This window comes from Delphinus delphis, chromosome 6, assembly GCF_949987515.2.
Source record: "Delphinus delphis chromosome 6, mDelDel1.2, whole genome shotgun sequence".
Lineage (NCBI taxonomy): Eukaryota > Metazoa > Chordata > Mammalia > Artiodactyla > Delphinidae > Delphinus > Delphinus delphis.
Window position 1 is genome coordinate 113779421 of NC_082688.1, and position 72089 is coordinate 113851509.

A 72089-nucleotide genomic window follows, 5' to 3' on the forward strand; every position below is an offset into this window, starting at 1 on the left:
AGATACGTGCAAATCCAATCTCATACACTTTTGTCAATAGGTTTTTCTTGAATAACTATTGATAATCATTATTCTTGGAATAATTTTAAAGAGAGAAAAGAAAATATGATTCTATAGTTTTGTAATAATGCTACTAACAATGCATATTAATCACAGAATCTGTATTTTGACATGTCTCTGAAGATGAGTGCATCCTCCAAATCCTTCTTTTTATTTAGTAATCGTCAGCATCACCGGCACAGATGGCAAGCAGAGCCTTCTCGTAATGCCCTGAAGCGAAATGCTGAAAGGAAGAAAATGTAATGTATTTGAAATACAATGTCATAGTATTTCTAAAAAGAAGCATAATTCCTCTGAACTATAGAATGAAAGACCATGGGCCGTTAGCATCACAAGAATTATTTATTTTTTTCATCTAAGTATTTAATATGCCCTGAGAACTATTCCCTGGAAGTTACTGAAAAGTAATACCATGGTTATAGTCAATAGAAAGAAGTTTATATAAAGTTGATGGAACCCTAATGTGTTTTTATAAGAAGAATAACTTCCAGTAGAATCAAATCTTCTCCTCAACTTGAAAGAGGTGTCCTCATTTATTGTTGTAAATCAGTGTGGAGTCTGGAAGGCAGATTGGGCAGTATGCCTCAGAGGGCTTAAAAATGTTTATACTCATTAATGCAGAAATTCTACTTCAAGAAATCTGTCCTAAGGAAATAATGATCAATTATTGATGAGCCCAAGATTTATGCTCCAAAATATACACCATAATATTATGTATAATAGTGAAAAAGTAAAAAGCAATAAATAATAATGTGGGGCAGTTTATGTACTTTAGAACTTTTACAGTGGGATCCATGATTTAATAAAAATATTACTTTAAGTAGTAAAACAGTTTTTAAAAGAAAACATGTACAAAAAATTTTGTTATTGGTTATCTGTGGTGGAGAATTAGGGCCATTTTAATCCTTTTATCATGCTTCCGTAGTTTCTAAGTTTTCAAAAAAAAGATAGTAGTAAATAAAAGGAATTATAAAACTTATCTTTTTAAAAGTCAACTCTCACATCCATGTTCTCTTACACAAAGTTGTGTAATTATAATTCACTGCCTTAAATGCACATAGTAAAGTTGCATTAATCATATGTGAATATTAGTAGATTTTGAGGTGGCTGTCGTTAATTGCTGTATAGGTATTAGAACTAGTTTATTCATTTAGAAAATGAGTTATGACACGCATTTCTCAATGAGAAATGTTTAGCACCACTAAAAGTTTAAGGTTTTGAAGGTGGCTGTAAGGAGAGTTTTATCAAAGACGAAGGAGGAAGATGTCTCTTAAATGCTCCCTTAACCCTTCCTCTTGGAAACCACTTCAGCTCCCTGAGGGCCTACAAGGTCTTCTGGGTTGTGTGATCTCTTCCTCCTTGGGTTGTCAAGTTTCTTCCGTATCTTTCAATAAACTAAAAAGCTATTTTATGCAATTGAAAATTTCAATGGAAACAACGTGGACAAGGTAACAGGACTTAGCTATGTGCAAAATATACATTAAGATACATTCTAGGGCCCTGTGCTTGGGTTAATGCTCTGAGGGTGCCGTCTTGAAGTTCTTTATACTTTTTTGAACGAGGGGTCAAACGTTTTCATTTTCCTTAGGGTGCCCCAAGTTACGTAGATGGTCCTACGTACTCTGATAATTCTTTGCTAGGTTTGATCAAAATCCAGGCTCAAGCTTAGGTGTATCAGAATGAAGAAACCACCAGCCTGTTGACTTCTGAGTCATCGCTTCTAGGCATGAGCTTCAAGGGCTCATGGGATGGCAGTGTGCAGAATTTTGCACCCGTGTGATGGGATCTGACTGGCTGCCCCCTCCTATGACAACACAGGAGAGCTGATCTCAGAAAGCTCTTCACCATTAATGGGCTCTTCTGGCGAAATGCTTTCTTGCTGGCGCTAATCATGCTTGGCCAGTTAGCTTGTAGAGCCTCATCACATGATCGTGGGATGATCATCGTGGGTTGCATGACCAACCAATGACTTTTGCTTAAAACACATCAAAGAGGAATAAGTTTTGTCACCGAGGTGAAGGGATTTTTCTCACCTGTTGGTGCACTAAGGCTGCCTGACCTACTCATGTAGATGATCCCAGCCAGAATAGTTAACTTTTTAGATTCCACCGTGAGGTTACTTAAATTACAGCCCTTGTTTCAGTTTCGAAAAGGATCAAATATGGCTGCAAATAAGTCACGAGGAGGAGACTTACTTTGATGTCATGGAAGAGGGACTTCCCGTATCTCTCTTTGTATCGTTTCCTTATGGTCATCAGGTCTATTTCACTTCTGGCAATGAGAATCCTGATCACGGTTTTATTATGGAAACCAAAGTCCTAAAAGACACAGCCAAGGGGAGAAAAACAATAAGGAAACAGCACCTTAAAGTCAGTCTCTCTAAAATCGATTCATCCTCTTTTCTGTGGCCGCAGGCTCCTGGTCCTGTATCCCTCAAGCCCTGGCATCCCCACCCATGGGCATCGACTCAGACTCCGCCTCCCCTCTGTGACCCGCCCCCCCCAGCCCCCCACACTGTACACACACAGTCAAGTGGTCCATCTACTCTGCTTCTTAAATGCCCTCTAATCTCTATTTCCAGGGTCACAGCCTTGATACTGGCCCTCATCACTTCACCTGATTCTGCAATAATCCTCCCTTTTATTTAAAAAAACGTTTTTTATTGGAGTGTATTTGATTTACAATGTTGTGTTAGCTTCTGCTGTACAGCGAAGTGATTCAGTTATACATGTACATATATATATATTATATCTCCGCTCTTTTTTAGATTCTTTTCCCATATAGCCCATTACAGAGCGTTGAGTAGAGTCCCCTGAGCTATATAGTAGGGCCTTATTAGTTATCCATTTTATACATAGTAGTGTGTATATGTCAGTCCCAATCTCCTAATTTATCCCTCTCCCCTTTCCCCCTGGCGACCATAAGTTTGTTTTCTACATCTGAGACTCTATAATTCTCCCTTTTAAACCTGGTCAGCCTCCCCTCTGTCGCCTGAACACTGCATCTTAAGATGCAAATCTGATCATGTGATCCTTCTAGGTAAAAATTCTTCCTGGGTTGGAAGGTGGGTCCCAACTCTGTTAGATGAACGTCAGCGTTTCTAAGACGGCAATTATATTTTTATTTTATCGTCTGCTTATTGTGGAAAACTGTAAAAGTAAGAATTCCAGGTACTCAAAATATTTGCTGATTTAACCTCCAATACTGAACAATACACAGCCATCCCTTTCTGTGTACTAGGTCCGGAACGAATACCGCTTCACAAAGCAATTTCAACTTGTCTGTTCAAATGGAGTACTGGTGACATCCAGTGGCCAGGAAGCAGCAGCTAATTTTTGATGTCTGAATGTTTGGGGTATAGACCTACTAACAAACTTTTCCATAATTTGAAGTGATAAAAATGAATGATCCAACCAACTTCCCATAATTAAGTTGTGTATCATTCGCTTAGAATACACAGGAGAAAAACAGATTTTCTTTGGTGAGAGCTGGTGAAAACAGCTTTTGAACAATACTTGACATTGGCAGGAGACCCTTGTATATGAGCACTCTGATTACTGGAATATACACTCCTCTGCTGTACCTGCAAACTGTTCGGGAGTACACATACCTTCCTTTTTGCATTGACACACACAGCAAGGGTAGAGTTTTTATTTATTATTAGGATAATTGGCCCTCACTTTGGGCATAATTGGAATCGGAGTAATGTGATTATTTTCCCAAGGTCATTCACAAGTGAAGCTTTACTCTTTTTGTTGGAGAAGGAGATGGTTGATGTCATCCAACATCCTTGCCCAATACAGTTTTAAATACATAGTTAATCAAATCCACCTTTATTCTTGGAAATAGAATCAAAAAGAAGCAGAGGACTGTGAGCTCTGATCTTGATCCTGTGTTCTGAGGACACATGGGTTCTTGTACCTAATAAAAAATACTTGCACATCAATAAAAATAAATAAATAAAATATTCTTGATGATTCACATATTATCCAAGCTTGCTGGCTACCTCTAAGAAGCTGGTGTATGACAATTACTTTGAGGATAAAACACTCCCGTGAAATTATTGTACCACTGAATTGTTTTTAATGATTTTCTTTGAGTTTTCAGGGCTATGACATGTATAGTGATTTGTATGAGACCTTTTCATTTTCTCAATATTTTCGTGCACATTGTGGATGAAATATGCATTGTCTCATGCACATAAGTGTTTGTTTCTTTGAAAATGAATGCACCAAAGATGTGCAGTTGACTATCACCCGAAACTAAAAAACATTCTCACTTAATTACAAAAATAGCTTTAGAGTTTATTGTTGTCTAGATGTCTCATTTTAAGTGTTTTTTAAAATAATACTTTATGTTTAAAAATAACCACTCACCTTTTGTGTTTTTAACGCTCAGGAATGCAGCCATGTCTTTCTGAGCGTTTGTAATGCTTTGACATTTTCTGATTGATGCCGTATGTTGTGTAATTGCCTGAGTATGAGGGGGTGGTCTTCATATGCGGTAAAAGTATTTGGACCTACCAGTTTCTCCAGATGCTAAGAAACGCGAAAGCACATCTCCCTGGGGGGAGAGGCCCCAAGGAATACTTCTTAGGTACCTCTGTTTGATACAGAAAGCAGAGCATTCTCTTTATTTGATGGGTCTCATTTTGGTGTATAATATGTTTCTTCACTGGAGCATATTTTCTCTGAAATTAATATATTTGCATACAAATTCAAATATGGGAATCAATATTTAAATAATTGAAGTAAAACTAGTCCTTTGAGAAAGTAGACATGATTTCTGGAGAAATTTTAAAAATTCGTGGCTCATACTTACATGGATTGCACTGTATAATCTGTAAGGAAAATAGCCGGGTTTGTCTCGAACACAGAGAACTAGGAAAAATCAGAGAGAAAAGAAGAAAGTTTGGGAGTGACAGTACATGTTTTCTTCACAATTTGGGAAACAATGAGAATGCTTTTTTTTTTTTCCAGTTACAGTCCTGGAAGACTGATACTTTGTGAGTTCTCTGTGGGATCCCTCATTGTACATGGTATTAAAATGTCAACATTTAGAATAGCGGTAAAACCATAACCTTCTTTACAAGGGAAAGGAAGTTAGTATGTACAAGATGAATTTAAAGGTGTGAGATCCCCATTACCTGAGAATTCAAGGTTTCCTAGTGTGAAAGTTGCCAGCTGTTAGGAAGGGTACGGGTTCATGAAAGTTACTAACTTGCCAGTTTAGTGCATTGTATCAGTAGCCGATGCATGTTTCCTCTACAGAGTTAACATTCTGTCTAAATAATTAAATTCAGGGGAAAGTGACTCAATCAAGAGCTTGCTCATGCATCTTTAATTCAGTCAGAGCTAATCAGCCTTCATTGTGCCAAACACATTATTACTCACCAATTGCAACTAGCAGCTCTTGAAAGGATCCATCGTAACATTCATTAATGGCATCTACTATGTCTTGCCCAGAAATAGTTTGAAATTCCTGGAAAACTTCAACAAATCGATATAATTCAAAGGAGATTTTATGAATATTATAAATTAAAAATGCAAACGTGGATTTGATTGCTTATACACAGTGCAGGTAAATAAAGTATGGGGTGGGTGTTGGGTTGCAGTAGGCCATCTTTTAAAATTTTTTAATCGACTTTTGTGTGTTATATATAGTAGAAAAAAAACAAAAAAGTATTTTAAAAAATAAGGGAGACAGGAAGGTACAGCAGTTTGGGGAAAGTTGAACAAAGTAGGACCAGTAAGGCAGCTTCACATAAATCACGACTTCAGTAATAATGGCCTTGGTTCATTACGGACTGTGTTCACCATATTCTTTTTTTTTTTTTTTGCAGTATGCGGGCCTCTCACTGCTCTGGCCTCTCCCGTTGTGGAGCACAGGCTCCGGACGCGCAGGCTCAGCGGCCATGGCTCACGGGCCCAGCCGCTCCGTGGCATGTGGGATCTTCCCGGACCGGGGCATGAACCCGTGTCCCCTGCATCGGCAGGCGGACTCTCAACCACTGCGCCACCAGGGAAGCCCTCACCATATTCTTTTTAAGACAACATATGATGCACCTAACAGGAGATAGGTAATATAGGTAAGTTCTCCATCAGAAATAGAGGTGATTTTAAAAAGTTTAGTATTGAAAGGTTATGTGATTCAATTATTGGCAAAATAAAATTCTAGGGGAACTTCATCCTTAGCAATGTTATTAGATGAGGCACGTCTGTATAAACATAACCTGAAAGAGGTACCTTTGAGATAACTGGCTTTCCTCTCTTTATATGTAACACCCCCCTTTCCCAATTACCTACTTGCTTTTTATTCTCTAATCAGGGGATAGCTGTAAAGAACAGAGGGCAGTTACCCAGCCATAGCTGCTGGTAGCTCTTGTTACACAGGATCATTTGCAAAAGCGTTTTGTGCTCCCCTGTCCTCTTCTGGCAGCTCTCCCACAGCACCTGAAACATCACAGGCCGCCAGGTAGCACCGCGGCCCCAGGCTGGTGTGCCCAAGGTCCCGCGGTTGCCCCAGGGCTGGCCCGTTACCATGGCGTCCTGGGCAGCCGTGGCAGGGTCCGTGTACCCTTCTTCCCTGGTTCCCTGTGAAGTAAGCACAGGTTTCCCTCTGTAAGTGCTCTGAATTGACAACTTAGTAGGGTTACCGGGACGCAAATCTTTGAGCCACCAAATACACTGGAGACTCCTAAGAAAGTTCTATCATTAGTCGGAGTTAGTCTACATTTCTTGGGTACTTTATGCAATGCAGGTCTTTTTAAAAATGTGGGCACTTTTCATTTTTTCTTTGTAGCCGAGGTAATCTTTCAAAGGAGTTGACAAGTTTTTCGCTTTTCCAATTCCCTGAGCGGTATCTCTGCCGCCCACCCCTTCAAACAGCACCCACCGCCTGGCCGGCTGGTAGAGACAGGATTTTAACATCGTCAGAAGGAAAAGGCAGAGAGAAAGCGTGAGTTAATGCTCGGTCTCTGACTTGTAACATCTCATATTGGCAACAGTAAAATAACCATGAAATCCAGAATGTGTGCAGTGAGAGTATTTTGTAAATTTGTTTCACTCCAGCCTCTTTATCATATGAAGAAAGCACAGACACGGCCAAGCTGCCCTAAGAGAAGTCCTTTCAAACAGGAGGGAAGGAGAGCTCACTAATGCAGGACCCTCTGGTCCCTGAGGGTTATGAGGACCAGAGGGCAGAAAGAGGTAGAGACGTGTGATGAGACAGTTTATTTAACCTTTCCTTTCCTTTGGGTCCAGATCTGGAGGAAATGCTTTTTTTTTCTTTTTTGACTTTGCTGGAAGAACACAGAGGTCACTGTCTTCTGCTCCTGTTGTCTTTTCGGACTCTGGAAATGAACTCGGTGACAGAGCAAGATAGGGCAGCCGAGGCCCTGAGGACACCTTCCTGAATTCATCTCAGTCCCGAAGCAGCACGAATGGGCCCCAAATCTCTCAGCTGCTCCTGATGGAGGAGTTTGGCAGCGGAGCCTGACAGGTGGAGTGGTTTATGGCCGCAGCAGGGCAGACCCTTCCAGCAGGCCAGGGCTGTGAGACAGACCGCGCTGGCTGGAGCCCTGTGGGGAACACACCCGGGCACTAGTGGGAGTCTTAGGCTCCAGAGGGAGCAAGGGTGAGGCCAAACCATCATGAAGGTTACTTGGTTCTGATCAAACTGAGACAGAAAAAGCGATATAAGTTAACCAGCTTAACTGGTCAAGTCTCGTCTTCTCAGTGGGATTTGCCCTGACCAAGCTGTGCAACATCATAACCTACCCGCCATCCCCTCCCCTGCCCTGCTGTATCCTTCATCGCCTAACATGCTGTGAAAGGCACCAATTTATTAGATTTCTCCTTAGCTGTCTGCATCCCCCGACTAGAATGCAAGCTTCTTAAGACTGGGGTCTTTGTCTCTTTGGATAATTCCCAATTGTCCTTGGCACGTTGTAGGCTTTTGAGAAATATTCACTGAGTCAATACTAAACGAAGGAAGGGAAGTTAAAGAAATACCTTTTAGATGGCAGAATTTAAACACCAGTTAGTAGAAACGGGAAGATTTTCTGGATCATTGAAGTGTTTTTTGTGATTGCCAATCAAACGATGTAGCTAACTAAACACCTACGCATGCAAAGTTTGTGAGAAATATTTAAGAAATTTCTGCAGTTCTGAAATTTTTGTGAGATTTGATTTTTGGACATTTAACTTGAAATGGTGCCCATCTGTCTACTTCTTTGTGCAGTTAATTGCCAAAAGCACTTTAAGCAGACTGGTAGATTAAAAAAATGTGTATCAGTTTAATGTGTGATTTAGCTTTTCCCAGCAAGCGGATTTTGTCATATTAAAAAGCCTAAGACAGTAGACTGGCAGGTGATGTAAATGCCAGAGAAATGGCCTACATGAGAATTGGGGTTAAGGGCAAAATAAAAATGTGAAAGGAAGCAATGAAAGGAATTGAAATCTGGCTGGAAGTATTTGGAGCAAAGTGGCTACAGATGGTCCCCAGAGGCCTCAGGGCATGAGTCTGAGGAAGCATCGCCGGAGACTCCTGGCAGCCAAGATGAGGACAGTTTCCATTCTTTCTGTCTGTGGAAACATTTATCATCTGCAGGGCGATTTGCACATATGGATTAATTGATCTCTAAGTGACTAACTTTTCATTATTTGACAGATAATTAGATCTCCTGTAAATCTGGTTTAATAAAAGCACAGGAAGTGCTGTGAGTCAGTTCAGCGATTGGCATTAGTTTTCAAGAAGAACGTGTTCTGGTTGAGTGGTTTTCTTATTAGAAATAGCCCTGTTGGAAAATTCTTTATAGATTAAAAGCTCTTTTTTTCCCCCAGAAAATATGACAGTAATTTACACACTTCACGTTTCATGAATACCTTAAAGCTTCCAATTCCCTCAATCTCTATTAATTCACAAAAAAGAGGTGTATCTGAATGTTCATGATGTCAAAAAGATGAAAGCCATGGGCGGTGTTTCCCCTGATTCTGGAAGTGAAGCTGCAGAGGGAGGGAGGAGGAAGTGATTTTAATTGCTGAAGAATTTTAGAATATGGGTACTGGGAGGGAATGAAGCAGAATGGGTTCACTTCCTTTAATTTACAGGGTAAATATCTGGAATCTCAAGAAAGCAAAATGATAAACCCAAGGACACACAGCTGACTTAGAGCCAAGAGCAAAAGATACATAGATATATACCTGGTTGTTTTACACAGAGTATCTATCTATCTGTCTGTTATCTATCCGTCATCGATCTACCTGTCTACCTATCTGTCTATCTATCTATGTATCTATCATCTCTCTATGTATATACGTATGTATGTATCTATCATCTACCACCTATCAAACATCTATCTAGAGAGAGAGATAGGGGCAGAGAGAATAAGGATCCCAACTAGAGGGTAGAAGGAACTTGGTCATGTGACAGTGCCAGTTATTTGGCTGGAACTCATCACCTCTTTTTGTAAGATGTCTAGACAGAGTCTCTGAAATGGTGTACACCACAGACAGTGGTCAGAAGTGATGGACTTCTTCAATTCTCTAGTTAACGTTACATCATTTTCAGTCTTGGAAGTTTACTGATCCAAAGCCTAAACCAGGAGGTCCAAAATGAAGAGCCATTAATGTAGAAGTCAGACTTCAAAATATTTAAACATCTATGAGAAATTATACATTTTACTAAGCATTACATGGCACTCCTGATCTTGAAATATAAGTTTTTCACTTCCATTTTCAATTTTGAGTTGAGTGCTTTCTTTGAAATATGTATTATCTTATACTCGTAAATTGTGTTTTACATTTTAAGGGGAATATACTATGAAACCTTACAAATACATAATATTTAAGTAAACCTCATTCATTCCCCTTGGCTTCTTATAAAATCTAGGTCTTGCTTCACCATCAATTTTTATATTCTATGTTGAAAGGACGATTTTACTGCTCTGAAGAGCTATTTCAAGGTTAAACACACACACACACTTAAGTTCCAACTCTAGAAATTGAACTTAAGAAGTAATACTTTATCCTGTAAAGTCATAATCCAAATTAGGTGAAACCCAGTGATAAAATAAATTGTGTATTATTTTAAAATATGTGTGTCTATACAAATAATATTATATATACAAATACACATCGTCACATTTATACTGTATCAAAAATAAAGCATTATTGTTTAATTTCAGGAAAAAGGACCTGCAATTGTGCATAAGATAGATAGCTCTATTACATCAAGGGAAAATATCGTTCGCTGATTTTTTTCCCCTTGTGATTTATTTTCTCTCAAGTTTAGTTTTCAGAACTGTGTGTTTTTCCCTGAAATATAAGAGCTTTGCTTTATAAAAACACACTGCGATCCTGATTCTTGGCTGTCAGTTACTTTTAGGGGGTTTGTAGCATAACCTTTGACGAGGTGCAGAGATTCTGAGAGGTTATTTGAATACCTGATCATTGGAATTTTACCAGATGGAAATAGAACTGGAGTACAAATAGATGGGGTTGGAGGTGGGAGCATCACATTTAACAGTGGAGGTGGAGGTATGGTGTCTTGGGGCTGTTTTCATGTTAGTCTCTCACTCAGCAGACGTGAAACGTCAGGCCAGCCACGGAGCCCATCTGAGTTCCCAGGGACGGGGTGCAGCCATTCGGCTCCCCTGGGGAGCTGACTCTGAGATGGAGACCAGCAGGTACCTTGTTATATTTTTTTGCCTTTTTTAAAAAACAATTATTGAAGTATAGTTGATTTACAATGTTGGGTTAGTTTCAGGTGTATAGCAAAGTGATTCAGTCATACACGTACACATATTGAAAAGATACCTGCACCCCTATGTTCATAGCAGCACTGTTTACAATAGCCAGGACATGGAAGCAACCTAAATGTCCATCAGCAGATGAATGGATAAAGATGTGGTCCATATATACAATGGAATACTCCTCAGCCATAAAAAAGAATGAAATAATGCCATTTGCAGCAACATGGATGGACCTAGAGGTGATCCTACTGAGTGAAGGAAGTCAGACAGAGAAAGACAAATACCATATAGCGCTTATATATAGAATCTAAAACATGATACAAATGATCTTATTTACAAAACAGATTCTTGTTATTATGGGATGTGCTGGGGATCAACCATGGATGGGAGAGAAAAGAAGCCAAATTTGGAAGGAGAGGCTGGACTGTGATATAGGCCTAGTGGAATGCGACATAGTCCTAATGAAATATATTTTTTGTCTTCCTAGAAAGCTTATATATTTCTTTAATAAATTGACATAAATTTCTTTTCAGATACTAAGAAAATAAAAACGTGTTTGCTATTAAGATGCAACTCATGGATTTATAATAGGGCTTTTGGTTTTATTAGGGGCAGTCCTAATGCCAACACGAATTTCTGACTGGAAACTGTTGTTTTAATTTACATTACGGAGCATCAGTCCTAGAAAACCAAAAGATGAAGACCCTTCTAAATTGAGAGAATGTTTTAATTAATCTTACAACGTTGAAAAGTTAGAAAATATTCAACTGACGTTGCCAAGTGAGATTATTTTTAATATTAATAATGATTATTAAAACCTTTTTTCCTATAATGACTCAACTTCTGTCACAAATTTAAATAAGCTTATTTCTACAACACCTTACACAGAAGTCTCAAGTTGGACGATATCTATTCTCTATTGATGTTCTCATCCCAGAGATTAGGATCTTCAGAATAGGACTTGAGGAATTGATACAGGCAACTTTATGAACTATGCGGCCATGCCATGCACATGCAAATTAAACCACAGCAAACCAAATTAAACAAGAAAGCAAATTCTTGATTTTGTTTTTACAAATAGAATTTTTACTTTAGTTGAAAGGTCAATAGATTTGCTCAGTACTATGCCATTTTTTTCGGTTGAACAATTTTGAAGAAATCCAACCAGCCCTAGTCACCAATCTCTCCTCCGTCTGGGGCAGCTAATACTTGCTTCCTCTGGAATCTTTCCTTTTGGATTTCTTTATTCCTAATTCAGAACTGACAATAACTTGGGCTCAAAAAAAGAGTAAAAAAAATTTTAAATCCTTGTTGCCTGGCAATGAATGGAATTGTTAGTTTGTGTTCTAATCTGGCTGATATATTTATTCATTCTTAAATTATAGAGACTGTTGTGAAGTACAGTATAAAGTTTTTAATCACAATAAACACACATTAAAGAAACCACACCTCCTGTGTTTTATTGGATGTGTTAATCCACCCCGAAGGAGGAAGATAGCAAAATTGCCCAATCAGAAAAGAAGGAAAATGAAGTAGTCACTTAAATTTGCACACTGCCATTGATATTTTAAAGGAAAAAAATCATTATCAATAGTTATTTTCTCATTTTAACTATTTTCTGTATATAGAGTAGTTCTAGACAGGGTAGAAAGAATTCTTAATTTTTATCTTTCTTGTGTAAAGTAATACAATACTTTAACTTGAGAAATAAAGTTGTTCATTTTTGTAATAAAAACTTTGTAGAATTAAAAAAAAGAACTCTCTCTAGGTAAAAGTTGGAACCTGCAATTTCAGAAAGAAAAATTAGCATATGGCTGTGGGTCTGTTTTCTGGAGTGGTTGGGAGATTTTCTGTATTTTTTTCCTGAACTGATGTTCCCTTGTTTTCTTTCATTCTATAAGTTCTATAACCTGCCCTGGAACATGGAGTTCCATCCACTGCTCTCCCTGCTAGAAGATGGCTAGTCAACAATCTGAGTGATAACACAGAGGAACCGAAATAGCTTGTCTTGCCTAAATCCAAGCCCCTGTTTCCTGCTGAATCCTCTCCCGTTTCCTGCATCACTTCATCGGGTACTGAGGGTGTGTCTGATTGATTTGGTCAACACAAGCTGAAGGAGAAGACGGAATTACAGAAATAAAGAGATGGTAAGAAGGGAAAACTAGTTTTTATTTTCAGTAATCCAGATTCTCCTCATTTAAAGTCATGCGTGAGGCTCCTGGATCCCTATGTGTATTGTACTCTCATCTGGTGATTCTAACTGTTCACCTGTTGGTGCGGTCCTGGGTCCCTGGGGCCTTAGGCGATGTTCTCATTCTAATTGTAACCGTAGTATTTTAAATCTGTTAACATCCTTGTAATATATAATTATTTATGCATTTATTGATAATTATAATCATTTTACTTATAGCAGATTGTTTTGAGAACAGAGATGGTGTCTTATTCATATTTGTTTGTTTCTATATCCAACCCAAGTTTCTATCATAGTGCCTTCAATTTAGCTGGCATTCAGTACTTGTTATTGTACAGAATTCACTGTTAAACTGGGGTAAACTGGAGTTTTCTGTCCTATTTTTTGAAAACGAAACATACCTATTTTTTTAATCGTGCAAAATGGTGTGAATTTTGGAGTTTCATACCTGGACCAAGTTCACCAGCGTATCTCTGAAGTGTCCCGAGGTCTCTGAGTAAATGTCCTCCTGCAGGTCCCGGTTGTATTCTGGGTACGAGAACGCCCATGTTGGAGGGTTGGTTTATGATAGAACCACGTATCGCTGTGCTTGCCTAGGTCAGCGCTACTTCCCCCGTATGAGTGGAAAGTGAGGAGACATCTAATCTGCTGACATTTCTTTGTCTTTTACCACATTCTACTCACATGAAGCCAATAAACAGTCCACCCAAGTAATTTGACAGCAATGGTAACATAGGCCCAGGTCGGTTTTCTTAAAAAAAAAAAAGTACTATGTCTATTCCAAAACTGAGAAACAACATTGAGAATCATTTTACATTCTGCAATCTTTTTTTTTTTGCGGTACGCGGGCCTCTCATTGCCTGGGCCCCTCCCGTTGCGGAGCACAGGCTCCGGACGCGCAGGCTCAGCGGCCATGGCTCACGGGCCCAGCCGCTCCGTGGCATGTGGGATCTTCCCGGACCGGGGCACGGACCCGTGTCCCCTGCATCGGCAGGCGGACTCTCAACCACTGAGCCACCAGGGAAGCCCGCATTCTACAATCTTTAAAATTCAGAATCCTGCCTTCTCTTTCCTTAGCGCACTGCCCAGCCCAGCTCTCCCCAAGTCTTTGTCCTGTCTTAATATTTTCAGTGAAGGGTTTTACTTCACTCCCCTTGGGAAAGTCTTGTTTTTGTTTGAATGCAATAGAGCTGATTGTCTGTAACATTTTCTTGACAGTTCAATGTCACATAATACACGATGCAATGGAACTTACGGCATTAAGCCTTTTTAAAAATGAAAAGAGTTAACCTTTCTACTTTTAAAATGTGTAAAAACCTGATTCTGAGGTGGATCGCAGTGGTTATGAGGTTTATGTAAATTGAAGTAGTTGCCCATATTTGTAGAATTTGCTGAGCGATCATCGCGCTTTGCTTTGTTCTGTCTTTATACCTGGTCCCTCCTAGGTAAGAGATACGATGCTCCCTGAGCCACTGTGCCAAGTACTTGCTGTCCTAATGTAAACACCCACCTCATAGAAACTAGTAATTATTTTCCTGGAAAGTCCGCTCAACTTGATTGTCTAGGGAATTGTTTCATTTTTAGTACCCTAATCATCGATTCTACCTAGTGAATTAATTAGTCTTGAGTGAGTGGTATTTCACACATGAGTGTCTTAGAAAATTCTTTAAAATACATAAACTGGAATATTTTACATGTTATTTGAAAAATATAAAGTTTATATGAGTGTAAAACATATGTACAAATGTGTATTTCCTTACGCAAATAGTAGGCTTCTCGCATCTGGAAAATTTCTCCGTTTGTTCTTGAAGCTAATATATCAATGAGGCAATTCTCATCAGTGCCTGCTCCCTAGAAGGACAGAGTGAGAGAAATATAAAGGCATCTGTGCTGGAAATAACAGTGCACTCTGTGCAGTAAAGGGATACAGCCTCCCTGGTGTTCTGAGAGGTGGCAGAGGGCAAGGAAATATGTTTGGGTTAAAGACAGGCCCAGTTCAGTCTGCCTCTGCTACTTACTAGCTCTTTGGTCCCAAGAAGATAATATTATCTGAAACTCTGTTTCTTCATAGAGTAAAACAGCATGGGCATTTCTAAATAATGTGGGAAAAGATGTTTAAACAATGCTCATGACACTGATTTTTTTCCTGCTAGAATATCAATTCTTGGGCAAGCTCGAATTTGATCCTGGGTCTCTAATTTTGCACAGATGTTTTAGAGACGTCTCCCTGCCTCTCCCAGGATGTGGACTTCTGCACCGTTTGCCTAAACATTTGGACTGGCTACTTTCTGTAGTCTCTTTCAGCCATAGGCATAAACTCTTCTCTGATGGTGATTTTAAAGACAACACATCTTTTTCAGAAAGCTTCAGAAATCCTTTCCATCCTATGAGACATCGATACAATGTAACAGTGTCATCTAAACAGTAACATAGGACTTACTTCACATCATTTTGCAAGAGGTAGGGATTGACATTATGCAACACTCAATACTCTGTAATAGGCTATATGGGAAACGAATCTAAAAAAACAAATAAAAGTGGAGTGGATGTATGCACACGTATAACTGAGTCACTTTGCTGTACACCTGAAACTAACACAACAGTTTAAATCAACTATACTCCAATAAAATTTTTTTTAAATAGTAAAACCAAAAATCAATACTTTTGAGATTCATATCTACTCACTGAATTTTAATTGAGTAAATTCCACATATGGAATTGTAAAAAAGAATTAGTTGAAATTCATATTTTACATAAGGCTTATTCTGATCTACAAATATGATGGCCAAGATCCAGATTCCTTAATATTTTTTCCGTTTCCCTTTTCCAGTCACACATTGTTCCCAGACCAGGGTAATCAGGTCATTGGCAGGCATTGTATGGGAATGATTGCAGCAGCTCTGCAGGTGTTTCATATCAGCATTTGGAAAGATGTGAAAAGCCGTTTGGCCTCCATCCCTAGCCAACAAACCTCTAACAAATCTGTAGTTAATTTCTTTCCTGTAAGAAAGAATTGCTCTAATCCTTCAGAAGTAACATTTTGCTACATTTGAGCAATAGTTTTTGTAAAGGATTATTTTAGGGTCGCAAAAATAAAGATGTCATCTATAGTTTGTCTCTGACTCAGCATTACTGCTGACTCATTACTTTATGAGCCCAATTTATACCACAGTGTAAAGAGATTCACATGAATTATCATATTTCCTCTTAATGTATGAAGATAACTTGGGAGAGACAGATCCAAACAGCCCCGGAAGCTTTCCTTTTGGCAGATTGCACAGAGCGGGGTTGGTGGGTCTGAGTTTGCACAACAGGAGAATCCACTGATCCCGCCGCTGGGCTCTGGAGGTCCCCCCTTTCCTGACACCCCCCCCCCCAGCATTTCTTTTGTTTCTTCTTTGTGCAGAAGTTCCCTCCCCTCCCTGATCACACATAGCAGCATCATAGGGCAGGGCCCGCACTATGGAAATATTTTCTCATCCGACCTCTACCTTCATGGCGTGCCAGAGCTCGTGGGCATCGTAGGAGGGCGGTGGGTACATGAGGCCCACCATGACTTCCTTGAAGTGATTGGAAAGCTTCTCCTTCAGGTCACTAACCAGGTCCTGTGGAGGGAAAAACAAATACCTTCATTATATCGCTTACCAATTTTATGAGAGAAATGGGATAATTGCAGAAAGTCTTCTAGCACGATTTCCTTTTCCACGTCACTTCACATAATAACTAGTCTGGTTTTAGTTCACACGTGTGTACGTGGATTACACGAGATCGTGGACTTGAGGGTTTGAAAATGACTGATGTGATGACATCTCTGCATGAAACATCATCTGTATGGATATTCTAGTCACGTAAACACAGAGGGATACTCCTTCCCTAATCCCAACCCGACCCCTCTTCTCATCTCATTATGAAAATAAATAAAATTTGAAACCTGAAAGCATGTTACTTGGGAGTGCTTAGTTTTCTTGTGTGGAATTAATGAAAGAAAGTCCTTAAAGAATATATGCATTTTATTTTATCATTATAGCAATGTCTTTTAGCAAAGAGTTTCTGGTTATACTATTGCCAAAAAGCTTGTATAAATGAATTAAGTAGTCTTAGAACTTTCTTCAAATAGTCACATGAATATACTTACTGAAAATATTGAAAATTAAATGCTTAAAAGGAAAAATAAGTGTGCTGGATTTTTGGCCTTGAAATACAGGTACAAGAGCATGAAACTGATCGTTTTAATGTGACTTTCCTTTTACTCATGTAGAATGGATTGTTTAAAAACATATATGTTCAATTTATTTTTTGTAGGGTTACAAAGATATCTGAAAGATACTTAAAATTTACCATTTCTTGCTAAAATGTATAGTGTGTATTCAGTTTTATGTTGAAATACACAATATTTTAGTTCTGACTTGGTTCAATAATATAATTCAATAAGGCATAATAAATAAGCTTTGTTACAATAAAAACGAAATAGTCATAATTTTCATTTTATTTAGTATAATCTGGAAGCACGTTTCCTATACTGTGGGTTTTCTTTTTTAACAAATAAAAGCATCATCCACAAGGTGGTAATTGGTAACAGAGAGAATCTATTGAATTTGCGCCCAGGTCAGTGCAATTTGTTTAATGAGCAGTTAATAGGTGTCTGGAGTTGTGGCAGGTGCTTGGAGTAGATAGATATAAGGCTTATAAGATCACTTCCTCATGGAGCTGGTAGTCTAGTTAATTCCCTCATTCACCATCGACTGTTTCTAATCCCTTTACCAAATAGTCCTGACGGTGCTATTAGGAGACAGGTGATAGCAATGGATAAAGCTGACGTGAACATCTGAGCTCGTGAAGGCTTTGTTCTCATGCTTCCATGAGCTCAATACATCTTTTTTGAAGGAAAGATGGCAGTGTATTCAATGAGTGTTTATTTCTCTTTCCCAGACATGGTGGTAGGAGCTGGAGAAAAATAACACAGGGTCTCTGTTTTCAAGAGGACCAACATCCCATAAACCCAGACGTAGCGTAAGTAAAAATGTGAGCTAATGTTTTCGAAGGCTCTGATCTTCATTTTTCACTTTATAAAATCCTAAAGCAGTAGTTCAAGAGAGATCTAAGAATTCAGATAAGATATCAGAATGGCCTTACAGGATCAGAGGACACAAGACACAGTTACACAAGGAAGGACAAGTAGCATGGAGATAGGAGTTCAGGTGCCATTTGTGATGGTTGATTTTATGTCAGCTTGGATGGGCCATGGCACCCGGATATTTGGTCAAACGTTCTTCTAGATGTTTCTGTGAAGGTATTTAAAAAAATTTTTTTTTAAATTGAAGTATAGCTGATTTACAATGTTGTGTTTGTTACTGCGGTACAGCAAAGTGACTCAGTTATACATGTATATGCATTCTTTTTTCCTATTTTTTTCCATTATGGTTTATCCCAGGATATTGAATATAGTTCCCTGTGCTCTACAGTAGGACCTTGTTGTTTATCCATCATATTTATAATAGTTTGCATCTGCTAACCCCAAACTGCCAGCCCATGCCTCCCCCACCCCCCTCCCACTTGGCAACCACAAGTCTGTTCTCTATGTCTGTGAGTCTGTTTCTGTTTAATAGATAATGTCATTTGTGTTGTATTTTAGATTCCACATATAAATGATATCATATGGTGTCTTTCTCTTTCTGACTTACTTCACTTAGTATGACAATCTCTATCATATCATGTTGCTGCAAATGGCATGATTTCATTCTTTTTTTATGGCTGAGCAGTATTCCATTGTATATATGGACCACATCCTGTGAAGGTATTTTTTAGATGATTAACATTTACATCAGTGGACTTTGAGTAAAGCAGATTACTCTCCACCATGTGGGTGGGTCTCATTCAGTCAGCTGAAGACTTTATAAGAAAAGATTGATTTTCCTTCAAGAATTCTACCAGCAGACGGCCTTTGGAACTGAGCGGCTACCCTCTCTGAGGCTCTAGCCTACCGCAGTCTCTGCTGGCCTGCTGTGTGTATTGGGGCTTGCAGGCCTCTGTAATCACGTGAGCTAATTCCTCAAAATTTCTCTCTCTCTACACATCTATTGACATCGTTCCCAACAGTGAGGACCTTGCATAGTTGGAACAGCATGTGGTTGAGATGTTTCCTTCAATATGGCTCATAATGTGCCTCTCACAGGTGTTTATTCTCCCACTACAACAAAATTAACTTCAAACTAACAATAAAAATATAGCTGGAGAATCCCAAATGTTTGGAAATTTCAAAATGCACTTTTGTATGATCCAAATCTCAAAGAATATATCACAAGGGAGTTAGAAAATACTTTTAATTTAATGAAGGTGAAAATGCAACATGTCAAAATTTGTGAGATGTGGTGAAGATAGTAATTGAAGATACACTTTTAGCTTTAAATATTTATGTTAGAAGAGAAATATACAGTCAATTACCTAATCTTCCACCTCAAAAAATCTAGAAAAAGGAAGAGTAAATTAAGTCCAGGATAAGAAGGAAGGAAATAAGAATAAGATCAGAAATCAATGAAACTGAAAATTAATAAATACTAGAAAATGTGAATGAAATCAAAATGTAATTTTCTGAAAAGATGAGTAATGTTAATAAAATTCGAATTAGACTGACAAGAAAAAAAATACAAAAATATTGGCAAAGTAAGAGTGACATATACAAATACTACAGACATTAAAGGAAAAAAGAATATTATGAACATATTTATAACACTATATATGTAAGTGAAATATAGCTGATTTACAATGTTGTGTTAGTTTCAAGTGTAGAGCAAAGTGATTCAGTTATACATATATATATATTTTATTTTTTTCCAAATTCTTTTCCCTTATAGGTTATTACAAAATATTGAGTAGCGTTCCCTCTGCTATACAGTAGGTCCTTGTTGTTTATCTATTCTATATATAGTAGTGTGTGTCTGTTAATCCCATACTACTAATTTATCCCTCCCTCTCCAACCTTGGCAATCACAAGTCTATTCTCTGGGCTGTCAGTCTGTTTCTGTTTTGTAAATACGTTCATTTGTGTCATATTTTAGATTCCACATATAAGTGATATCATATGATATTTGTCTTTCTGTTTTACTTCACTTAGTGTAATTATTTCTAGGTCCATCCATGTCGCTGGAAATGGCATTATTTCATTCGTTTTCATGGCTGAGTAATATTCCATTGTATATATGTAGCACATCTTTATCCATTCATCTGTCGATGGACATTTAGGTTACTTCCATGTTTTGGCTATTGTTAATAGTGCTGCAGTGAACATTGGGGTGCATGTATCCTTTTGAATTATGCCATCATCAAAAAGTCTACAAATAACTGCTGGAGAGGCTGCTCACCACCTATAGGTTATGTTTATTGCCTTGCTGGTGCATCCCTAGAAGCTGCCTGTGGCTGCATCACAGAAACAGCCAAGCAGAAGCTAAGGCTTGACTTGCTGGAGAGGGTGTGGAGGAAAGGGAACCCTCCTGCACTGTCGGTGGGAATGTAAACTGGTGCAGCCACTATGGAGAACAGTATGGAGGTTCCTTAAAAAACAAAAATAGAGTTACCGTATGACCCAGCAAACCAATTCCTCAGCATAGATCTGCAGAAAACCATAATTCAAAGATACACCACTGTATTTTAAAATTTAGTTGAAATGGTTCGATTCCTTGACAGACACAAATTACCAGAATAAACTCAAGGAGAGTTTGAAACTCAGTCGAAATTTCCTTATATTTATTTTGAAAAACTGGATTCACAATTAACCCACACGCTTAATCTCTAGACCCGGGTGAAATCACTTGATACAATCTATGAAACATTTAAGGTGGAAGTAAAATCCACTCTACACAAAATCTTGTAGAAAGCAGCAGATGAAAGAATACTTCTCAATTTACTTTATGTGACTAGTGCTGTCCTAATACCAAAAAAAAAAAAAAAACCCAAAACAAACCAAAAAACCAACAAAAAATTAAATCCAGCGCAGTGCCTTAAAGGTTTAAATGCAAACAGACCAATGGAATAGACTTTTATGTAGAGAGTAAAGGGTCCTGGAAGCTGATGGAAAGATAGAAATGTTAGAATTATCATTACTTTTGCGAGACTTCCTCTGACCCTCGGGGAAGCTGATCATTTCTTTGCCACCGCTGCTCCACCCTCGCACTTACTACACCAGATTTAATGACCATATTATATGCATTTATGTCCCCCCAACGTCTATCAGACACGGACTTTCTCACAAATGTCCCCAAATCCATCATCTCGCTCTGGCACAGTGCTGAGTACTCAGATGTGCAGAGTACGTGGTATATAATGTATAAATGAACATGTGAACAAGTGCGAGAATAAAGGAATAAATGTGGGAGGAGAAAGCCCTGAATTTACTGATTAAATGTAAAAGACAAAGGCAATGGCCTGGGCACTGCAAAATCTTCCATTTGATCTTCAGTCACTTTTTGGGTCCGTATCCCTCCCAAACATTCATAACAGCATCTTCCCTTATTTCACCTGTGATCGCCTTGGGCGCTGACCCTGAACACCCGTGCGGTTTCCACTGCTGATAGGGATCAGCGCGGCCGCTAGATGGCGCGGGGGAGCTTTGCTTTGGAGCGCAAGTGTGCGTGCGTGCGTCTGTGCGTGCGCGTATGCGTGTGCGTGCGCGTATGCGTGTGCGTGCGTGCGTGTGTACATGGCTCTAGCAAACTGATTTCATAAGGTAGCTCGAGGAAGTCAGAGAATTTGAGTGGAACAGGTAGTGCCAGGCGTCTTCCCAACCCGTCGCGCCCAGGCCTGGGGGTGGCGTGTGGTTCCGGTCCTGGCCGAGCATCAGCTGTGAGGTGACAGGTAGGTGCCCTTACTTCTGTGTCTGCTTCCCGTCTGTACAGTGAGAATTCTAACAGCACCCACCTCATAGCATTGGCCTTAACAGAATATATTTAACTCAGGTGGAATTCTTAAAATATTTTCTGGGAGGTATGAGGCACTCAAAATATCTACCCCCCCCCAAATATTAGGTAATTTGCTGCAGATTAAAAATGGCTGATACTAGCTGCTTCCTCTCTCCCCTCTTTCTGTCTCTCTGCACCCCAGAAGTTTGCGTGTTACACTGCATTTCTCACACGTTACCAATATCCATTGTCAGTAAATTCTATGGTCTCTAACTTACATCCAGAAACTGACGATTTTGTCCCACTTTTACCGCCATGACCCTGGCTTCGGCACCGTCGTGGCTCCTTACGACAATGCAGCAGCCTCCGAGTGAGTCCCCTTCTGCCCTTACACCTGTCCTCCCCACACACACCTGACAGGTGCTCCTGGAAGAATGCCGATCAGCTAGTCACTCCTCTGCAGAAACACCCTTTGCCACTCCCAACTCCAGGATGAGTTACAGCTACTTCGGTGCAGCTGAGCTCGGGATAAGCAAACATGCAGGTGTTTTATGCGATGGTCACCAAGGCGCACGATGTCCCCTTGGCCAATCTGTGCCCTCACCTCCTGCCCCTCCTCTCCCTGCTCCCGACCCGCCTCCACCCCCTGGGCTTCCGGTGGCTCCTGGCACAGCAGACCTGCCCCCTCAGGGCCATTGCTTTCTCCTCCCTGTAGCTTGAATGTTCCTTCTCTAGCCCAGCACGTGGCTCGCCCCTTGGACTTCTTCACAGAGCCTGCCATCGTCAGGCTATTTACAGTTACCGTAAGTCCTCTACATACGAACGTTCACGGTGTGAACTTTCAGAGATGCGAATGTGCCCAGAGAAAGAAGAGAGAGAGAGAAGAAGTAACTGAAGAACCGAAGAGGTTCACGACGCAGGAAACGGCAAGGGGATTTTCTCTATCTGAGGAGGCACTGTTAGTTTCTGAGGCACAGAACCCGAACGTAGAACGGTACACGAAGGTTGCAGCAGCCGTTCAGAATGCAATCCAGTGCTACCGTGTCATCTATGACGAGAAAAAAAGAGCTACTACCCAGACATCACTGGATCGTTCTTTCAAGAGAGTAGATAGAAGTGAATCCAGCAAGGAACCAGAGCTTGTGCCATCAGCGTCAGGCGTGAGTGAAATTGCAGCTCGCCCCCCGTCCCCAATTGCTGACGATCCTTCAGCTCTGCCATCTCCCACCGCCTCTCCCCGCTCCAGTCAGTAACTCTTCTTGCCTGTTCCCTCGATACCAGCCCCTGGATGCCAGCTGTTGTACTGGACTACTGTACTTTACAAGGGACTGTACTGTAAGATTAAAAAGCTTTTCTCTATTTTTTGTGTTTCTTTGTTTTTTATGTATTCTTTGTGTGAAGAGTATTATAAACCTATGACAGTACATACTATACAGCCGACTGTGTCAGTGGGGTTCCTAGGCTAACTTTGCTGGACTTACGAACAAATCGGACTTGCGAACGCGCTCTGGGAACGGAACTCGTTCGCACGTGGGGGACTTACTGGCCACTTGGTCCGCCAGCACTCCCTGTCCTTCTCACCAGGCTTCATCTTTTCTCCAGAGCACTAGTCCCTTCTAACAGGACACGTTTCACTTCTGTCTCACCAGGTAAAGACCCTGGCAGGACTTTTGGTCTGTTTTATTCATGGCAGTTTCTCCAGCCGTAGCACGGTGCCAGCTACACAGCATTGGTATAAAATAATGAACGAATGGGTCCACTTGTATTTCCTCAGTTGTTTGTTTGGAGGCATTGGCTGCTCAAGGAAAAACAAGCAACGTTCCCCATCTGCACGCACTTTGATTTCATGGAGGGGCTGGAACTCAGGAATTACAGTGCCCTTGCACTGCAAATGGGCAAAGAGTGCTACAGTGGTTTTTCAGGGCATCACAAGAACATATCACTTTCATTTGCGAAGATACATGTTGAATAATATGTTTAAGTAGCTAAACTTTGCAAGTTCAAAGAGGAGCCTTCAAACACATTCTCTAGTTAGAGTCTTAAATTCTCTCTGGGAGGGATAGAAATAGCTTTGCCAATGCAACCTTTGGAGTGTGCCTTTCCCCAGGCCGACTGCCTCTGCTTTCTTGTTTGCCCTACAGGGACGCTATGGACCTCACAGCTTGGCCCTGCATTAGGCTAATGAGTACATGCTGTTCAAGCTGGGCTGCTCTGAGCTCCTGGGGGCTGCAGGTGGGCCACCCACAGCAATTCCGACAGCTCCATTTAAACAAAGTAACATGGCGGTTCCTTTTCCTTTCTTCTTTTTACCTTTATCGAATTGTGTGCACTCAGGGGCAAGACATAGAAGGATGACTAGCACTCTGTCTGATATGCTCAGGGGAGTAGTTTTATATGCTTTTAACTTGTATGCCTTTTCTGTTATCATAAAAAAAATACTTGCTGTTGAAACACTCTGTGATGTAGGCCTGTACAAAGTGTAACTTAGAAGTTGTCTTCATTCTACCCCCACTGGTATTCATTGTGTAAATACTTGGGCAATTTTATATTATAAAAACACTTGTGCAAGCTGCTTTGTCACTGTGCAGTGATAAGTAAATTTTTTAAAAATGTATTTATTTATATTGAAGTAAGTTGATTTATTATATTGTGTTAGTTTCAAGTATACAGCAAAGTGATTCAGTTATAGGTTACTACAGGATGTTGAATATAGTTCCCTGTGTTATACAGTAAACCCTTGTTGTTTATTTTATATATTCAGCGTGTATCTGTTAATCCCAAACTCCTAATTTATCCCTTTCCTCCACTCCCTTTCCCCTTTGGTAACCATAAGTTTGTTTTCTATTCTGTGAGTCTGTTTCTGTTTTTTATATAGATTCATTTGTACTATTTTTTAGATTCCACATGTAAGTGATATCATATGACATTTGTCTTTCTCTGTCTGACTTAACTTCACTTAGTATGGTCACCTCTAGGTCCATCCATGTTGCTGCAAATGACATTATTTCATTCTTTTTTATGGCTGAGTAATATTCCATTGTATATATGTACCACATCTTCTTTATCCATTCCCCTGTTATTGGAAATTTAGGTTATTTCCATGTCCTGGCTATTGTAAACAGTGCTGCAGTGAACATTGGGGTGCATGTATCTTTTCAAATTAAAGTTTTCATGTTTTCCAGATATATGCCCAGGAATGGGATTGCAGGATTATATGGTAACTCTATTTTTAGTTTTTTGAGGAACCTCCATACTGTTTTCCATAGTGGCTGCAACAATTTACATTCCCTTTTCTCCACACTCTCTCCAGCATTTGTTATTTGTAAATTTTTATTGGTGGCTATTCTGACTGGTGTGTGGTGATACCTCATTGTGGTTTTTATTTGCATTTCTCTAATAATTAGTGATGTTGAACATCTTTTCATATACATATCGGCCATTTGTATGTCTTCTTTTGAGAAATGTTTATTTAGGTATTCTGCCTATTTTTTGATTGGGTTGGTTTTTTGTTTGTTTGTTTTGATATTGAGCTCTATGAGCCGTTTGTATATTTTGGAAATTAAACCCTTGTCTGTTGCATCCTTTGCAAATATTTTCTCCCAGTCCATAGGTTGTCTTTTTGTTTTGTTTGTGATTTCCTTTGCTGCACAAAAGCTTTTAAGGTTGATTAGGTCCCATTTGTTTATTTTTGCTTTTATTTCTTTGCCTTGGGAGATTGATCTAAGAAAATATTGCTAGGATTTATGTCAGAGAATATTTTGCCTATGTTCTCTTCTAGGAGTGTTATGGTACCATGTCTTATATATAAGCTTTACGCCATTTGGAGTTTATTTTTATGTATGGTGTGAGGGAGTGTTCTAACTTCATTGATTTACGTGTGGCTGTCCAGCTTTCCCAACACCACTTGTTAAAGAGACTGTCTTTTCTCCACTGTGTATTCTTGCCTCCTTTGTTGAAGATTAATTGACTGTATGTGTGTGGATTTATTTTTGGGCTCTCTCTTCTGTTCTGTTGATTCATATATCTGTTTATGTGCCAATATCACACTGTCTTGATTACTGTAGCTTTGTAGTATTGTCCAAAGTCTGGGAGGCTTATGCCTCCAGTTTTTTTCTTTTTTCTCAGGATTGCTTTGGCAATTCTGGGTCTTCCGTGGTTCCATATAAATTTTAAGATTATTTGTTCTAATTCTGTGAAAAGTGTCATGGGTAATTTGATAGGGATCACATTAAATGATAGGGGAGTATGGCCATTTTTTTTTTTTTTTTTTTGCAGTAGTCGGGCCTCTCACTGCTGCAGCCTCTCCCATTGCGGAGCACAGGCTCCGGACGCGCAGGCTCAGCGGCCATGGCTCACAGGCCCAGCCGCTCCGCGGCATGTGGGATCTTCCCAGACCGGGGCACGAACCCATGTCCCCTGCGTCGGCAGGCGGACTCTCAACAACTGCGCCACCAGGGAAGCCCTCTCCTCTTTCATTTCTTATTTTGTTTATTTGGGTTCTCTCTCGTTTCTTCTTGGTGAGCCTGACTACAGGTTTGTTGATTTTTTGTTTATCCTTTGAAAAAACCAGTTCTTGGTTTTACTGATTTTTTTTCTATTGATTATCTCTATTTATTTCCTCTCTGATCTTTAATATTTCATTCCTTTTGCTAACTTTGGGTTTTGTTTTTTCTTCTTTTTCTAGTTCTTTTAGGTGGTAGGTTAAGTTGTTAATTTAAGATTTTTCTTGTTTCTTGAGGAAGGCCTGTATCACTGTGAACTTCTCTCTTGTAACTGCCTTTGCTGCATCCCATAGGTTTTGTAAGGCTGTGTTTTCTTTGCCATTTGTCTCGAGGTATTTTCTGATTTCCTCTTTGATTTCATCATTGACCCATTTGTTTTTCAGTAGCATGTTGTTTAGTCTGCATGTGATAATTTCCCCATTCTTTCTGTGGTTGATTTCTAGTTTTATGCCGTTGTGGTCAGAAAAGAGGCTTGAAATAATTTCTCTCCTCTTAAATTTCTTGAGGCTTGTTTTGTTCCTAGTATGTGATGTATACTAGAGAATGTGTATTCTGGCATTTTTTTGGATGTAGTGTCCTGTAGATGTCAATTAAGTTAAACTGTTCCATTGTGTCATTTAGGGTCTCTGTTGCTTTACTGATTTTCTGTCTGGAAGATCTGTCCATTGATGTCAGTGGGGTGTTAAAGTCTCCTACTATATTGTATTTTTGTCAGTTTCTCCCTTCATATCTGTTAGCATTTGTTTTATGTATTTAGGTGCTCCTATATTGGGTGCATATATGTTAATGAGTGGAATATCCTTTTGTATTGATCCTCTTTATCGTTATATAGTGTCCTTCGTTGTCTTTCTTTATGGCCTTTGTTTTAAAGTGTATTTTGTCTGACATGAGTATAGCTACCGCTGCTTTCTTGTCATTTCCATTTGCATGAAATATCTTTTCCGACCCCTCACTTGTAATCTGTGTGACTTGTGCCCTAAAGTGAGTCCTTGTAGGCAGCATATTGTAGGTTCTTGTTTTTATCCAATCTGCTACTCTGTGTCTTTTTAACAGAGCGTTTGGCCTATAGACATTTAAAGTAATTTTTGATAAGTATGTATTTATTGCCATTTCAAACCTTGTTTTCCAGTTGATTTTGTGTTTCTCTTTTGTTCCTTTCTTCTTTTTGTTTTTTCTTTTGCGATTTGATGATTTTCTTTTGTATTATGCTTGAGCTCCTTTCTTTTTGGTTTTTGTGAATCTCTTGTATGTGTTTTATTTGTAATTACCCTGATTTTCAAGTATGTTAACCCTTAACCATACCTAACTGCTTTAGACCGATAGTCATATAAGCTCAAACACATTCTAAAAGTTCTACATTTTCTTACTCGCCTTCCCACATTTTGTAATTTTGACATCCTATTTTTATCTTCATGTTTATTCTTTTGCTGTTAATGGTAGTTACAATCACTTTTACAAAAATTTTTGATTGTTTTTAATCTATGTATTGGCCAATTTAAGTGATTTTCAGTCCTTTTATATATTTGCCTTTCCTGTTACGTTTTTCCTTTTCTTATAGATTGTTGTTTCTTTTCTCTTTTGAGAAAACCTTGCAATATTTCTTTTAGGATAGATTTAACATTGCTATATTCTTTTAGCTTTTTCTTGTCTGAGATCCTTTTTCTTTCTGTTCTAAATGATAATCATGCTGGGTAGAGTATCCAAGTTTGCAGATTTTTGCCTTTCAGGACTTTGAATATATATTGCCACTCCCTCTGGCCTGCAAAGTTTCTGCAGAGAGATCAGCTGATAGCCTTATGGGAGTTCCCTTTGTGTTTCTTTTGCTGCCTTTAGAATCCTCTCTTTGTCTTTCACTTTTGCCATTTCAATTATGATGTTCCTTGGTGTGAGTCTTTTTGCATTCATCTTGTTTGGGACCCTCTGTGCTTCATGTTCCTGGATAGCTGTTTCCTTCTTTAGGTTTGGGAAGTTTTTAGCCATAATTTCTTCAAATACATTTTCAATCCCCTTTCTTCTTTTTTCTCCTTCTGGGATCCCTATTTAGCATAGGTTGGTACACTTTATATTATCCCATAGGTCTCGTATGTTGCTTTTTTTATTTGTCTTTTTGTCTGCTGTTCTGATTGGGTGATTTCCATTACTCTGTCTTCCAGATCACTTATTTGTTCTTCTGCATTATTTAGTCCGCTATTCATGGCTTTTAGCTCAGTTTTTGTCTCAGCAATTGAGCTGTCTAATTTTGACTGGCTCCTTTGTATAGTTTCTAGTTGCTTGTTACAGTGATCTGCGTTTCTATCGAAATTTTTCTTAATTCCTTTAGCATTTGTATTACCTCCTTTTTGAACTTGGGAGCTGTTAGACAGGAGTCAAATATATAATAATACGTATTTATGGAACATGCCTAGAATTGTACCTTACTCGGTAGCTAAGAAAATAATTCCCTCTAATCTTGATTATTCACATTAATAAAAAAATAGGAATATCAATGATTAACATACAAGAAATCTATAAACTCTCCCGCAGAAAGGGAAAGCCAGCAGAAGACACACCTTGTCCAGGTGGAAGAAATCATTCTGAACGTGAGCACTGGGGGAGGTCAAGGGGCCCTCACCAAGGTCAGGCAGGGTGACCCGGGGCAGCCAGAGCAGGGAATGAGGGAGAAGGGAAATGTAGGCAGTTTGTGAATGTTCTTTTTAACTATTGGATTCTAAAGTGATGTTTTTCTTTTTCTCCTTTGTTTTTAGAGGCAGAGTGGAATTCTATAAATGCAGTGCCTGTTCTGTGTCAGACCCAGGCAGGACTCTGGAGGGAAGGATGGCGGCCAGTAACCCGGTCCCTGATTTCCAGGAGGTGATGGTCGAGGGGTCAGGAGGTAAGTAAACCTGAACCCCTGGCGGGGAGGAGGACAGCATGACCCCCTGACCTGGGCGCCTGCAGGAGAGGATGGGGCAGCAGCTGGAGAGGATGTGGTGCAACGGTGTCAGGTGTCAGGGATGCGTGTCTAGGGTGGCCTGGCTGTGCAAGTCTGGGCCCTGGAATACACGGAGGACCAGGCGGGCCAGGCAGCCTGCTGTCAGTTTGCAGACCGCAGGGCCTGCCTTTGATGTGGCGGATGAAGCAGGAGGTGGTGAGCCGGCTTGAGGTGCGGAGCAGAGAGGGGCTGGGGGACTCGGTGAGCCTGTGGGCAGGTGGGTTGAATTCGGTGCCCAGATGGGTATTTGTGAGGGGAATTGAGATTAATGCTCAGGGATTAAAGCAAGAAAGTGGAGTTTTAGATTTGGACTCTTTCTGACTTCAATTTGGGGGGTACGCAGGGGAAGGGCTGGGGGGCAGCAGCTCTGGGGGCGAGGGGCATTTCCACATCCATCTGGGTAACACATGGTGAGGGCCCAAATCAGGACAGTGTGAGCCAGGGACACGGGACAGGAAAAGTGACTCTGAGACCTGGTAACTGATGTCTGACGGGGCATTTCAGAGCAGAGAGGCCCCTATCAGCTCGCCTAAGGGTTCCTAAGTTCCCCGGTGCCCAGGGACCTCAGCACAGGGGATCTGACCACTCTGAGACCTTGGGCGTGTGGTAAGTGCTCTACCCTGGAGGATCCGTTGTTCGATGAGTTGTAAGCACCTCATTTCTGAATTATTTGAATCTGTTTTAGGGTAATTTTGTAGAGAGTGATAAAGTAATGCTGTTACCGAAGTTAACCTGATCTATGAAAAGCACAGATGTATGCAAAGTTTTGGGTTAAAAGTTTACTGAAAAATGACCTCTCTTATGGCAGTATGCATATCAAAACAATATTGGATTACTAATGCCGCAACTTGTATAGCTTTTACATGCTCTTTCAAAAGAGAACTAGCACTGGTGTCATTGGAACATAAGAAAAGTAACAGTTTTACCTGGAGAAAAAGCAAAACTGGTTTCCAGCTACGGCTTAATTCAGCCAATTTCATGAGCAGTGGGGGCTTTTTGGACTCGTCATTCATTCTAAAGCAGAGGTATACCTTTGTTTTGCGTACCGTAGGTGTTGAGACTGAGGTTTGGAGATGGAGTACGTTTTTAAGGACTAACGTTACAGAGAAAGATTTATGATGGCGTTTCATGGATAAGGCTCAGTTGACAAAGAAATTGCTGTTGCAGGTCCTTTTGGCCTGAAGAGTTTCTGTTCTGAATCTGTGGTGTAAATGCATAACAAAAGAAAGCTTTAATGCCGCTTGCTTTGAAATTGGGGGCGGTGACTTTAAAGCCCTGTGGGTAGTTTGATTGCCCGAAACTATTTTTAAGCGCAAGGGCAGCTGTGGGAAGGAAAGCTAGTGGGGAATTTGCTTGGGTTGAGAGGTGGGTGAGGACCTCTGGAGAAATGCAGGAAAAGATCTTATTTGGGGGCCTTGGATTTTCAGCCCCTTGTGCACCTTCCCTAGAGCCTGACGCAGGGGTGTTTTCAGCCTAACTGGACCAGTGGTGGTGTCGGGCTACCAGAACTTTCACTTCATGAAGCTGAACAGTTTCTGAGAAAGGGCTGGTGGGATCACAGGCACATTGATGTGTCTCTTTCCGACATCCTGTGCAACACATTTGAGGCAGAAGAACCGTTTCTGATGTTTGGTGAAGTCGGGAGCCTTTGTAATCAGAGGCTGAAAAGGCTAACGGTACCAGTTCTGAGGCTTCTCAGGAATTTCCTTGGAAAGGGGTGGGGAGGGAGTGACTCACCCGGCCGAAGGTGCTCAGGTAGGCCTCCGCGATCACCAGCCTCTGCGCGTTGCAGCGCTGGGTCAGGATGTCGATCAGCAGGTCCTTGTCGCAGCCTGGAAAAGGGGCGTATTTGGAGAGTCGTGAGACTGCTACCCTGCAGGTAGGAAGAACTCAGTGTCCAGGGATCAAAGGCAGCATGCAAGCTTGTCCCCGTGTTGCTTCCATCAGGCAGGGAACGATTCCAACTCAGATGGAGGTCACAGGGCAGCCCCTGACATGGCGAGGGACCTCCCGTCTCTCCTCTTGATGCTACAACTACAGATTTTCCTTCAAAAGGATTCAATAAAAATACAGAGGAGTGAAGAATGTGGTCTTTCTTCTACCACCCCTCCTACCCCACCAACAAAAGGCTTTCCTGGACGCCAAGCTGATTCCTGTTTGAATTGGCCACGTGTCTTTCTTACTGTACGGTTTGATATGACTTACAACAAATGTACATTAAGACAAAAGTAACTGCTGTGGTGCTGATGTCAGCAGGTGAGAGGATCCCGGTCATTGTCTCCTTTGGAGAAAGAATCCCACAAAGAGACATTGTAAAGCAGGCACAGAGTTCATTGGAAGCACAGTATGAGAAAAAAGAAGCGATTTATTTAGAGCAGAAGCAAAGCACAGATACACACCCAGAGAAGAGTGCAGGAGTCCTGAATGAGGAGAGTGGATTTAAATCACTTATTCGGGACAGTTCTTCCAGGTCTCTGTTCTCCTCTGGCCAATTATCTCCCTTCTTCTCCCACATCTGACCTGTCTCAGGGCCCTCCCGGTATGTGTGCACATCTTTTTGCCAAGATGGATTCCAGCGCTGAGGCTGACGGGAGGTCTGACAACACATATTATGGGGTAGTGCCCCCTCCCTTTTTGACCCCCTGAGGAGCCTCTCTGTGCATGTGCGCTTGGAGAGGTTTCCCTGACCTCAGGAGATGTGATAGTCATGGTCATCTCACCTCTTCAGCAGAGCTCAGCTCCTGCCATTAACTTTGTCCTTGGAGTGTCAGGGGAAAACAGAGCTCCAGTTGAGTCCACTTGACAAACCCCAGCTGCTCAGCCCAGGGAAGCATCTGCCTCATACCTCAGTCCAGACCCCAACAGAAGGAAGAGTCCTGGGGAAGGGGCTGTGAGGGGGGGACCATGCCCCTGCCCAGGGGTGGGCGGCCCCTCCCCATAACAGAGGCTCTGCTCCTGGGCTCTGAGGCCCCGCTTCCTCCTGCACCAACCCATGAACTTGAAAAAACGCCTGAATGCACAGCTGCTTCAGGGAAATTTAGCTGCAATGTTAGTGGCGGTAGAGTAACCAAGGTGTTAGCATCCCCTCAGCTTGACCAAAATCCAGACAAACTTCTCCTGATTAGAAGCCTTTGACCTCTTTCCTTCCTCCTTTCTTTCTTTCTCTTTCTTCCTTCCTTCCTTCCTTCCTTCCTTCCTTTCTTTCTTTCCTTCCTTCCTTCCTTCTTTCTTTTCTTTCTTCCTTCCTTCCTTCCTTCCTTCCTTCTTTTTTTCTGAGAGCATTTACTTCAGAAAACTTGCAGTTGTAAATTCTTTCTTTTCCCCTCAAGACATAAATCTTGTCCCAACCACCTGCCAGTTTTAATGCCCAGAAATGCCTTTCTGAAGGACTTGGGATGCATCCCTTTGAAATACAATCGCCAGGAAAGATAGAGCCACTGCCTCCCAGCCTCTGTGGCAGGCAGGACCCTGAGTACCAATGAGCAGCCTCAGAAGTCCTCATTGTGTTGACCAAGGCCCCCGCCCCTGTGACCTCTAGAACATCCCAGGGCTCAGACCTCGCCTGCCTTTTGTTTCAGAGGAGCTGAGTTCAGTCTCTCTCCTCTTTCATAAAGGCTTCCCTGCCTGTTGAATTCTGTGTGGTATACTTTCCCTTTGACAAATGATGGAGATGAGGAGAAGAATGAGTTGAAAGTGCTAGGATGTTAAGCAGATCATCTTTTTGGAAGTTAAAGCCATCCTGGATGTGTTCGGATCATGGGAGTGTGATGAGCTGCATGTGAAAACGTCCAGTGAATGAGGGCACAGGACTGGATATACACGGATGACCATGCCTGGAAGAACCCAAAGGGGGAGCGAGGTATTTATGCAGGGGAGAGAAATGGTCCGGCAGCTGCAGAATGGAGGGAGGGAGGCAGAGGATCAGCTCCAGAGCCTGGGATTTCGGGTTTGGGAGCAAAGGCAGCCTGTAGAGAAAGGCACAGAGCATCAGGTTCACGGGGCCCCAGGTTCAGCGCTGGAGCCAAGGGACATTAGGTGGTTCTGAAGGGACCTGCTGACTGCGTGATGGGCGGTCCAGAGGAACGTATTTTTAATAATAAACAGAAGGTTTTTCAATTGGATCCATTGTTGATTTTGCTGTCGTCACACCTTTGTAATTTTTGTAGCCTTCTGGTTTTCGTTGTTGTTCTGTCGGGATTATCCACAACCTACCTCTCTGAATTACTCTCCATTTTTCAAAGTTCATAGCAACTCTGGCTCATTTATCCTTCTAGAGATATTTCAGAGTAATATCATATGGATCTCAAAAATATTATTAAAATTTCAATTAAAATAACTGTAAACTTAGGAATCGATTTAGAGAAATTATATTTCTGTCACTAACATGATGAATCTGTTGAATTAATTATGTGTTTTTCTTTTCTAAAAGACTTAGTAAAGATTTGTAGAGTTTTTACAAATAACAAGAAACTTGATTTTGTTGAAATTATTCATATTTGCATTTCTATTGATATTTCAAGCTATATTATTTTTGCTTTGTTTCTTAACACATAATTGCTTAATGAAGTAAATGATGTCAAATTTTATGTTGACTTTGTATCCAGAAAAATTATTGAACTCTCACAGTTTTTAATAATGCTTTTGCTTGATTACCTTGGATTTTGAGATATATTAATAATGTCCTCTGCAATTTCAGAGAATTTTGATTTGTTTTTTAGAATCATCGTATCTATTTCTCTTTCTTGTCCTGTTATATTAGGGGCAGGAATTTCTAGATAATTCCTATCCGACGGTTTAACAGAAAAATCTGACATGATGAACCGTAGCAGTCTTATAGGTTTTTATGATGTACAGTTGATTCTTGTTACTAGTGAAAGGTTTCTACAAAGTCACAGTCTTATAGCAGTCTTATAGGTTTTTATGATGTACAGTTGATTCTTGTTATTAGTGAAAGGTTTCTACAAAGTCACCGTGAGCATGAATTAGTAAATGCTGAACGACTGCTTCTAGGGGAAATATAGGAAAACTCAGCCGCTAGGAATAGAGGGAAACTCCCTCCACTTCTGTAAAGAAGGTCTACACACACCCTACGGCTCACATCATATTGGTGGTCAGTGAGGGCTGGGGCAGGTGAGGACGCCTAGTCTAAGTAGCACCCAGTGTTTCACAAAGATTCATTTTGTCCTGGACGCAGCTTTACCGTGAGTTAGGCATATAGGTTAAAAATAGTTCCCCTTCCCAGGATCTCATAGGCATGATCTGGAAATTATATATATTAACTGAGACAAAAGAAACACAGTTGTTCTAAGAGTGCGTGGGTAGGGAAGTAGCTTGTCGCAGTTAGGACTTGGCAAGTGGACTGCGCTGTTAGACATCGTTACCTGAGAGGTACTGCTTTTCCTTGGTGAATTGTTATACAACTTAAGACAATTTTTGTTAAAACTACTCATTTCCATTTGCGTCAGAGAATATTTTTGCTTTCTGATTTTTCTATGTAAGACACAGTAGCCAAGTCAAAAACCAACAAGTGAGACTACATTAAGCTCAAAAGCTTCTGCAGAGCAAGAGAAACAATCAACAAAGTGAAAAGGCAACCTATAGAATGGGAGAAAATACTTGCAAATCATATACCTGATAAGGAGTTGATAGCTGCAATGTATCAGGAGCTCATACAACTCAATAGTAAAAAAAATAATAATAATAATCTGATTGAAAAACATGGGCAAAGGACCTGAATAGACATTTTTCCCAAGAAGGTGTACAGATGGCCAAGAAGTACACGAAAAGCTGCTCAACATCACTAATCATCAGGGAAATGCAAATCAAAACCACAGTGAGATATCACCTCTCACCTGTCAGAACGGCCATCATCTGAAAGACAAGAGATAAAAAGTGTTGGCAAGGATGTGGAGAAAGGGGAACCCTCCTGCACTGTTGGTGGGCATGTAAATTGGTGCAACCACTATGGAAAACGTTACGGAGGTTCCTCAAAAAATTAAAAATAGAGCTACCATGTGATCCAGTAGTTCCACTCCTGGGTATTTATCCACAGGAAATGAAATTGCTATCTTGCAGAGTTATCTCCACCCCCATGCTCATTACAGCATTATTCACAATCGCTGAGACATGGAAACCACTTAGGTGTCCCATCGACAAAGGAATGAACAAAGAAAATATGATACACACAATGGAATATTACTCAGCCACAGAAAGAAGGAAATCCTGCCATTTGTGACAACATGGATGAATCTTGAAGGCGTTACGCGAAATGAAATAAGACAGAGAAATGCAGATACTGTATGATCTCACATACATGGAATCCACAATAGCTGAATTCATAGAAACAACCAGGGGCTGGGGAATGGAGGAAAGGGGGAGGTGACAGTCAAAGTGTACAGACTTCCAGTTATAAGAGGAGTAAGTTCTGGGGATCTAACATCCGTCATGGTGACTACAGTTAACAATACTGTATTGCATACTTGAAAGTGGCTAAGAGAGTAGAGGGTAAATGTTCTCACCATAACAATAATGACAAAAATGGTAATTCTGTGAGAGGAAGGATGTGTAAACTAACCTTATTGTGTTGACCATTTAGCAAAATATACGTCTTTGAAATCATCACATGGTACACTTTAAACTTACACAATGTTATAGGTCATTTGTGTCTCAGCAAAGCTGGAAAAACCCCACAGTAGCCGAGGAAAACATTTGCAATTGTCGTTTTCGATTGCCCTTTGCCAGGGGCATCAGGATGGATAGACTTTCACAGCATCTTGAGCTGTGTTCTTGCTTTGTCGTACTAGAGCAGAGGTGTGCCGTCAAACCCCAAACCTCCTGAAATTCTTCAGCTAAAACACTGACGAGCAAAAACCTACCTACAAGGGTCAAAATGAATCCAAATTCTGACCCTAAAATTGCGATGACAGGAAAATTGAAACTGGCACAAAGAAGAATTTTCAGTGAATAGATTGCTCTGATTTATAGTTTTAAAGCAAAAATTATTCTCCTGAAGAAAAAGTTAATCCATAACTGTTCGGTGCCCTGTCTCCAGATTTTTCTAGCGATGATTAATATTTTTAAAGGCATAAGCATTGCGGACTCTTAATGTTGACTTTAGAGCACATTCAAAGTCCTTTATTGTTTTCCTCCAGGGTCCTGCTAGTGCACACACACACACACACACACACACACACACAGTATAGCTTGTGTAAAGATGACCTTGTCTTCAAAGCTGAGAGCTTGCTTTCTCATGAAAGGCTTTTTATGTTTCATGCAAACGTTTCCTTTCTGTTGTCAGTGTTCATCTTCGTGCTCACCAGAAGTCTCCTTAGGACAGGTTGGATGTTTAACAGCTCCATGTCATATCTTAAAGATTAAATCTTTTTTAAAAGAACTCAACAATTTCCCACTTCTCTCTACATTTCTTTCCTAAACTCTAGTTCATTCACTGGACATGCACTTACAAGCACCTGACCCAGCCTCCCGCCCTGGGAGCTCAGAGGCCAGTCAGCAGGTGACGGGGGTGGGGGGAGGGGACAGGCCTGGTGGAGGTGGGGTCAGAGGCAGGACCTTGCAGAAGCAGGTGCTGGGCTTGGGACGACTGATGAGTTTGGAGGGCAAAGAAGGGTTCAAAGAGGAAGGCTCAATTGAAGGGGTTCCTGAAGGAAGAGAATTTGAATTCCAAGTAGATGGGAGAAGAATATAGCCTTCCAGGCAGGGGGATTACTGGGCCAATTTGCAGGGATGTGGAAAAGCAGATCCCCCGGGGGAGCAGCAGGAAGTCTGACTTGGCTGGATGTGGGAGTCTCAAAGGAAACAGGCTAGAAAACAAACAAGGGCAAAAAAAGGATGTTTATCCCAGATTAAGTTTTTTGGTTTGGAATTTCATTTAGTTGTTAGGCATTTAAGCATCTAAGGCAAAAACATGTCAAGGTCAGATCTGCAATTGCGAGAGGCAATTCTGTTGATCTTTTCTATTATTTTCTTGTTCTACTTTTTTGCCCAGCTTTTTGTTTGAATCAGTGTTTGCTTTCTGTTAGACATCAGCTGTTTACACCCATATTACAGTCTTAAGACAAGGTAAAGCACAGGAAAAAAATGATCAAGAAAGGTGCTAGAAATCACCAGGCTTACCAAATCCCTGGAGTGCTTCCCCCAGCATTTGGGCATCCATCATGGGGTTGAAATTGGGAGCTGGGAAGATGGTTCCCTGCACCTGGTGGGGAGAGTCAGAGAGAAAGGGATTGCAGTAATGCACACCAAAGGTTTCAACATTTTTTTAGATAAATAAAAACAAAAGTACATTCTGTATGTTTGAATTACTCTAAGACATACACACGGGTCTATTAAACAAATGTGTTAATCGTATGTCAATTGCAGAGACTTAATTGTGTTCTTCTAGTCTATTGGCTTCTCCTGCACTGGCATCTATTGTTCATCTAGGAAACGGAGAAACTAGAACTAATAGTAGAAGAGTGTAAGAATCAAATAAATACATGTCTTCTTAGTAAACAGTAAGCATTTTCTTAGGAATTGGAGACTATTTTATAGAAACTGAAAAGAGATGAATTGTGGGGATTCATCCCATTTAAATGAGTTATAAGTGGCAGTTAACCACCACAGCTTTTTTTTTTTAACAATTCAGAGGCCCTGAAATCATATTAGAGGAAATTGAAACATTTGAATTTGGATTAGGGATTCATGATGAAGACAGGGCAGAGATTTTTGGCAAAGCCTCTGCAGCTACAGAGGAAGACGTGAACTGATAATTCTCTGTTTCAGTTCTCATTCATGCTAATAATAAAATGGCAGAAGGCTTTGAGTCGCTTATTTGAGACAGAGCCAGCAGGACTGGGCTCTGTAGGATGACACTCAGACCACCAAAGTGTATTAAGAAGGGGAGCTCTCCCCTGTTTGTCGTGAGTTTGCCCAGAAACATTGGGAAAAATGTCTTCCTGTAGAAAACAGGTCTCCAGGCCTTCAGCGGGCAGGTTCACCGAGCTCTTTTGCAGCAGGTGAAGTTTTCCAGGGCCCATCATCTAACAGCAGAAAATTAATTAATTGATGAGCAAAAGACTGGACCGAACTTCTAGTCCAAGAAATATGCATATACCGATGCCAAAATATTTATGAAAAGATTTTTGGGGGATTAAGAAAACTGTTCACTTGAGTTAAAACTAAGAATTCAATTCCATTTGTATTCCGCTTGACTGATGTTGATAAACAGGAAGCTGCCTGTTTGAAGTAGACTGGAAACCATAGAGTAGTTGTAATATGGACATATTTTCGTACGTAGAAGTACAACCAAGGTAGTGAAACATTCTTCTTAAATCCTAGACGGACAGACATATGTAATTAAAATATGAACACAGTTTGCATCTTATGATGCCCGTGCCTGAGTTTACAAACCAATGTCCAATTTGCTTCTAATAGTTCAAGCTTCTTGGCAATGATCCAGAAACTAAGTTCTCTTGAGTCAACCCATGATTCTAGAAGCTATTTATTAGGAGACATCATGAATTTTATCTCCCTTATTCACTAGCCAGTCCCATTGGCTGAGATTCTATCAGGAAAACAGACTATGATTCTTCTTATATTTACTAAATTAAGTTCAGAGATCAGATTCTAAAATTAATTTCCTGATTGAGTTCTCCTCACCTCAGTCATTTTGTTTTGAATCTTATAACCCTAGAGAAATTTAAGATTTAAACTTTTGAAAGAAGAGCCATGCCTTTAAATGTAAAATTTCTTTTCTGCTATTTGTCACTGCCTTTTACTAAATCCTTTTTGTCTGTGTAGCTTTTTCTGTTTTTTTTTTTTCATTGGAAATATTAAAGGTTTTTTGAGGCATGGGAAAGAGGTAACTTTAGTTCCCTGTTTCAGGAGTTAGAAGGCTTGTTTGGACAAGTCTGGAGGGGCAGTAGCATTCATGCCTGGTGACCTTAGTCTTGCTGTGTGCTCTCAACCAAAGGACTGTTGTAAAGTATAAAAGAGAAAATGTATTTGAAAACAATGGGACATATTGTTAAATAAGTGTAAGTTACCTAGGCAATTTCAGCACTGAGTGTGGAAATGTCCATCACAAAACAGAACATTTCATTCCTGGCCGGGCTAGGATCCCCCAGTTTTCTACTGGAGTATGTGCTACAAAATGAAACTGTTTATCTTTTGCACAAAAAAAACAAATGAAAGATAGAAAAAAGAAAGAAAAAAGCTCTGAAAGTTATACATAAAGTTGGAACTGCCTATAGTGATTTATCAGACACAATTTGTATGTGAAATAAGAGTCCACAGTTTTTTTAATCCTTATATAGACTACTAGTACAATGTATTTTTACAGTGTAGTGCAAAAATTATTATTCATTTATTTATTACAGTTCCAATATCCTTAGTCACTTAAAATGATCTCCTTATCAATTGGCCTTAAACGAATACACTAAAAATGTTTTTTTTAAGAAAACATTGTGAATGTTTAGTAATTCAGGAAATAGTTTTATAGTACTTGTCATTCATGCCCATTTATATAGCGTATTAAATCATTGTGTTCATTTTATGTCAATTATACTTCAGTTAAGCTCAAGTGAGCAGTACTATTCCATGTAAGACACGTACTTAGTGTTCCTTTTACTTATTTTCTCATTGGGATGCTGACTTTGTCTTTTAATGGTCATATTTTTCCAGTTTCATTGGGGTATAATTGACATAGAACATTGTGCAAGTTTAAGGTACACAGTGTGACCTGATCCACGTGTACACTGTGAAGTGATCCCCACGGTAAGGTGGGTTAACACACCCCTCACCTTGCACGTCCCTTTTTTCTGATGAGGACATTTAAGACCTATGCTCCTAGCAGCTTTCCTGTATACAAGACAGTGTTGAAAACTGGATGTGATGAACTGGGAGATTGGGATTGACATATATACACTAATATGTATAAAATGGATACCTAATGAGAACGTGCTGTATCAAAACATAAATAAAATTAAATTAAAAAAAAAAGAAAACTGGAGTCACCGTGCTGTACATGACATCCCAGGACTTGTTCACCTCAAAACCGGGAGTCTGTACCTCTGACCAACATCGTCCCTGACAATCACCATCCGTCAGGGGCCATTTTGACTGAACTGACCAGTTAAGCTAAGGAAACAGTTCAGTTACCAGTTTTAACTTTGTCCCCTGAATTAAACAAGTATTTGAAAAAATTAATTGATTGATTAATTGCTTTGGGCCTTAAAACTTTTTTCAAGTGATTACAGTGTACCTGTAGGTATGTGTTCCTCTATTTTCTTTGGACTGTTTTCCAATATTTGTGCTCGGCCGCATTCTGTGCATCCTCACACCCAACACCAGGCTCCCTGATGACGTCAGTCTACACTGAGAGCTTCTTAAACTTACCTACCACTCACTGACCTTTTATTTTTCATTAGTGTCTTGCATTTTTCTATTTGATACAGTTCTTTTTTTTTTTTTTTTCGCGGTACGCGGGCCTCTCACTATTGTGGACTCTCCCGCGGTGGAACGCAGGTTCCAGACGCGCAGGCCCAGCGGCCATGGCTCACGGGCCCAGCCGCTCCGCGGCATGTGGGATCTTCGCGGACCAGGGCATGAACCCGTGTCCCCCGCATCGGCAGGCGGACCCCCAACCACTGCGCCACCAGGGAAGCCCCTCTTTTTTTTTTTATTATTGAAGTACCATTGATTTACAATGTTGTGTTGATTTCTGCCGTACAGCAAAGTGACTCAGTTATACATATATATACATTCTTTTTTATATCCTTTTCCATTATGATTCATCTCAGGATATTGAATAGAGTTCCCTGTGCTCTACAATAGGACCTTGTTGTTTATCCATCCTGTATGTACCGGTTTGCGTCTGCTAATCCCAAACCCCGAGTCCATCCCTCCCCCACCTCGCCTCCCCCTTGGCAACCACAAGTCTGTTCTCTGTGTCTGTGAGTCGGGTTTTATTTCGTAGATAAGTTCATTTGTTGATACAGTTCTTAAAGTTGGGGCTTTGCCTATGTCAAGTACAGTATTGTTTTATAATTTGCTGCCATACAAGTAGTTGTTCTGTGGCTTCATTCCTTATCCTTCTAGTTATATTTTACGTCCCTTGTCTGCAGAGGGTACCTCAAAACTATGCGTGATTTTCTGTGCAGTGAGACATCTTTTTAAAATGTTCTCATTCACTGGTGATGTCACTTAAGTTAAATGATTGCTTTAAAAAAATTCATTAATGAGATTTTTGGCCAAATGACCTGGCTTTATATATAATTAATATGATAAACTTTGTTTGTTTTTTTTTTACAAATACAGAATGTACATGAATTAATCAGATTCTTGAAGTCATTATACTGATCATATTTATTGTTTGTATCAGGAAAACTGAAGAGAGACAAACAGATCAGACAAATGAGAATTGTCCTGGAGAAGAGGGTGTGGGGTGGGAGACGGGCCTAGTTAATGGGGCACGTCTGGCTTGACAGTGACTCGGGTGGGAAGCAAAGATAGAGGTGAGCTGTCACGTGATTACCAAGGGACATGGAGTGTTTTTTTAAGCAAGAGAGTGAAATAATCTGATTGGAGTTCCACTCTACAGCCACTTAAAGAAAGAAACCAAAAGAAGTGATAGAGGTTGTAGGCATGGCTAATTCAGAACCTCTAGCAGGTATAATGCACAGCTGAACTGAAGCAGACTGTGTGTTCTTGATGAATGCAGTTTTGCTTGTTGACCGAGAGTAAGTTAACTTACTAATTTTTGAGGTGTATTTTAAGTTAACCCAGTCACGTTAGTTTAACCTTCTGAAAGAGTAAGAGACTGTCGTGTCAGGTATTTCTCAGCGTGTATACCTTTTAAAGCAAAGTCCTTTTTAATGTACGTGTTCCTAATTTGTTCACATCTTAGAGCAGAATGGAAATTTTGAAAAAGTGGACACTTTCCAATGTGACATGAAAATAATGTGTATATGGTAAAATTATTTTTTTACCTTGAAAATGGTCAGATTTAGAAATAGAATCACTTGTCGCAGGCAAAGTAAGTCCCAGTGTCTGTCATTTCCATTTGAACTCTCACCAGAAGGTGATCAAAATATAATCTTTGCTTCTAGTCATTTGCGAATTTAGGTTTTGACAGAGGAATAAAAAACACTCCCTTTTTACATGACAGAATAAACTGTGTCATGAACTCACTGTGCAGGAGATCATGAGTGATTGGAAGATTTAAAATTGGTTCCAGAATCTACCCCCTGAGCAAATAATGAACGGAGTTCTTTAACTGACAGAATTTCACAATTATTGTCTGGAACTGAATACAGACTGGAAAAGTCACATATAGACGGCTCATGAAGTTGATAAACACATGTTCATCATCTCATATCAATAAATACATGGATAATGCGTATTTCACTCATTCATAGTGACCCAGGGGCCCGGGGTCCATAAACCCATGTTGCTTCTTATTCAACACCCGCATTGTAGTCCTTTCTCTCATCTGGCTTTTAAGTCACCCTCATCCCGACCACCTGAGAACCTAAAGAGTTTGGACTTTGAAATGTCAGCTGGACTGACTGGGCACCTGCCAGCATGTGGGTTTCAGCGAATAATTCAGCTTTGTTTCGGTGTAACGGAGATTCTTAGATTTCTAGTGAACTGAGGGTTTTTGGAGCCCTCTGAGGAAATCCTACAGAAGTCCTGGGCCTCCGTTACCATAGGGCACATACTCACCTTTGGAGCACTGGCCCCTGGATCTCCAAACGCCCTGAACCCCACTCTCCTTTGACTTCTGTCTGACAAGAGCTTCCTGAACGGTTTCAGTGGCTTCAGCATGACCAGCCCTAGGGGTTGAGTAACCAGTGTGTTAACCCACCCTCTCTCATCTTCCACGAGTGTGTCCTTTAGTCCAGTCCCGTCCGTCCTCTCCCCACAATACCTTCCACGGGGCCCCCTTGTCTTAACCTCTGCTACTGCCCCCTTTACCCCTTCCCCCGGGTCGCACCCAACGAGCTGTTCCCTCAGCCAGAATGGTCCTTCCCAAGATCAGACACGTCCTGTGTCCTTCTCTGCCTAAGTCCTTCCTGCCCAGAGCAGTGCTTCTCTGTTTTCTACTCTGGCCCACGGGGTGGTTGATTTTCACATGAAAGAAACATCCCCGGGAGCACCTAGGTTTACAAACACATCCCAGTGTGCTAGCCTTGAGGACACTGCAGTGTCGTCCACTCAACAGAGTATATAGTCGTAGGTCGGGGTGAGAATATCATATATTGGGCAAAACGTGAGTGTATAGAATAGAAAAAGACGTTCGAGCTTTGACTCGTTGGTCTTGATGGGAGTATTTTCAGTGTTTGCGGCAACTCGTTCCCATGACTGAGAACAGATGACTGGGGGACTCAATCGGATGTTTTAACAGTGTGAACAGTGCTTTTCAGGACTGGTCCCTGACCGTCTGCATGAGTTCGTGTCTTACTTTTTTGCCCTGAACCTCTTGGCTCCTATACACGACACACAACCCACACCCCAGCCCTGAGTGACTCTGGCCTTGTCCCTTCTGTTTGGATTCTTCTCCACCCGTGCCCATCTCCACACACACTCGCATCCTCTGACTCCACCGTGAACATCTGTTCAGGATTTAACTGATGGCTCCAGGGCCCTCTGTGCAGGGAGTCCTTCCTGACACCGCCCCCCCCCCCCGCCACCTGCCGCCCCAGGAATTGTCTACCCTCTTCCTGGTGCCAGAGCTTCAGGACATCCTGCTCAAGTGCCAGGAGCACAGCAGAAAATATCCATTCCTAGTTCTACCAGGTTTCCAAGAGTAGTAAGTCTCATTAACTGGGCGTCCTTTGTTTTGTGGAAAACGGACCTGAATGTGAGTGGTTGTGCAAATTGAGAGATTGGACTGTTCTCGTGAATGAAGGAAGACTATTTGGATTTCCAGGAAACAGTGTGGGAAGAGGTAGGGTACGACAAGTAACACGAATGGATGGTGATGCAGAATTACTCTCATTCCAGCCAAACTCTGGACTCATCTCAAATCCCACCTGTTACGTGGGGTCTTTCCAGGTTTCATCGAGTATTACCTATGGTTTACTTTGCACCTCTGTTGACCACGGCCTCGCATTTTTTGCATTTGCCTTTTCCTCTAAATTTTCAATTTCTGAAGGGCAGGGACACTTCTTCTCTTGCTTGCCAAAGCATTTAGGGCAGCACCTTAGGTAGAAAGTGGGCTCTAAGAATGTTTATAAAATACCAAATAGAAAAATACACAGACTCAGAGACATCTGCTTTCATCCAGCAGCTTAAAAATTCATTATTCATACATGCAGGCTGTGCTCTGGGCGTTTTCACCTGCATTTCCTGGGTAATCACCTCAGCGGTCTTGTGAAGCTGGTGATACTAAGCTTATTTCACAGATGAGGAGATTCTGAGGCTAAGTTGTCTGAAGCCATGCGGGTCGTGTGTCGTGAAGCTGCCGCTCAAATCCAGATCTAACTCCCTGGCTGGAGCTTTTCCCTTAGAGCTGAAACTGATGTAAAATAACATGTACGATTGAGGCCCTTTATTCATCTTTGCAACTGAAAAATACCTCTATTTGCAAAGGATCTTGTGGGTAAAACCAAAACTCTAAAAGCATAAGTTCTTCTTCTTATACCAATTCTAAGAGAAAAAGAAAGGGGCGTGTGTGTGTGTGTGTGTGTGTGTGTGTGTGTGTGTGAAGGAGGGATTCAGGAAATTAGACAAAGACAGCCAAAAATAGATTCCCATTAGCTGGGTTACCAAAGTGCATTTAAGAACAGAATGTCTAATATTTAACTTCAGTAGAACCCCAGTATAGACCCCCCTGTTATCATGAACCCCCGTTGTTTTCTGTCTCTTTTGGTGACCGCTATGGACAAGAACGGCGCCAGGCAGAGTAGACACCCTGGCCCGGCACTGGGCAGGGCAGTTGGCATGTCCAGCTCCAGCCCCAGATCCAGGACACCCAGACCATGTCCTCGAGCGGGCAGGAGGCTGGCTGTCCAGCTCGTATGTCCCTGGCCAGTCCCTCTGAGTGTCTGAGCTGCTGCCTGCACGTCCCCACCCCTCCCTCGTGGTGGGGCTTTTGGGCACACAGAGTGGCAGCCCCCGGGGTTCTGCCAGCCTGCTGCCGGCCACGGGGAGTGGGGCTGGCATGGGACGTGGCAGGGGGCCAGGCACAGTGTTGGTGGGGATGGCTTTCTCTTGATGGTATTTTGCGGGAGGGAAGGAATCAGGGTTGTCCCATGATGAGTCACCAGCCACTGAGAAGGGACAGCATACATGAACAAAAAGAAATGGAAACATCACTTACAGTGAGTCAGAGAACGATTGATCTTTATTCCCTGTGTTCCCCTGGCCTCAGATAAGAATCTTTAGAGAGGAAGAGTAACCGGGAGAAGAATTTTTGTGAACTTAATTTGAGTCGTAAAGGACAGGGTGACTGCAGCTTACATCTGGGTTACACTTGCAAAGGAAATATGTATCTATCATATAATCAAAATAAAGCTTAATGATCTGATGTCTGCCACAGCTACTGATATTAAGATAGGCTGGGTTGGGCTTCCGTGGTGGCGCAGTGGTTGAGAGTCTGCCTGCCAATGCAGGGGACACGGGTTCGAGCCCTGGTCTGGGAAGATCCCACATGCCGTGGAGCAACTAGGCCTGTGTGCCACAACTACTGAGCCTATGTGTCTGGAGCTTGTGCTCCGCAACAAGAGAGGCTGCAATAGTGAGAGGCCCGCGCACTGCGATGAAGAGTGGCCCCGGCTCGCCACAACTGGAGAAAGCCCACGCACAGGAACGAAGACCCAACACAGCCATAAATAAATAAATGAATAAATAAATAAATTAATTAATTAAAAAAAAGATAGGCTGGGTTATATTTTCAGATTGATGCAGAAGTGTTTATGACTACGAACCAATTACTAAATTAGTTGCTGTAAAATCTTTACAGCTTAGTAGATGGATGTCAAGGAGTTTAAGAAAAGCATGGAGGAACCTGGATTCACCCACACAGCCTCTTATGATTACCATCCAAGAGCGTCTTCACTCACGTGACTGTATGTTTTGAGGAAACAGTTGTGTAGGAAGGTACTGTAAACTTTATCTTAGTAATGTGTAGTAGAAGACTACAAAACTTAACCTCATTAGAGTAAAATTGATGGCATCAAATGACTGCTTACTCTTGAAGCCTCAAGATATTCGATTCCTAAACCCTGGAATCTGCGAATGTTACCTCACCTGCCAAAGGGGACTTTGCAGGTGTGATTAAGTGAAGGATTTTGAGATGGAGAGATTATCCTGGATTAACCTGGGAGGCTGTGAATATAATCCCACCTGCCCTTATGAGAGGTGGGCAGAGGGAGATTTGACTACAGGACAAGAAGGTGACAGGAAGCCGAAAGCAAGATGCCACAGTACTGGCTGTGAAGATGAAGGAAGGACACATGGTCCAGGGACGTGGACGACTGCTGGCAGCTTGAAAAGCCGAAGAGGCCATCCTTCCCAGAGCCTCCAGGGGGAGCCAGCCCTGCTGACAGCCCCACTTTTGCCTGGTAAAACTGTTTTCAGATTCCTGACCTCCAGAACTGTAAGAGAGTACATTTGTTTTAAGCCACTACCTTGTGGTAATTTGTTACAGCAGCAACAGAAAATTAACAGTCACCATGGAATCCTTGTTTCCACGCGTCCTCCCATCCTAAACGCTTACATCACAAACTTGGTCATTCCCAGTCAGGCCCACACCCCCTCATCAAAGGATACACTTAAACCAAACCCCCCAATTCTCATAAATATCCTGCTGTTCCCCCTCCACTCTGAGATGCTCTTAAGATCATCAAGGTAGACCTTCCCCTTAGATGTGCTTCATCCTCGGAGGGTTTTTGGTGCTGTTTTGGGGAAGTTAGCATTTGATAAGATATAATGAGGAAATTTGAAGTAACATTCTGTCTGGATAAATAAAAGGCAATGGGTTATTACTATTCTATAAGTAAATCAAGAAAGTCAGTGAAGTTACCAGAAAGAATATGTTTCATAGTGTAAAAGATCATAGAAGAGTTTCATGTGACTGATGCCCCCTAAGGAGGATTGTAAGGAGCTTATTGCTACTTGATAATTGTGTCCGGGGTCTTTCAGAATAAACAGGAAAAAGACTTGGCGATGAGATTATAAATTATGGAAGAAACAATAAAATATGGAGACATAATTTAGGACACACTTAATGTGTATACAGCTGGGAGAGAGCAGAACAATGGAAGAAAAACAATAATAAAAGAAAAAGTAGAAAAACTTCAGGCAATGAAAGAATCACATTCTTGTGATGTGATGAAAAGGGACCATCCGTATTGGGGAATATTAATGAAAAAATCAACGCTTAAGAGACAACGTATTCAAGTTTGCTTACAAGGGAAATAATCAAACTGGGATCCGAATCCTCTTCCACAAAATTCAATGTTAGAAGGCATTTGATCAGTCTTTCCAGAATTCAGAGGAAACAATTTAGGATTCAAAAGTTTTAAACCCAGCAAACTGTAATTTAAAAGAAACGGCAAAAGCAAAAGATACCACCTACATACCCTTTTCAGATCATGATAAGAATGATTCAGCCCAGTGAAGCTGAATCAGCGCAAGGAAGTCAAGTAAAGAACAGAAGTAGTTCAATACTATTAGTACCTCAATCCACTAGTCAGCACCCACTGAGTTTCCAGTATGTCCCCCAAATCGTGTTAATTTACACTACTGGACTCCAAGGAATTGAACAATCAAAAATACACACAAGCCAGGTTGGTACTATTGCTGCGAGGTTTAGAGAGGTCAATTTCTGTTCGTAGATCACATACTTAGTGAGCGATGGTGCCCAGATTCAGACCCAGCCTGGTCTGATTCCAGTCCCCGTGTTCTTTTTTTTAATTTAATTTTTTAGTTTATATTGGAGTATAGTTGATATACAATGTTGTGTTACTGTCAGGTGTACAGCAAAGTGATTCAGTTATACATATACACGTATCCATTCTTTTTTAGATTCTTTCCCCATATAGATTATTACAGAATATTGAGTATAGTTCCCTGTGCTATACAGTACATGCTTGTTGATTATCTTTTTTTTTTTTTTTTTTGCGATATGCGGGCCTCTCACTGTTGTGGCCTCTCCTGTTGCAGAGCGCAGGCTCAGCGGCCATGGCTCACGGGTCCAGCCACTCCACGGCATGTGGGATCCTCCCGGACCGGGGCACGAACCCATGTCCCCTGCATCGGCAGGCGGACCCTCAACCACTGCGCCACCAGGGAAGCCCTGATTATCTATTTTATATATAGTAGTGTGTATCTGTTAATCCCAAACTCCTAATTTATCCCTCCCCCCAATGTTTCCCTTTTGGTAGCCATAAGTTTGTTTTTGAAGATGTGGTACATATATACAGTGGAATATTACTCAGCCCAAAAAAGAATGAAATAATGCCATTTGCAGCAACATGGACAGCCCTAGAGATTATCATACGAAGTGAAGTAAGCCAGACAGAGAGAGAGACAAATATCACATGACATCACTTACATGCTGAATCTAAAAAAAAAAAAAGTTACAAATGAACTTATTTATAAAACAGAAACAGACTCACAGGCTTCAAAAACCACCCCCTGTGTTCCTAACTGCTAGACTCCCTTCTTGAACATTGAAGGAATTCAAGTGGGAATTTTTTATCATTAAATAATAAACCTACACTCAATATAATCGAGTTAGCCAATAAGAACATCTCTGACAAAAAGTTAAAACATCATTTATGATCTCATTGTCAACAAATTATTGTTAAATATTTAATGTCTATAACAAAAGGAAATATCTCCCACATCCTCTTCTTGTGCTTTTCCTATCTTTACATATAACTGTATTTTTCCAAATGGAATCATGTGTTACATATTTGGTAGTCTGTCTTTTCCCGGTGTACCGCTCTATAGGAGATATCTTAAAGTCTCTTCTGCTCTTTTCTTATCTTTGAAGATAAAAGATCGTGCAGCAGATCTAAAAATACTGCTCAACCTTACGTATGAATAATCTAATTAATAAAGTATCCTAACACTCTGTTAATTTTCATCCATAATATATTATTTATAGAGACCTGAAATCACATTTGAATCTAGTAAACATATCCACGTGCCCAATAAGACAATGTGTAAGGGTATTTTGCAAACCTGGTTTTCTGAGGGGAGCGAGGCTCTATACTTCTTGCTTGCCGTATAGCTACTTTGCAGTTTAAACAGCGCCTTTGCGTTCTTTGTTTAATTTGAAGTTATCAACAAGGCTGTATCAGGCAAGGCAAGTGTTCTTATTTCTACATTACATATAAAAACTGATGACTCAGTATTTATATAACACCATTGGCTTAATGATTGGCAGACCAGAATAATAGTGTTCTGACTTTAGACCCAGTGCTTTCCCTGTATATCCAACCTCTCATTCTTCTTCTTTTTTACTCTGTTGATTATTATTCTTATATTTCAAAAACCTAATGCTACTTTCATATTTGTTTATGTCCCTTATAAAAAGATTAAAATATCTTAATGCCCATAACATAGTCTAGAGGAATAGAGCATATCATAACTTGAACTTTTTAAAGGTTAACTAGGAAGCACATTCAATATAGGATCTATAGCTCAAACTCAAGGAACACATGTAGTCCTGAATTTCACTTTTAAGATAGAGATTATGTTGACATTTAATGTGTGAAGAATTGCATCTCATGGGTTTATTAGAACAGTTTCTACAAAATGAGGTTGCAGGTCTTTGATGAATGGTGATTTCAGCCACTCTCCTCTAATTTGATATTTTTAGAGGTTAGTAACCAGCACTCTCAAAGCCCAATAATCTGTTTCACAGATAGAAACAGCCTCCTGGTGATAAGAATTCTTTAGCTTTCCTTAACAGAAATCAGTGATAATGTTATCTAGTGAACTGCATGTTCTTGAGATGTTAATGAGAAAAAGAATGGCTTCTTTGGCCTACCATTTACTTCCTTTTAAAACGCTGAAAGGCTACTGTGAAAAAAATCATGATGTTCTTTTCCCAACAGATTTTACCTTTATAATAATGCTTGGTTCTAGCTGGTATGACATTTTTTCTTTTCTCTGAGTTAATATAAACTAAAGCAAGAGAATATGTTTTTCTTTTTTTTAATCTCCAAACAAGCTTTATTTACATTTACTTTTAATAAGAGCTATAAAACAAGTATCAACAAGCAGAAATTTAATTACATCCGTGCATTTGATCTGATGAACATACGGTTCACAGTAAAGCTTTACCTGTAAATATATGTTGAAAATACAAATTAAGCATCCGTGTTAAGCAGTGTGGCCTGTTTCCTAGATATCGTAAATTTTGTTCTGGAATTATCTGTATAGTCTCAGGCAGGGCCTATGTTTTTAATTTTATTTTTTTTAACATCTTTATTGGAGTATAATTGCTTTACAATGGTGTGTTAGTTTCTGCCTTATAACAAAGTGAATCAGCTATACATATACATATATCTCCATATCTCTTCCCTCTTGCGTCTCCCTCTCACCCTCCCTATCCCACACCTCTTGGTGGTCACAAGGCACCGAGCTGATCTCCCTGTGCTAGGCATGGACTTATAAATACTACCAAATGTAAAATAGCTAGCTAGTGGGAAGCAGCCGCATAGCACAGAGAATATGGTTTTTTTAAAAAAACAACTCTCAGCTAAATAAAGTTTTGGCTGGATAATCCGTAAATTAAGTTGTTTAGCTGTAAAACGAAGACATTTTATATTTCTCTATTGAGGGAAATTTAACCCAAACAAAAGTTTTAGAATTTTGCAATTAATTTTGATAGACATATGACTAATATATTTTACAGAGTTAGGCTAATGGTCAGTTTGTTTAGGGCAATTTTTGCTTTGAACTGTTTTAAATAAGTATCCTGCAAAGCATTTCTATTTCATTCAGTGAGTGAAGATGTATAAATCTAAAACTAAGCAAAACCAAACACCCAAACCCAAAAACACACACAAAAAACAAAAACAAAGAATTATACTGAAGAAAAAATATGGCATCACAATAAACATGGGCAAAATATGGAATCATAATAAAGGTGGAAATATGGAATCACATTCGTTACTAGAAGATTTCTTTATAGACATTAGTTGTGCCTCAGGCCATCATTTGCTCTGGGGATGAAGGAGGCAGAGGACCACCTTGTACCTTGACTGGTTTTACATCAGTTGGTTCACAGCTTTCTACTTCCTTAATGAAATACATTGATGGCATCATAGTAAGGAATCCAAGATCAGGGAGACATTAATTAACTTTACTAATAGATAAAACGGTTTTAAATTGTTTAAAGTATTTAAAGGTAATTTTTGATTTCTCAAGAGTACCTGGGTTCTTGGATTTACATTTTGTTATGCTTTTACTTGTAAAAGTTGGTGAAGGTTATGATAAATGGCAATTAAGAAGTGACCTCATTGTGAAGACTAGATCTCAGAAGTCATCTAATGTTTAGGAAGGGAAAAATTCAGAAAATATTGATGGCCATCTGATTATATGGTAAAGGTGTCCCCTTTTTTTTAATCTTCAAAGTAATCTGTCAGCTATTTGTCAAACCCCACAGTGATACCAGGATACATTCAGGAAATGATCATCACCTGCTCAGGGGGGGAATCCAGTCCTTTTATTTTTTAAAGTAATACTCAATTGGTTACTTTTACACTTTGAAGCATTGGTAATGCACCTGTAATTTTCCCACTATGCACTTAAGTACAGTGCCATAGTCTGCTCTACATTGCATCTGACATGCTTTTATGTTACTTTTCTTCATTTAAAAAATGTAATAGCTACAGAAATGTAAGCGTAAGAGGTAAAGCAGTACTAGTATTCAGAGACTTTACAAAACCTGAGAACACGTGCTGAGGAGACCAAAATCCGTCAACATTCATATGGTGTCTTATATTAAAGGGAAAATTTCTACCAAATAAAATATGGGTGTGTTAGATGCGAATCAGTTATGGGTTGCACCACATGAGACATATATTAATCTTCTTTCTGGAAAGTGAAGATTGGTAGAGAGGTTCATTTGATAGATGAACAACAGGGAAAACGTGGCAAACAGTCAAGATGTGTACGTAACACTGTAGTAGGATTTTACCTTTGGTCCCTTCATAGTTCCGTTTCCCTGAGGCTCTCATTTTCTGGCAAAACAGTGGCTGCCAACGGCATCCACACTCCAAAGTGAAGGGTGGACCACCTGGGCGGAGGTCGCAAAGAAGGTTCTAGAAACCAGTTTTGTAAATCTTAGCCACTCAGCAACCTGGAGGAGGTGCAGTGGCTCTGAAATTATAGCTGGGAGTATTGGGGTCGAGGTGATGGTGTTCTGAGACCTTCCTGTGCTGCCATGGGAACCGGGGTGAAGGGTGCAGGGCGGGGGTGTCTTCAACAAGGGGGCTGCCTGGAGAACTTGAATATGTCCACAGAGTTCTGGGGACCCAGTGACACACACTGCAAATGGGGCTAAAGCCGAGACTCTGGCTAAGCAGTTGCCCAGTGTGAGGAGGGCGGCTTTACTGGGGATGCCTCAACCCCAAGTGTTTATTCCATCCCAGAGCTAGTGGGGATGTAGGGCATGTGCGTGTTTACTGGGGACCCAGTGAGAGCCCCAGAGTAGGACACGTTCGTCACAAGTCATTTTGAAGGGATCTGGCTCCAGATCTTTCTTCGGGGGACTAATAGGAACTCTGATAAATAAACTTCAGGAGAAGATTCCTGCCAGTGAGAGGTGTCCTGTAAACCCACAGTGGTCCCAAAGAGACATCTTCTACGGCCACAGAGCATCAGTGACTAAAATACCTGTTAAGTAAGACCCAAGACGGTCCTGAACTTTTCCCCCACGTACACACTCTTCCCCAATCCTGGGGGTGTTGGGTGCCTCAGTCAGGGGACTCACAGGTGGAGGGGGCCACCCACGGAAGGATAAAAAACTCAGTCTCACCCTCTTTACTAATGCAGGGTTTTGACCTGAAGCTGGCAGGAGTAGGTGAGGGAGAGATGCTTTAATTAAGAAGAAATGTTGCTTTTATATATAGAATGGATAAACAAGGTCCTACTGTGGAGCACAGGGAACTATATTCAATACCCTATGATAAACCATAATGGAAAAGAATATAAAACAAAGAATTTGTATATATATGTATAACTGAATCACTTTGCTGTACAGCAGTAATTAACACAACATTGTAAATCAACTATACTTCAATAAAAAAGTAAATAAATTTAAAAAAGAAATGTTCAAAATTTTCACCTTGCACAGATCTAGATATTTTTAATTTCTATACATTAAATATATAGTGAAAGTGATTTATGAATATTTAAGTACCAAAGAGCAAAAGCCAAGTCATGAGATCTCTTATGTGCAGAATGTTTGTGTCCCCCAAACTCATACGATGAAGCCCTAGTCCCCAGTGTGAAGGTGCTTGAAGGAGCCTTTGGGAGGCTGGATGAGGTCATGAGGGTGGGGGGCCCCATGATGGGATTCATATCCTGATAAGAAGAGGAGGCCAGAGCTGAGTGTCTCTGTCGCCTGAGGACACAGTGGGAAAGAGGCCTGTGAGCTGGGAAGATGGTCCTCAGCAGACCCAGAATCTGCTGGCACCTTGATCTTGGAATTGTAGGCCTTCGAACTCTGAGAAACAAATGTTGGTTTAGCTACCCCAGCCTATGAAATTTTCTTACAGCAGCCAGAGCTGACTAAGACAGGACCCAGGGGAAACTAGCCCTGTAGAGTTTAAACGGACAAAGTAGGAATCAAGTAAAGGTATATATTGTTTTCTCTCTGATAAGTAGTCCAAGTTTAATTTAACTACCTGAAAAAAATTGTGTTTTTTTCCCAAAGTACCTGTTAAATAAAGTATAAATAATAGTGCATTCATTTATCTAATCAGATAAGTTAAATTAACAATGTGTCAGAGATTCACTTAAAATACCTCTTAGGACTTGCTCCCCACCTTTCACTGAAAGTCTTCATTCTGCTTTGCTCTGTTACCCGCTTTGTCGATTTTCTCAATCCGTACTTATTTCATTCCCAAAGAACTATCTAACCATGGAAACTGCAATGAACTATGAGCCATTTTGACTACAAATTATAAGGGTTTGTCTTTATAATTTTTTTTTATTAAAAAAAAAAGTCCAATCTAATATAAGAAATTCCAATGCAGCAACATATAAAAAGAATAAGTAGCATGACCAAGTGAGGTTTATTCCAAGAATGCAAGGCTGATTTGACATTCAAAAATCAATCAATTTATTTCATCATACTGAAAGTCAAAGGAATTAGAACAGCTGAAACAGATTTGAAAAAGAAAACCAAAATTAAAGGAATAATGCTAATTGATTTTAAGAATTATTATGAAGCCACAGTAATAATGAGATTGTGGTATTGGCTAATGTTATAGAAAATAAGATCAGTGGAACAGAATAGAGAATCTAGCAATGGATCCATATAAATACATAATTTTTTTTTTTTTTTTTTTTTTTTTTTTTTTGCGGTACGCGGGCCTCTCACTGTTGTGGCCTCTCCCGTTGCGGAGCACAGGCTCCGGATGCGCAGGCTCAGAGGCCATGGCTCACGGGCCCAGCCGCTCCGCGGCATGTGGGATCTTCCCGGACCGGGGCACGAACCCGTGTCCCTTGCGTCGGCAGGCCGACTCAACCACTGCTCCGCCAGGGAAGCCCAATACATAATTTTTGACAAAGTTGTAAAAGCAATTCAATGGAGAAAGAAAGTTTTTCCAAGAAACGGAGCTATAAAAACTGAACATCCATATGAAAAAAACAATTAAGCTTGACCTATGCCTCACACCTTATACAAAAATTAACCCCAAATTGATCATAGACCTAAATAGAAATGTTAACTGTGTGAAATATCTGGAAGAAAATATAGGAGAAAATCTGCATGACTTTGGGTTAGTCAAAAATTTTTAGACATGACAACAAAAATACAATCTATAAAGAAAAAAAGATAAATTGAACTTCACCACAATTGAAAACTTTGGCTCTATGAAATATGTTGTTAAAAAATGAAAAGAGGGCTTCCCTGGTGGCGCAGTGGTTGAGAGTCCGCCTGCTGATGCAGGGGACATGGGTTCGTGCCCCGGTCTGGGAAGATCCCACATGCCGCGGAGCCGGCTAGGCCCGTGAGCCATGGACGCTGAGCCTGCGCGTCCAGAGCCTGTTGCTCCGCAACGGGAGAGGCCACAACAGTGAGAGGCCTGCGTACCGCAAAAAAAAAAAAAAAAAAATGAAAAGACAAGTCACAGAATGGGAGAAAATATTTGTAAATTGCATTTTTTATGAAGCCCTTTTATCTAAAATATATAAAGGCCAATAAAAAATAAACAAACAAAAAACCAACTTAGAAAATAAGTAAGCATTATAAACAGACACATTTCCAATGAAGGTATAATAAATAAGCGTATGAAAAACTACGGATATCATTTACATTAAAAAATGCAAAGTAAGACTACAGTGAGATACTGCTACATACACTGCTGGTTGGAATGCAAAATTGTGGGTCACTTTGGAATAACAATTGGACAATTTCTTATAAAGTTTAAACACAGTCTTAGCATATAACCTGGCAATCCGACCCCTAGATATTTATCTAAAGCAATGGGAACTTTACTCAAAATCCTTAACTTGAGTGTTCTTAGAAGATTTGCTTGTAATTATCAAAAGTTGGAAACAAGCCATTTGTCCTTTAAGCTGAATGGATAAACAGACGGCGGTATACTCATTCAAGACTGCTTTTCAGCCATAAAGACAGCTAGTGATTCATGTAGCAACTTGGATAACTGTTAAATGCACCCCACCAAGTGAAAGAAGCCATTTCCAGATGGGTTTATAGTCTGTGATTCCATTTATATGGCAATCTGGAAAAGGTAGAACTAGAGAAAAGGTAAACAGATCAGTGTTTGCCAGGTTTGAGGACTGGGGTGTTGGTTGACTACAAACCGGGAGTGTGGAGGATGTTTGGGGTGATGGAAGCCTCTGTAAGGAAATGGATCGGATACATGACTCAAAACTCTTACGAGTGCATATACCACAAAGAACACATTTTACCACACATAAATTTAAATGTAACAAAATCAGCTATGAAGTAAGGGAACCCGACAGGGAATGCAGATGGTAGCAAACAAATCTGTCTAAATTACACACGAACCTTGTAGCCACAGTGAAGTGGGCTGGGTGAAGGGACGTGCCCTGAGTAACTTCACAAAATAGTGTTTGTTGGGAGACTGTAAAGCTAAGGATGGAAAGAACCCAAACAACGTCCTCTCCTTTCTGACAGGGCTATGGCTTAGCACACTCTAAATTACATGTACATGTATGATGGAGTTAAACAAATGAGCACATGTATTTTAGACATTGATAGTTACCGTTTTTATTGTGTGAGAAAGAATTTGTAACTAATGGTGACGGTTAAAATGTGGGGCTGAATTAGATTGGCTGTATCACTATGAAGGTAGATGACAGGTAGCTAGAGAGAGAGGGAGAGACAGAGAACCAACACCGTAGGTAACTTTAATATGAACCAGGTGTGTCGACGGGGAGGGACCTGCAAAGTCTGTTAAGATCCCTTCTGTGCCCCTTGTCTCTGCTGGCCCAGCAGACACGTGTTTATCAAACGTGTGCTTTTCCGTCTCCATGTGAATTGCCTTCCTCCCCTTTGAGGTCCCAACCCCTACCCCCCAACATTCTCTTTTATCTTTGAAGATGTTGTATAAGCTGAGGGTTTCAGCCATTTTGGCAAGTGACTCAGTTTTCCTGGGTCTCTCCCATGTATACATGCTTTTCAACTTTTGTGTGATTTTCTCCTGTTCATCTGTCTCATGTCCGTTTAATTCTTAGACCAGCCAGAAGAACCTAGATGGATAGAGGAAAATTTCTTCCTCCCTGACAGGCTTACTATTTGTACTTATTTCCCTCTGCTAAATAACTAAAGTAACATTTTCCAAAACCATTTACATCTTTGAAGCATTCAAATTACTCCAAATCAGTATTATTATACAGAAGAAAAAGACCAGGCTTCCCTGGTGGCGCAGTGGTTGAGAGTCCGCCTCCCGATGCAGGGGACACGGGTTCGTGCCCTGGACCGGGAAGATCCCACATGCCGCGGAGCGGCTGGGCCTGTGAGCCATGGCTGCTGAGCCTGCGCGTCTGGAGCCTGTGCTCCGCAAGGGGAGAGACCACAACAGTGAGAGGCCTGCGTACCGCAAAAAAAAAAAAAGACCAAGTCCACTAAATCAAGAAATCAGCTCCTTGAAGGAAGACTTGGCACATCTGTACATGGTCACCCTATCAGGCAGTGTCTGGAATAACACAGAATAAGGGCTGTAGGGGCCTGAGATCTCCAGGAGCGTCTACTGGCAATTAAGTTGCTGTATGTTCAGTTGTGACCACGGGTGCACCAAAAATTCCCATTTCAAAACCAGTAACTGACATGTCATTGAGAGTTCACCAATCTGACCCTTGTTTGCTTTGAAAGGACTACTGTACTCACTATGAATATTTGCTTTTTTTTTATGAGTTACATGCTTGATTAAACACACAGTAGTCGGTAAACAGGTGATGAAAGGTACACAGAAGGTGTGTGGCCCCAGGTACCAGTGTCTCTATCTTTCAGCACCCTTGTCTTTTTTTTAATTTACCCTTTAAAACAACATTTTGAGACTGGCAACTAAATGAAAACTTAGCAGAATGTGTACATATATTCAGTATCTCTAAAGAACTGAACAATAATTCAAGCAGATTAATATTGTAGTGATGACAAGAACACAAGAGTCATCCACCTATAAAATACAGTAGGATTCATATATTTTTTAAACCATTACTAATACACATTTCTAAGAACAATGTGTCTGCTGGGGTTAAAGTGCTTTTTGTTAGTAACTTGAAAAAATATTTCTGCCCTGGTATCAATTCTCACTCATTTAAAAATAAAATAGTACAAACATTGCAATTGAGAGACAGGATGATAAAATACATTGATATTCAGTTGCTTTACTACAGACTGCCACAAAATAAAGATGAAAAGACAGTCCAAAGTAGCCTGTGAGTGAAATTGATTCCCACTTTCTCCATAACAGGACAATGTAAAACACGGTATCTTGTGCACAGATAGCCTAGACTTACATTTGTGTTTCGTACATGATACATGTCACGGTCTGTTAACATTTTATTTTCCTGGTTCCTTTGAGCATAATTACCAGAATGTCTGAAGGATATACATCAAAGTATAATTGAGAAGGAATATAGTCACAACTACGTGTTGTGATAAGATGGGATGCTGGAGAAGAAGATGGGTCTTAAGAAGCAGTCTTTTCTACTCCCTGGATGAGAAAGGCATGTCCGCAAACTGTAAGCAGTTTTAGGAATTCCTGGAGGCAATTCGAAAGAGGCTGAGGCAGGGAGATTGACAGCGTGAACTCTGGAAGACTTAAAAATATTCCCATAATCCTTTCTCTTTTGGTGAATGATTACAAGGAATTTGCGCTGATAGCAGAAATCTGTGGTAGATAGAGGGCTGGGTGTTGGTCTAGAGGTGGTGCTCCAGCAATGAAAAATCAGCAAGTAACGCCCTCTAAATGGTGTCTCTCTATCTGCTTTCCCCAGTTCCCTTCGTCCCAGGAGGACGTGACTCATTAAAATCACTCTGAGCCTCATTGCTCCAACGTCATTTCTTCAGTCTTTAACCTCGTGACTTAACAAAAGAAGTACAGTTTTTGAAAGTGATTTGTGATACTCCAATGACATTCTTCTTGTACTGTTGAAGTGGGTTGATTAATTCGAAAAAGTTAAAGTATCATCAACCATATTTTTCCTGTTCCTTGGGTTTTACAGCCCCCAGTGCTGTTGACATTCGCAGCGGGTTCTGGCTTTGCCATAATGCTTATTGAAATGAGCACAATGTATTAATGGGACGTTAATACATTGTATAACGTCAAAATCTGGAAGCCTCTAGCATTTAAAAGAAGTCAGCATATCCAGAGAGGTATGTTAGAAAGGTGTCTTATCTTCCATAGACCCTGTGGTCCGTATACTGTAAGCACTTCGGAAAATGGAAATGAGCCTACACATTGAAGCCTCATTCTTCTTCTTCCTATCATGGTAAATACTCTAAGAACGGGTAAACCAGGACCAAAAGCTTGTTCACAAGCTCCTCTTTGATGTTTTCACCTCCTACTCTGTAACTCACTCCAGGATGATGATGGCTCCTACACCATCATCAATGTGTCAATAGAATGCATGTTTTTGACAGTCATTCTCACTGTTGTGTCCCCAAGATGTAGAAGCTAGAGCAAAGATAGAAGCAGGGGACCAGGTAGGAGGCTACTGCATGAAGTCGACAAATGATGATGTTGCTGGCGTGGACCAGGGCAGTGGGAGAGGGAGTGATGAGAGGTGGTCATATCATGAATACTGTGAATGTGTAGATTATTTGTAAGGTATGAGAGAGACAGAGGAATCAGGGATAACTCCGATTCTTAAGTTTTTACTTTTTTTTTTCCCCCTTTGACCTAAAAGGAGGATAGAGTTTTCGCTTCCTGTGTAGACGCCTGGTTTTACGAATCTGGGGTTTGGGCATAGATGCTGGGTTGAGGTACATATTCAAAGAAGACTCTGTGTGTACGTTGTAATTAAAACCGTCAGATTGGGCACAATGACCAAAAGAGTGGCTATAAGTTGGAAAGAGAAAAGTTTCCAGAATTTAGCCCCGGGGCTTTGCTGGCAAAAGGAGACTGTGTCAGACCACACTCATATCTAGCAAGAAAAGGCATGAGAGTCGGGTATGGGGTCAGGAACGTGGAGGTCGCTGCTTGCCTCTGTCGGACCCTTCAGGCGGAGGGGCTTTGGGTGAAAGCCCAGTTAGGATGGAGTCAGAGATTTGGAGGAAAGGAATTGGATACAAAGGAATTGGATACAATTCCTACAATGAGGCCTTTTGCCATAAGAAATAGAATCTGGCAATAACTGATGCGGGAAGTAGGATTGTGAAATTTTTTAGCATGGTAGGAACTATTTAGAAGTAAATGTTACGCTGAGTTTAAGAGAATATATTTCCACCCATGAAACTTTTGATGTTATTAAAATTTATGCATAAATGTTATGAATAATCACACACATATATGAATATACATATATATGTATCTGTGAATATGTGTAATGGGTGCAAACTCAACCTCCCTTCCAGAAGCAGTGTACCGGGCTGTTGAAAGCCAGGGCTTTTGCATTAGTTGGGTTCAGGCTTTGGCACAACTCCTTAATTAAAGCTGTTAATAAAGTTCACCTTTCCAGGTGCTATTTATGCTCCTGGTCTTCTTGGTGTTTTACCTGCCACTTAATTCTCAAGAGACTCTTCTAATACAGGTGCTATGATAACACCCGTTTTACAGGTAGGAAAGTTGAGATGCAGAAAGATTAAGTACATTGTCCTCAGTCTTGGATCCTCAGGGTAAAGCTGGCCTGAGTGCTTGTTCAATTATTATTCTACAGTCATGTTTGCCCAGCCCTTCCCACAAAAGCAATCTATAGCTGTTAAAAGGGAGTTTTAAAATTTTAACCGACATGCTTACATATCACAACTAGGAAAAAGTGACTGCATTTAATTTTCCAATCTAATACGTATTAGTTCAACAGAAGCTTCAGTTAAAGTGGAGGCCCTAACCAGTATGATTCATAACTTTTGTTGAATCCTAGTGTGTAAAGTTCAGACAGTGCAGTCTTGTGATAGTAAAAAGCAATCTACAGTATGAATAACCTTTTATTAATATTTGTTCAGTGAGTCGTATTGCAGATAAGCCATCAAAATCAGATTTCTTGGTTGGAATGTTTCTCCCAGGAATCCCTTTCTATAGGAGAAACCTGCTTTAACAATGATCTTGCTTTTAAATCAGCTACACTCCCATAAAAATTAAAAAAGTAAAGACCTTGCCCCTCAGCAGCTTCTGCCCCCACGGGAGGCCTGCTCGGCCTGCGGCCCCTCCTGGATTGAAAGCCCGGAATTTGCTTCTGATTTACTGAGTGTCTGCCTTCACCACCTGCCATTCACACCTGAGCCGCAGCGCAGTTACTTCATGTTAGATGGGCTAACATGCAGGATGTCTCGCTGCCCATGCTAGACGTTGCCTCAGTTGCTGATGTTCGACTGTTGTTGAGTCATTCTGGGAGCACATTTATGAGTAAGAGCATCTTTGTGAAGATACCGGTGCTCATTTTCTCTCTTAATTGGGCTCACAAAGGATCTGCTCTTTCCTTCATAGCGTAAAGTCTATATTATGTAGGATAATCACGCTTAGGTGTGTTTGACCTCTTTCTGCTGGGAAAATTATTTAACTTTTCTAAGCCTCAGTATATTCATATGGAAAATGGGGATGATAATACTTTCCTTGAAGATTGTGAAGCCTAAAAATAATACACGTAAAACCACTGAGCAGAGTATCTGGAGCCTCCAAGAAGAATGGCAAAACCCTTGCATGTTCAATGGTATTTTTGTAAAAAGATTTTCTGTGACTATTAAATTAGACAAGGCACGCAAAGCTCCTGAAGTTTAGTAGAGACTCAGGAAATTTTAATAGTTTCTCTCTACGTAACAGAGAATGTTAATTCACGTTCTGAATATGCATTCCATATGTTATATTGCTTGTGATACGCCTCTGCGTAACTTGTTTCTGTTAGTCAATAAATACGGTAGAAATAGGAAAGCTGTCAAAAGGAAAGGAAAAGGAATAGGACTAAAGTCTCCTTAGAGGCAAAAAGGAAGGGTGTAACCCAATAAAGAAATCTATAGTAAATATAATGCTTCTGTACAAAAAAACCTCAGTTGATGACAAAACAGGACAACGGCAGCCAGCAATTTCACTAGAAGAATCAGGGCAATATATTTGGAAGAGGCAGTATATTTTAGTGGACAAGAAGAGCTTGAGTTACAATGACAGAGAGATACCTGGTTTAGATCCTGGCTTGGGCAAGTTTTTTTTTAACACTGCAGTGAAATTTCCTCCGCTCCAAGAAGTAAATTATAATAACATCTTCCTGAAGGGGGATTTATATCTGGCTAATAAATAAATCAAAACAATTCCAGGGCTTCCCTGGTGGCGCAGTGGTTGAGAATCTGCCTGCTAATGGAGGGGACACGGGTTCGAGCCCTGGTCTGGGAGGATCCCACATGCCGCGGAGCAACTAGGCCCGTGAGCCACAGCTACTGAGCCTGCGCGTCTGGAGCCTGTGCTCCTCAACAAGAGAGGCCGCGATAGTGAGAGGCCCGCGCACCGCGATGAAGGGTGGCCCCCGCTTGCCACAACTAGAGAAAGCCCTCGCATGGAAACGAAGACCCAACACAGCAAAAATAAATGAATGAATTAATAAACTCCTACCCCCAACATCTTCTTAAAAATAAAAAACACAAAAAAAAACAATTCCAGGCTTGCCAAAATCCTTTAATTAAGTCTTGCTTTCAATAGATAGTTTTACAGCTAAGCACATAGTAAAATACTTGCGTGCGTCAAGGGTAAATTTACCATCCCAGTGTAACTAGCTCACTTAAATTACCTTAATCATCGAGGATCATCTGACTCCATAATTCTAGAAAGTAATTTTAAAGGAGTGCATATGCTTATTTCTTATAGAAATATAACTACCTTTCTATAATTCTTGCCTCTTGCTTGATTTATATTTAAATTTTCTATATTTTGTAACTGACATAACACATTACTTTGGTGTTCTCAAAAATAGTCATGCATTTATCCGAAGGGGGTAAATTCAGACGTCATGTATATTGAATTAGAACTGCTGAGCAGAGGGGCTGGGAGTCTGTTTTTAAGAAGCCACCCAGTCAATAATTATCTGCACTGTGATATGAGGACTTCTGCTTTCCTGCCCATGGAAGAGCTTATCTTTTGCTTAAGGATGCCAGACCCAGAATGGAGATTAAACAGACGAACTTAACCTCAAATATTGGTCTCTTTAATACCAAATTTTTACAAATTGGACCATATGTCTTAAGAATATAAATGATTGCTCTAAAATATAATAATATTGATGATGTAAAACCATTTTATCATCAAAACTTGCTGAGATAATACATAAAACCTAACATCTGGCCCTGAAATAGCTGATCAAAATACTTAAGGTGAGGGCTTCCCTGATGGCGCAGTGGTTGAAAGTCTGCCTGCCGATGCAGGGGACACGGGATCCCACATGCCGTGGAGTGGCTAGGCCCGTGAGCCATGGCCGCTGAGCCTGCGCGTCTGGAGCCTGTGCTCCGCAAGGGGAGAGGCCATAACTGCGAGAGGCCCACGTACCGCAAAAAAAAAAAAAAAAAAATACTTAAAGGGAATTTTCAGGTTTGTTCCAATCCAGCTTTTTAATCTCTGATTTTTTTCTTTTTTAATCTCCGGTATTCTTTATCTGTTCCAGAAGCATGGCAAATTATTGCATTTCTTTGTTTTGTTTTGTTTTGTTTTGCGTTATGCGGGCCTCTCACTGTTGTAGCCTCTCCCATTGCGGAGCACAGGCTCCGGACGCGCAGGCTCAGCGGCCATGGCTCACGGGCCCAGCCGCTCCGCGGCATGTGGGATCCTACCGGACCGGGGCACAAACCCGTGTTCCCTGCATCGGCAGGTGGACTCTCAACCACTGCGCCACCAGGGAAGCCCCAAATTATTGCATTTCTTTAAAAGCTTGTTATCATTGGTAACTTTTAATAATCCCTGAAATATAATTTAACTATTCTATAAATGTTTATTTTGATACATTGGCATATAAATGTTAATATAAAAACCATACATGGCACACAGAATATAGTATTAATTACTTCCAAATAATTGTACTAGAATGAATAGAAAGGGAGAAAATTTCTATTCATTCAAGTACAATTATTTGGAAGTAATAATTGGGAGAAAGCAACCTGATTTTTACAAACTAAATCATTTACTGTACTGGCCTAAATTACCTAATGACTTTTATTTCTGTGGTGAAATGTAACTGCCTCACAATTAATAAGACAAAAAAGTAAGTTTCAACTGCAAATGAGATCCTGAAATCTCAAGATAAAATTAAGATTCTTGAGCCAACAGTGATGGAAAGTGGCCACACTTTAGGTCCTCCTTCAATATTTGAAAAACAATATAAGTAAATAAAATTTTCTAGGAATTAATAGTTCGTAAATGAGTAAATAACATTATTTTTGTGCCAAAGTTTAACCAAATAGTTATGCTGTATTTTTTGCATAAAATTTTTGCATTAAAAATGAAAGCCTTCCTGAAAGCATATTTCATAATACAGATTTCTAAAACATCATCATCAACACACAACACATTTATGTGTAATTTCCAAGAGCACGTGAAACAGATACCTTTTCAGACAGTGTATATTTAGATAACTCAGTGTCTATGTCGGCTCTTCCACAGTTCGTGGACCATTAGAGCAATTGGGTCAAAATGATTCGGACAAGGAAGAAAAATAAAATGACTAAACTGAGTTTTGCATTTGCTTAAATTCAGCAGATAATTAGTCAAAAATGAACTGTACTTTCTGAAGATATCATGGATTTAAAATAAAAATTAACAAGTTTATTTTTAGTTCCTTATAGAAAATAAATATGGAGACAAAAACATCTTGTTATAACTTCAGTTAGAATTCTGAGTCAGGTTACTTAAGAAAGTAGGCGTCACTAAATTGCCTCTAGAGAACAATACCTTACTTCAAAATTAGCACGAATTTGACATTTAATAGTATTAACTTTGTTTAATGGTTACACTGAGCATCTACTAATTAAAACTTTAATGAAGATAAATTAGAACACCAATATTTCCTGTTGAAAATGTCAAGTCCTGCAAATGAAATTTTATAGACAAGGTTCAAATCTCAAAGGACTGGAAAGTTTTACAGAAATAGCCATTATACTTACATAGTCTCCACAGAACATTTTGCTGTTAGTGGTTAAGTTCAGAGCAGTTCAGAAGGTCTTTGGCGTGTGGTCAGATGAATAGACTTGTTTCACTGTGTCGCTAGAACAAAGTGAAGTTCACTGTTCAATTTAAATATGTCCACCGTCCACCTCAGTTTCTCAGGCAAGAAAGTGAAGGGTCAGTTCTGGACACAGCAGGTCTCAAGACACAGCATTTATACTTAGCTACCAGTCACAGGTGAGTAGGCAGAATTTGTGTACAAAACAAATAGAACCAGTAGCCTAGCCCCTGGCCCCATGTTGATATGAGAAACATAAATTAGCGAACCAATGAAAGAAGTGTAATCTTTTGAGAAGGCTGGTGACTTATGGAAAGTAGGTTGATTAACCACGAAGTTAATGATTTATTTTCTGCTTTGTCGTTTTTTAACACCCAGACTCTTTGAGGTACTCAAGCCCCTAGCTTCATGCTTGAAGTTGGTAGATTTTATGTGCATTTATACCGTTCTCTAAATGTTTTGAACTATTATGTATCCCGTCATATGTTAAAAAATAATTGATTTAGGACAGAATTGATTACCCAGCAGGAAAAGTCTTTGGAGAAGTCATATATGCACCATGATTTTCACACTTTCATATATATATTATTTTAATATTTAACTTTATTCCTTTTTTTTTTTTTTTTTGCTGTATGCGGGCCTCTCACTGTTGCGGCCCCTCCCGTTGCGGAGCACAGGCTCCGGACGCGCAGGCCCAGTGGCCATGGCTCACAGGCCCAGCCGCTCCACGGCATGTGGGATCTTCCCGGACCGAGGCACGAACCCGTGTCCCCTGCATCGGCAGGCGGACTCTCAACCACTGTGCCACCAGGGAAGCCCTAACTTTATTACTTTTTAAGGAAACAAAATTTAAAAATACCTTCAACACCCAATGTATTGTTAGGAAATATCTATAATCATAAGTTTCATACATTATTCCAAAAATCACACAATAAATGTGTATTCTATCATTTTACTGCTACTTGCCATTTAGGGAACAATACAGTGTTCATTTAGTCTATAAAATTTTTAAAAGATTTTGAAGACAAGTTAGGGATAAATAATTCTTGGTTGAAAGAACAGAGAATTTTAAGTATTAACTGATCATGCATAACTCTAGGACCACTTTCCCCCAAATAAATCTGATGTTAAAATATGAAAAAATCATTAAGCAGGATGTTTTAATTTAATATATATATTAGGAACAGAAAAATCTCTGATTTCTGCAGAGTTCAATTTATAATAGAATGTGATTAACTTAATAATATCCTTAGTACTATGAAAGATGTAAAGAAGCATGCCTGCTTTCAAGGAAGTTAAAATCTAGTAAGTCATACTACGTACATGTATGTGCGTGTATGCACATCTGTATTTGTGTCTGGATTTGGTTCTTGTGTTTTTTCTGTGTAGATTTAGAGAGCATATGGTAATTACTAAATAATAGTTATATGTATAGGATTCAGAATTTTAAAACAAATTTACGATTATTTTCTTTTTATGATTATTTTCAAAGGTTGTGTGATTTATGGCTTTAATTATATAGACTCAGTGTGACAATGTGAAATAAAAATTGTCAAAAAATTTGAAGCAAACATATGTTCTTCAAATATCAGATAATTGAGAGAAAAGAGATTTGATAATATTCCCTAATTTCCTGCCAAACAATTATTACTTACTGTTTATTTTTATTCATCCTTATTTTATGATTTAGCTTTTTTTTAAAAAAAAACATATACGCAGTTTATAATGTCTGGGATTTGTTTTATAATAGTTCCTGCAAATAAAGGTTTGGGAGATATTAATCCAGTATGGAAAAATCTTGAAAACTGTTTAGAAGGTAGAAGTCCATTAGATAATTATATTTTTTATGCATTTGAACATTTTCATAGTAAAATTTTAAACATTTTGCATTTAACTTATTTACTCATATTTAACTATGCTTTGAGTATCTGCTGTATGAAAAGTAATACATGCTAACAATATTTGAGCTTTCATTCTCTATGAGACACAGTTTCACTTGAATTTACCTGTATAAATAAATTTAATTCTCACAACAACTCTACGGGCTAGGTACTGTTATCACCCATATTTTAGTGGGGAGAACACTGAGGTCTTGTGTAGTCAGAAAATGTGCCGAAGATCACACTCTAAAAAAAGAGTAGAAATTTCAGCCTTGACAGTCCAGTGTCAGGACTTATAACCTCAGTCTCTATGCTGTTCGGGTACTCTGTGAACCTCAGTCTCTGTGCTGTGTAGGTACTCTGTGAATAAAGCAAGACAACTGTTAAAAAGAAAAAAATTTAAAAAGCACATTTCTTGATTCAAAGGATTTATATTTTGATGGGTGGATAAAATTAATAGAATACAAAATGAGAAGCAGTAGGTGCCGTGAGCAAGTTACATAAAACGTTATGGACAATTCCATGACAGGCAAGTTCTTTTAGGCTGCAAGTAAATCCAGAAGCCTTCCCAGATGAAGTAGCATTTGAAATGTAGCTTAGAGATGGAAGAAGAGCCTTCCAGGTAGGGAAACCCAGAAACTAGCGCTCACACGGATAGGGTAGGGAGGTGGAGGTCATGAAATGTGTACTGTAATTGTATCAGTTCTAAATCTGACCCTGAATAGTTAGTTATATATGGCCAACAATAAAATGCATTTTTTTCTGCTTCATTTTTTGGAGTTAAAATTCAATGTGATAGACTCAAAGGAGAAGTATTAGCAGCATCCAATATCTTGGAATGAATATGTCCCCTGGTCATAAATCAATACATCCTGGATCAGAGAGGATCACATCTTCTTAGCCAAATCACTCTAAAAATACAAAATGACTTGTAGGCCAAGAAGACATGATCCTAACCTATCAAAGTTAATAATTTGTTTAAAAAAATAATGTGGATGGGGCTTCCCTGTTGGCGCAGTGGTTGAGAGTCCGCCTGCCGATGCAGGGGACACGGGTTCGTGCCCCGGTCTGGGAGGATCCCACATGCCGCGGAGTGGCTGGGCCCGTGAGCCATGGCCGCTGAGCCTGCGCGTCCGGAGCCTGTGCTCCACAACGGGAGAGGCCACAGCGGTGAGAGGCCCGCATACTGAAAAAAAAAAAATAATAATGTGGATGAATTCAAAGGCAGGTGGGTCAGTTAGTAAAGCATGGACAAGTGGGGCAAGGATTGGTAGCACCCACATAAGAATTACATACTTAGATGGCACATCGGCCCAAGTACCAGGCATGTGGGGTCCTTTGCTAAGTGCAAATGCACTTATGCTTGTGGTAGATTGTATCATTGTTCACAACGATTCACTCTCTTCACTTCTGTTATATGGTGTGTATTACTTTTACACCCCTTCGATTTGGGGTTTGGTCATGTGCCCTGCTTCAGCCAGTGGAATATGAGTAGGCAATTTTATAGACATCTGAGCACAGACTTTTAGACACATTGTAACTTTCTGTCCCTCTTTGCAAAAACAGTGTGCGCCAGAAGAGAAGAAGCTTAAATGAGAGGCCAGGGGAGCAGCCTCTTAGATCTGCCTTAGCTAAATAACGCAGTCTCAGTTTGGGCGATAGTCGTCCTAGTCTCAACCTTAACTTTACGATTTTTATCTTCTGATAACTATTCAGCAACGATCTTCTAGCTAAAATGTAAATGCCTGTGTAGTGCGCCATACCCAACAAGCATTTCATCCTCCTGAGTGTGTAATTTCATATTATTCATTCAGTTTATTAGCAAATATTCATCAGGCAGCTAACATGTGCCTGGAGATGCTTGGGTGCTTGGGGTACTTCACTGAACAAGACAAAGATCCCTGCCTTATGGTGCTTTTATTTATTAATGAATAATTTGGAATTTTTATTTTATATGTGATTCAAAAAAGTGTAATTAATGTATGTTGTTCGATGCAGGCTTATGCATACTCATGTGTAATGAGACTCCCCCTTGAGCAGTCCTCACTGCCTGCAACATCATAAGAAGGCAGCTCTGAATAGCACAGATTTCCTTCCCGTGAGGCAGTGGTCTTCAAACCATTTGGCGTCGGTGAATTTGGAAAAACTATGTACCTCTTTATCCTTTAAAAAATGTGGCATATAAACACTTTAATTCAAGATGAGAGAGTTGCAGTTTGGTTTTTAGTCTTCCAGAAGCATTCAGTGAGATCCAAAACCCAGAGCTACTCAACGCCCACAATCATTCACATGAAAATGTGCGACAAGGCCGTGTTTAACAGTTGAATATTTAGCATCTCGCCTCTCTCTCTCTGAACCCCTATTTCCATTTTGTTTCCCTTATGTTTATCTTGAGGTGATTTATGTTTGAATATCTTTTGAGGTCACCTTATCATTTATTTACAAATTATGTATATACATTTTTTTCTCTGCTCTTGCCTGTAATGATTTCTATTTTTATTCACGTCTGGAAGCCACTGGCTCTTTTCCATGAATCTTTGCTAATTTTCATAAGTAACTTTAATATAAATTATCTGCAAGTAACTGTATCCGTTTAAAGTGTATAATTTGGTGGGTGTTCAAGGTGTACGCATCTGTGAAGCTAAATCCACAATCAAGGTTCAGGTCATTTCCACCAGCCATGATGTTTTCCCACCTCCCTCCTGTAGTTTCTCCCCCCATCCAGGAAACCTCTTGCCCCAGGAAACCACTGGTCTGTCTTCTGCCGCTATAGATCAGTTTGCTTTACCTAGAATTTCATATAAATAGAATCATATGATATGTACTCATTTTTCCAGCATATTTTTGAGATTCATTTATACTGTGTATATATCAAGAGCTCCTTTCTATTTATTTATTGCTGAGTAATATTCCATTGTATAGATATACTACATATTATCTACCCACTTACCTGACAATTATCTGCTGCTATAAATAAAAATGCCTTCATGCCAACAGTTGACATTATCATCTTTTAAAATTTTCGTCATCTAATTGTGTAGTCGTATCACGTTGTGATTCTAATGTGCAAATTCTTTTTGACTAAGAATATCTTTTCATATGCTAAATGGCCATTTTTACATCTTCTTATATAAATTGCTCAGATCTTGTATCCATTTTCCAACTGAGTTGATGGTTTTAGTGTTGAGTTTCAAGAGATCTTTGTACATTCTAAATACACGTTCCTTATCAGCTGTGATTTACAAATTCTTGCTCTCAGTGTATGCCTTGTCTTTTCATTTGTGAAATGGTGTCTTACGATAGGAAAGACTTCTTTGTTTATTTTTAATAATTGTAAAAAGTCCAATTAATAATTTTTAACTCATATTTCTTTTACTCTAAAAGATTTTTGCCTACTCCAATGTCCCAATGTTTCTTTTAGAAGTTTATAGTTATATCTCGTACGATATACATGATCAGTACTCAAATTTGTATGGTATAAAGTAGAAGTCATGTCTCATCTTCCTCCCCATAGGGAAACTCAGTTGTTACAGCACCATTTGTTTAAAAGATTTTCTTTTCTCCATTGATTTATCCTGGCACTTTGGTCAAACATTATTTTACCACATATGTGTGGGTCTAGTACGGACTCTATATTATGCTCCATTGCTCTAAATCAGTGATCTTTCACCAGTACCACACCGTCTTAATGAATAACTGTACTCTATAATAAGTGTGGAAATCAAGTAATGCAAGTTCTCCAACTTTACTGGTGTCCCCCTCCGCCACCCCTTCCTCGTCCTCTTCATCCTCCTTTAATTGCTTTGGCTTCTGTAAGTTATTTCCATTGTTTTATGAGTTCTAAAACAGCTTGTCAGTTTCTTCAAAAAAGCCTGCTGGAAGCTTGATTGAGATTTCATTGAACTTATATTGGGTGGGCCAAAAGGTTTTTTCCAGTAGAATGGCTCTAGTAGCAGTTAGTTGTCTTTAACTTCATTTGAAACAATTTCATTAGATTGTATGTGACAGCTGTCACATCAGCGTGCATTAAAAAAAAGACTTATCAAAATTGGTGAATTTTTGTGTAGCCATTTTAATATTGAAGATGGAAGAAAAGTAACATTTTCGGCATATTGTGCTTGATTATTTCAAGAAAGGTGAAAACGCAACTGAAACACACACAAAAAAGATTTATGCAGTGTATGGAGAAGGTGCTGTGACGGATCGAACATGTCAGAAGTGGTTTGTGAAGTTTCGTGCTGGAGATTTCTCTCTGGACAATGCTCCACGGTTGGGTAGACCAGCTGAAGTTGATAGAGATCAAATCAAGACATTAACTGAGAACAGTCAATGTTATACCATGAGGGAGAGAGCCGACATACTCAAAATATCCAAATCAACCGTTGAAAATCATGTGCACCAGCTTGGTTATGTGAATCGCTTTGATGTCTGGGTTCCACATAAGTTCAGTGAAAAAAATCTTGACAGTATTTCCGCATGATATTCTCTACTTAAATGTAATGAAAACATTCTGATGTAAAAAAAAATTGTGACGGGCAATGAAAAGTGGATACTGTACAGCGATGTGGAATGGAAGAGATCGTGGGGCAAGCGAAATGAATCACCACCAACCACACCAAAGGCTGGTCTTCATCCAAAGAAGGTGATGTTGTGTATATGGTGGGATTGGAAGGGAGTCCTCTACTATGAGCTCCTTCTGGAAAACCAAACGATTAATTCCAAAAAGTACTGCTCCCAGTTAGACCAACTGAAAGCAGCACTAGATGAAAAGCGTCCAGAATTAGTCAAGAGAAAATGCATAATCTTCC

At 40.1% G+C, this 72089-nt stretch overlaps 1 protein-coding gene across 1 annotated transcript; it reads right to left on the reverse strand.

The window, feature by feature from the left end:
- Positions 1–214: 214 nt before the first annotated feature.
- On the reverse strand, positions 215–43192 carry LOC132427739 (annexin A10). The gene is made up of 12 exons (XM_060015383.1): positions 43091–43192; positions 37502–37583; positions 31106–31200; positions 16496–16609; positions 14765–14855; positions 13453–13532; positions 6600–6653; positions 6419–6512; positions 5454–5549; positions 4882–4940; positions 2256–2378; positions 215–283 (listed from the first exon to the last, which is right to left on the reverse strand). Exons 1-12 carry the CDS (start codon positions 43190–43192, stop codon positions 215–217), a joined length of 1059 nt encoding a protein of 352 aa, XP_059871366.1.
- Between the last annotated feature and the right edge of the window lie 28897 nt (positions 43193–72089).

What these genes read in the sequence shown, in the direction of transcription:
- LOC132427739 (XM_060015383.1), bottom strand. Translation starts at nt 43,192, where the DNA reads ATGCTGAAGCCACTGAAACCGTTCAGGAAGCTCTTGTCAGACAGAAGT. An exon ending in CGGCTGCCCAGGACGCCATG is followed by an intron (nt 6,513 to 6,599) that starts GTAACGGGCCAG and finishes GTGATGTTTCAG; the next exon opens with GTGCTGTGGGAGAGCTGCCA. An exon ending in AGAGCTGCTAGTTGCAATTG is followed by an intron (nt 4,941 to 5,453) that starts GTGAGTAATAAT and finishes GATTTTTCCTAG; the next exon opens with TTCTCTGTGTTCGAGACAAA.